The sequence below is a fragment of the Zingiber officinale genome, chromosome 7A (assembly GCF_018446385.1).
Source record: "Zingiber officinale cultivar Zhangliang chromosome 7A, Zo_v1.1, whole genome shotgun sequence".
In the NCBI taxonomy this organism is placed as follows: domain Eukaryota; kingdom Viridiplantae; phylum Streptophyta; class Magnoliopsida; order Zingiberales; family Zingiberaceae; genus Zingiber; species Zingiber officinale.
In genome coordinates this window covers 131546436-131602945 of record NC_055998.1, presented here as the reverse complement: position 1 = coordinate 131602945, position 56510 = coordinate 131546436, and the positions used below count along the sequence as shown (strand labels likewise).

The 56510-nt window shown below is 41.5% G+C and overlaps 2 protein-coding genes and 1 long non-coding RNA gene across 4 annotated transcripts; all 3 read right to left on the bottom strand.

Annotated features, from left to right (window-relative positions):
* Positions 1 to 13701: 13701 nt before the first annotated feature.
* LOC122000510 lies at positions 13702 to 14609 on the bottom strand. Its single transcript, XR_006117153.1, has 3 exons — positions 14402 to 14609; positions 14230 to 14320; positions 13702 to 13764 (listed from the first exon to the last, which is right to left on the bottom strand). It is a non-coding gene; the product is annotated as an uncharacterized LOC122000510 (long non-coding RNA).
* Positions 14610 to 40400: 25791 nt separating this feature from the next.
* LOC122002603 (pentatricopeptide repeat-containing protein At2g13600-like) lies at positions 40401 to 43573 on the bottom strand. 2 transcript variants are annotated; one of them, XM_042557829.1, is made up of 2 exons: positions 41099 to 43573; positions 40401 to 41035 (listed from the first exon to the last, which is right to left on the bottom strand). In XM_042557829.1, the coding sequence occupies exon 1, from the start codon at positions 43561 to 43563 to the stop codon at positions 41254 to 41256; it is 2310 nt and encodes a 769-aa protein (XP_042413763.1). In that variant the 5' UTR covers positions 43564 to 43573; the 3' UTR covers positions 40401 to 41035; positions 41099 to 41253. The 2 variants fall into 2 exon arrangements, with proteins under 2 accessions (XP_042413763.1, XP_042413762.1); XM_042557828.1 differs by having other exon boundaries at positions 40401 to 41024.
* A 924-nt stretch (positions 43574 to 44497) lies between these two features.
* LOC122000509 (glutaredoxin-C9-like) lies at positions 44498 to 45156 on the bottom strand. Its single transcript, XM_042554893.1, has one exon. The coding sequence runs from the start codon at positions 45075 to 45077 to the stop codon at positions 44604 to 44606; it is 474 nt and encodes a 157-aa protein (XP_042410827.1). The 5' UTR covers positions 45078 to 45156; the 3' UTR covers positions 44498 to 44603.
* Positions 45157 to 56510: the final 11354 nt, after the last annotated feature.

Genomic DNA, 56510 nt, shown 5'->3' with positions numbered 1-56510 from the left:
GAAAACTTTTTTGAAGTAAAATATTGAAGATATGAAATATTTTTTAAATTTTTTAAAAAATTTTGATGGGCCCGCGGGTTGGCCCGCCAAACCCGCAACCCGCCTTAAAATGGGTTGGGTTGGAAATTTCCCAACCCGCCAGGTTGGCGGGTTGGCCCGCCCCGCCCCGCCAAATGATTAGCCCGCCACAGGCCAACCCGCCCCGCCACGGGTTGGCCCGTCTGACAGCTCTAGTTGAAACTCTCCAAGACATTGTTGGTGCAATGGTCAAGGGGGAGTTGACCTTTAGGGGGAGTATTACCTATTAGTCAAGGGGGAGTTGACTTTTAGGGGGAGTTTTTACTCTAAAGACTTGAGTGATATGGGATTATCACTAAGCTGATTGTTGACTTTAGTATCAAGGGGGAATTTAAGGGTTTCAATGAAAGGTATGGGACTTTCATTAGGAAGAAACTATTGACCTTGATTCACTCTTTTTGATGTGTGTCAAAAAGGGGGAGAATGGGAGAATGTCCAAAGAATGTTCAAGGAAGAACATTGGAAAACCTAGGTTAGGTTATCTGGTTAACCTAACTTGATTATGGTTTTTGTCAAACATCAAAAAGGGGGAGATTGTTGGTGCAACCTTAGGTCAAGGTTGACCTGACTCGAGTTGACCTAACTCGAGTTGTATTTTGATGTTTGACGAGAATAGAAAAGTTCTATTCTGATGAAAGGGGGAGATTGTTGGTGCAACCTTAGGTCAAGGTTGACCTGGTTGATCTGACTCGAGTTGACCTGACTCGAGTTGTATTTTGATGTTTGACGAGAATAGAAAAGTTCTATTCTGATATTTGACGAGAATAGAAAAGTTGTATTCTGATGTTTGATAGAATACAAACTTGGGAGATTGTGGGTGCAATCTTTGGTCAAGGTTGACCTGGTTGACCCGAGGTGAGTCGACCTGATTCGGGAAAGTCCTGGTGAGTGAAGCCAGGCAGTTGGAAAGACCTGGTGAGTGAAGCCAGGCAGTTGGAAAGTCCTGGTGAGTGAAGCCAGGCAGTTGGAAATCCAGATAGGTCAAGGTTGACCAGACATCTGGTGAAAAGCCCAAGTATGGAGACTTGGCACGAGAAAAGTCCAAGTATGGAGACTTGGCACGGAAAAGTCCAAGCAGGGAGCTTGGCACGGGAAAAGTCCAAGTATAGAGACTTGGTACGGAAAAGTCCAAGCAGGGAGCTTGACACGGGAAAAGTCCAAGTATGGAGACTTGGCACGGGAGAAGTCCAAGTATGGAAGCTTGGCATGGGAAGTCAGAGAGGGCTTGGTAGCTCGGTAGCTCGGTAGCTTGGTAGCTCGGTAGTTCGGTAGCTCGATAGCTCGGTAGCTCTGACTAGGTCAGAGAGGGCTCGGTAGCTCGTTCTCAGGACCAGGTAGGGTTTAGGGCTGGGAGCTCTAAGGCCTGATCGGTCCACAGACCGATTAGCACCATCCCAGACCGATCAGGATGTGTCTTGATCGGACCAGAGAACCATGGATCGGTCTGCTGACCGATCCACAGCGATGTCGTTTGTATTCTGCTGTTTTTCTGCAACTTCTGATTTCTCTGAACTAACGATCTTCTGTGAGCTTTTTGAGTTACAGGTTGCAGGTATCATGACGATGCTTGAATTCAAATTAAGGTCTATTAGAGGAATAAGACAAAATGGTCTTTCTACTGAGCTTGGCTGCAAATGGTGCATTTGAAGCATCAACGGATACTGGCGATCTGGGTATGTTCTGGCTGCAATCAGCTTGACTACTTGGCATTGGTTCGAGCTCAGAAGACACCAGTGAAGACCATGGATGGTATTGGTGTGAGTTCAGAGGACCAGATGAGGAGGAGAAGTGATTGGTGACGCCTGAGTTGATCGCAGTGATTCGATACAGGTTGCAGCGATTCTATGCAGCTTGCAGTGATTCAATGTAGGCAAACGCAGTGAGAAAGAAGAATAAGAAGGAGGAAGAAGAGAGGTTTGCAAAGGTTAAGGAAAAACTCTCTGTCGACCAAAGCAAGGGCGCTGTGTGGTTGAGCTCTTGGCTGAGGAATCCTTCTGTCTTTGCGCGTTGTTTTCATTGTGGCTGTGAGTTCATTTGTTCATTCCTTTAGCCACAAAGCTCTGTAAGTCTGTGCTTTATTTCATATCATTTTCTGTGACTTTTGTAGAGAGGTTTCTCCACCGAGAAGGAGAAATACTTAGCCGGAATCTGTCCGGGGGTTGATCTACCGAAAGATCAAGGGATCGTCCACCTTACGGACACGCCGAGGAGTAGGGGCAAGTTATCCCCGAACCTCGTACATCATTGTGTTAGTGGTGTTTTGTTTTCTTCCTTGTATTAGTTTGTTTTTTCTTATTTTCGCTGTGCTAACAAAGTTCTGGAAGAAAATTTGTGTAAGTTTGCGAAGAGTCTATTCACACCCCCCCTCTCTAGCCATCCGAAGATCCTAACAGTTGCAACTAGAACTTCTCTATCTAGTATTTAGTCGTCTTGATCTAGATATAAGAGCACTCACTTCCTTTGTTAGAGATTAATATTCTATCCACATAGCTTGATTAGATCATGACACTTGTGCGTTGTTGACAATTAGTCCTTCTGGTAGTATATGCTCTGATATCAATTGTTATGACCAAAAAAATTTAGATATCTCTACAATTATATGATATTTATCCACTTTGGGCCTAAACCCTCATGGTTTTATTTTTGGGCTCTACCCAAGATACCTCATACTAATAGAAATATCTTTCTCTTATAAACTTATGATCTTTCTCATGTATTTTTAATGTGGAACTATGTTTATAACGTTGCAAGCTCAACAATCTCCCTCTCAAATGAAGGACCACAGGGTCCCCCCTCAAGCGAAAAGTCTATTCATTTGATGTCTGATTCTTGACCCACTAGGTTTTCCTATCTCTCAGTCCAACTGACCTACTAGGACTTTCTTGCCTAACCACAACTACGATTTCTTGTCCCTCAGTTCAACCAACGTACTAGGACTTCCTTACCTAGTGGCAATTATGACTTTCTACCTGGTGTCTGGTCCTCTTGATCTGGATATGAGAGCTCTTACTTCCTTTGTTCGAGGTCAATATTCTACTCACATGACTTAATTAGACCATAGCTCTTGTGCACAGTCGGTGGTTAGACCTTTTAGCAGTTCAGACTCTAATACTAATTATTATGACCAAAAGAATTTAGATATCTCCATAATAATATGATATTGTCCACTTTGAGCCTAACCCCTCATGGTTTTATTTTTGGGCTCTAACCAAAAGGTCTAATACCAATGGAGATATCTTTACCTTATAAGTCTATGATCCTTTCCATGTATTTTCAATGTGAAACTTTGTTTGCAACCATTGCAACCCAGTAGAAGCTCCTCCCCATCCAACTGCATCTAGTCGAAAGTTGCTTTAAAGATGATGTTGACAGAACTGTCAGTATTAATTAATACTCACTTCACTCAATAATTGGTGATGAAAGCCTCGATTACTAAAGTATCATCATGAGGGACCTCAATTCCTGTCAAATCTTTAGGTCCAAAATTTATGGAAGGACCTTGTCCTTTTTCTCAACTAGTGTTAACAACGTAACTTTCCAGCCTTCTACTGTGAGCCCTTTAGGCTCGATTGGAGTCCCCATTTGTGGGTCCACCAGGGATTATGATTACAGTCCCTTGAGCATCAATCTTATTTTTACTTGTATCTTTTTCTCCTGCCTTCTGATGAGACCGAGAGGACTCTTGGGGTTCCTTTGAGGGAGAATGAGATCGCTGACTTGTGGGTCGGTCGATATTAGCTTCATGATGAAGATGACATTTGTAGTGTCTAGGAGATTTTCTTAGCCCACTTCAACTGCATTTCATTAATTAGCTATTTGTTTCAATTCCCTTGCATACTGCTTGCAATCCCAAATGGAATAAGTACTTGATTGATAGCAGGTGCAATATTGAATCACCTAGGGGGACCTTCGATCAGATTCAGGAGTAGATGTCGGGACTGTAAGATCGTAAATACGCTAGAAGAGGGTGGATAGAGTTTTTTAAAAGTTGTGAATTAAAGCGAAGTTACACAGCGGAATAATAAAAGAAGGAAACAATAAGGAAGAGGACAAACCAAGCGCTAACACAAGTAATTTTTTACTTGGTTCGGAGCCTTTGGTAACTCCTACTCCAAGGCTCGCACTCATCGAGTGCTTTCGTTGGGCAACCCACTAATAGTTCGAATAATTACAAATTAAGTATAGAAACTATATATGAAAATTACCGACAACAAAGAAATCTAAGTAAAGTTGAAGTCCGGTTGTCGGTGGAGCATTGCAGCATCGTCGGAGCCTTTTTGATGCAACACACGGGAATGAAAGTTGTAACAGTTGGTGTTTTTTTAGCTGCTGGTCAAATGCCCTTATATAGGCCAATTTCGGGCACCTAGAACCCCCTCGGGCGCCTGGACCACACCAGTCGACATGACTCGTCCAGTCGACGCACTCTAACTCAGCTCATGGATGAGTTTTTGGGTCCAAACGCCTGGACCAACTTCGGGCGCTTGGACCACCCAAGTGCCTGCGGCACCCGCCCGGGCGAGCTAGTCCAGGTGCTCGGACTCCTCTTTTTCTAGTCTTCTTCTCTATAAAAAAGAGTTAGTCTTGGGCAGCAAAAAAAAAAGTATATCCTGTAAAATAGAGTTAGACCAATTCAGTAAAATAGTAGTAATTAGATCATGTCTCCCCAAGACCCGGATCTAGTTAGGGTCTTAGCTTAGGTTTCCCAAATGAACTTAAGCTGGACTGATGCCTACAGTTCCCTCAACGAGGAATGCGTCGTCACTGATCTCTCCTTCAGTTGCTTACCTTCACTTACCACTTGCAGTAGCTTGACTTGCATTTGACCCACTAGGTTTTTCCACCAGTTGTCAGGTCCATAGACCCAACTGGACTTTGGCCAGTTGTCAGGTTTCACGAATTCAATCGGACTTTCTGCCAAATATCGACCCCCGCGGACCTATCTGGACTTTCCACTAATTATCGGGTCCACAAACCTAGCTGGATTTTAGCCTGGTGTTAGGTCCTTCAGATTAGTTAACTCCTGCACACTTGGTAAAGTAATTAGACTACAAAATACTCTAACTTTAAACTCCTTATCATTCATCAAAACTTGAGTTAGATCATTAGTGCAAATTGCACCAACAGAGACTACTTCCATTGTATGTACCATATTTTTCCTTTTCTGATTTGTGAACTCTCGATTTTGTAAGGGTGGAGGAGGGGCTCTACGATCTAGATAAGTGGGGACGGGAATGGGAGTCAGAGCTTCCTTTCACTTTGCAGATTACTTAAGCACCATTGGGGGCTTTTTCACTAAAGACCTAAAAATTCTCCATCAATCAATCCTTGCAAGAAAGAACTAACCTGCACCTCTGGGTAACTAAGGGAGTGTTCATGGCATTCAATTAAATTATTACAAATATTATTTCAAAACTTCTTTGAACTTCTGCTTAAGAGCAAACAAATCATGTATCATTTTTGGTATCTTTAACCTGTTACAAAGTGTTGTATATGAAGACAACTTTAAACTCCTCAAAAGTTTGTGATGCGGATAGGTCAAGGGGCTCAAAAGGAGATAGGAGAAAGTAGAGGGGCATTTCCGTCATTATGCATGTTAAGGGATTAAGGCAAGCACGGGTGAGAGGAAAAAGGGGGCAGGCTCGTGGTTTTGTGGCAGCCGCCGCCAGGGAGAGAAGGAGGAGAAGTGAAGATGGGGCTTTTTTCTTCTGCTCGCGTTTTTTGGTCCGCCGCCAGGAAGAGATTCTTCCTCCCTCCTTGCCGGCGCCGGTCGCTGGCCGCCTCTCTACTCCCCCTCCTTTCATCCGGTCCGCACCCCAACGCCGCCAACAGGAAGAGGAGCTGGGCTTCATCGCCGCCGCCGCCACTGGACCGACTTTGACTCCTCGCGGCCACAGCCGCCGCCGGCAGCCACTGCTGCCTTCCCCCGCGGCCAAAGCTGCCACCGGCAGCCAACGCTGCCTTTTCCCGCGGCCACAGCCGCAGCCTCCCCCTCTCGCATCTACTGCCGCTGTCTTTAGTGGATATCGTCACCTTCCAGATAGCCGCAGCTCGATACTATTTGGGTTATTCCGGCCATCGAGCCGAGGTTGTTCCGGCCATTGAGTCGTTGGGTTTCACTCTGTGCATCTCTTATGATTACGAGCTATCTGTGTTATCCGGCCTGCGTGCCGCGTATCGGCCTATGAGCCATAATGTCTCGGCCTACATGCCGCATTCCGGATCCAGGGCCACGACGACTTGATCATTAGCTCGACCAGCTCATCCATCCATCCGAGGGCGCCCCCCTGGGCCAGGGTACGTTCTCGTACCTTCTTTGCATTTATTTCAATATTCTATTATTATCCGGATATTTATGCATTTGTGGGATTCGCCTCGAGCACCGAGGTACCAGAGACCGGGGGAACCCGGTCGCTGGATACAGGTACAGTTGACCGGAGGAGGACTTCTGACGATCTGGTCAACGTAGAGGACAGCTCATCGACCGGGTCAAGAGGATGCGGTCAACCTTCCAGACACGTCACACCGGCAGGTTCGTCTCCTCAGCTTCCAGACAGGATCAGTTTGAATAGAAGAAATAGGGAGTTGACTAAACTATCTTTGAGCTGAGCCCAAAAGTATAGTTAAGAAAACTTGACACTTGACGTTATTCATATATTGATGTAATAAAGAAGCATTCTCGAATTTACAGATGTAATCTTCAAGATCTGTAAAACCATTATATTCTTCAATTGACAACACCTGAAAGTATCTTGACAACTCATCCTAAAGGATATCTCTTGAAAACGGAGGGCCTCAAAGAGCTTTTGGTTCACTAGATTCAAGACCCTTTTCTCTTAAAAAATTCTGGTGATGGGTTTCACCAGAAAATTCTATAGAGTGTTCTCTCATAACAGACTTATCGATCGATATAGAAGAAGTAATCTGTGACATTCCTGTAGGCCAAGGTACCCTCTAGTATGCCAGAGTTGCTTCAACCAACCGACGCGGTGGTTTGGTTGAGGGATTGATTGTTGGTGAAGGATGTGAGGGTTTCCCCTTTAACACCGCTTGCACTATCACCGCTACCAATTTGTCAAAATCCTTGGTTGCTATGGGGATGACGTTAGTGTAGGACCGTTAGATTCGATAGAGGGGGGGGTGAATATCGATTCGAAAAAGACGAGTATAAACACAGCGGAAAAATAAAGTAGACACAGATGTTTTTACTTCGTTCGGAGTCTGTGACGACTCCTACTCGAAGGCCCGTGGTCCTTGACCACTTTCATTGGGCAATCACTAACAAGTCGAAATATGATTACAGAATAAGTATAGGAAATGCTAGTAATAATAAAGCAATACCGACAAAGAAAAAATCAAATAAACACCGGAGGAGCACTTTTGTCGGAGCGTTGTTGACGTCGCACTTGAACGTCGAGCAGCAAGACCAGCAGTAGAAGAGTTCTCAGTAAAAATTGATTTCTGAAGCTCCTGCCTGGGGCTTCTTTTATATGCTATTCCGGGCGCCTGGATCCCTTAGGAGTGTGACGAATCTGCTCAAACCAAGATGCTCCACGTGGCAACGACTTGGCTGGATAAAATTGCCTCGGCGCCCGACCACCTTGTTCCAGAAAGACTCCTTTTTCTGCAAAACAAAGTTAGTCCGAGGCAAATATACATCCTGTAAAACAAATTGTTAGCAGTTAAAGTTCAGCAGATAGATAAAGAGAGTATGACTTAGATTCCGTCTTTACCGGAATCTAGTCACGATCTCGACTTAGACATCCGAAATGGATCTAAGCCGGATCGACGCCTAATGTCCCTTTCCCGAACGCGTCCTCACAGTCACTCCCCTCCAGTGACTTACCTCACTGACCTGCCAGACGTCCGGTCAGCCCGTCGACCCGTCTGGACTTCTCGCCAAGCGTCCGGTCAGCCCGTCGACCCGCTTGGACTTCTCGCCAGCTATCCGGTCAGCCCGTCGACCTAGCTGGACTTCTCGCCAAGCGTCCGGTCAGCCCGTCGACCCGCTTGGACTTCTCGCCAGCTATCCGGTCAGCCCGTCGACCTAGCTGGACTTCTCCTACACACTCGATCAAAGTGTCAGACAACAACAAGACTAACTTAACCTATTTTTCATTCATCAAAACCTAGGTTAAATCGTTAGTGCTAGCCGCATCAACAATCTCCCCCTTTTTGATGGAATGACAACCTGGTTAAGTTAGTGAAAGCATATGCAACATGCATTTGTGTGGTTTTAAAGTTAGTTTGTGTTTTCAAATTGGTTTAGCTAACTTAACCACCACCTAACCCTCCTCCCCCTTTGGCATTCATCAAAAAAATGAACAAAGGTAAATAATCATAGTGAAGAGTTACTGTAACAGGTAATCAAATTTTGAAAGATATCTAAGTTTGGTTCAAAATTTGAAAGATAAAAGTGCAAATTTTAACATCAAGTCAAAAAATAGTCAAGTTGACTTGGGGGAGACAGGTTGAGTTTTGAAAAGTATAAATTTAAGGTTAATCAAGTTTAACTCTCAAGTGTGTGGAATAGGTTTTTCAAATTTACTTTTTATGTTTAAGTAACATCTACTTTTCAAAAAGGTAAATTTTTCAACTTCGATTTTTCAAAACAAAGCAAAAATTAAATAATTTTTCAAGAAATAAAATTTTTCCAAAATTAATTTTTAAGGCTAATTTGATAAAGGCTAAATTTGGAAATAGTTAATTTTTCAAATCAGGTTTGAAAATTGGGTGGGATTAAACTTTCACATTTTTCAAATACTTAGTTAAATTTAAATTTTGTAAATCAATGTTCAAACATAGGTTAGGTTTTAAAAGGCATTTTTCAAACACACAAAATTTGAGTTAATTCTCCCCCTGAACTTGATATTTAACTTTAACCAGCTGTCTAACCAATTAGGTACTAACTAGCTATCAGAGGATAGTAGCTTTCACATGGTTAGTCAGATTAAGTTGATTACAAGCAGTCAGTTTTTTGACTTGACTGATTAACTTTAATCTGATTAATATCTGAGTTGTATTTAACGTCCAGACTTATGTTGATGCACTGAAATAAGCATCTTAAGTCCAGACAGTTGGCCTATGCATCTCACCCCTTTCTATGTTTGTCAAACACAAGCAAGGTAAACCTAGGGTGTTGGTGAGATGCTCAAAAACTAGTCCTATGGGTACATGCTTTCTAAGGATTCAAAACTAGTCTAAGGCCAAAACTGTTTTTGAAAATCTAAAAATGGTAAGTTTTTGAAAACATACAGTTTTAAGTTATAAGTTAAAAAACTAGTTTTTAGAAACAATTATAGTCTACCGAGATAGAACATAATCAACGTAGGTCTGAAATATCACTAGATAAATTCAAAATATTTTACAAGTAGTGTAGCTACAGAAGTAGGTCATCACTAAAGCTACTAAGATGATGAAGGGGGTGGTCCAGATCCCAAGGATCGAAGAAGTGCCATCAGCTCAGTGTGTCGGGTGTCTCCGGCAGCCCGTAACTCGGCAACCTCTCGCCGTATGTCCCGATGAAAATCAGAGTTCTCCTGCTAGAGACTCGCCATAGCTCTCTCTAGTCCGGTCATACGGTCGGCTAGAGTGCGGGGAGCGTGTCGTGGTGCTCGAGCTGGGGGTGGTGGTGGAGCCGGTGCGGCTTCCTCTGGAAATAGTGCGAGCATGAACTCGTCCACCTGTGCGTCTGGATCGGGCTGGTGTTGTGCCCCCCTCCGCCAAGACATAGTCTCGTCATCTCTATCTATATGGATGCCGGCTAGGGAAAAGTTCCGAGCGGCTATAACATCGAACTCAGTCATATGGGCAACGTCTCCCCTAGTGACATCAATGTGCAACGAGGACATATAGGCTGTCAGAATGTAACCAAATGGTATATGGACTCGACTGTCAGTCACAAATCCAGCTGAATAGATGATGGTGGAGAAGATATGTAGGCTGATGTCAATGTCTAACCTATGAATCAGGGCATAAAGTAAGAACGAATGGAATGGGCGCATCACAGCGATGTCCCGAGTAGTCAGTGGTAAAATGCAAAGGACTACAACCCTATAAAGAGCGTAGTCCTGGACCCGAAGTTCTACTGACCTAAACTGTGTCACAGTGGGATCTCTCTCTCCCCCAAAAAAAATACGAGTAAATCGTATCGAGAGTAATATGTGAGTAGGGATCTCCGAATGGTAGATCCCTCGGAGGATAGCACAAAAAGGAACAGGTAGATGGACGCAACTCTAAGAACTCTCGGATGGTCGTAGGGGAAAATGTGATATCAATGTCTGCTGCCCTAGTGGTATATGTGAGATCGTCCACTCTCACTAGGTTATTGCAAAATTCGGCACACAGACTTATGTTTATTGGACTAGTACATTTGACAAGGTTCCTTAAGTTATAGTGGCCTATAACCTCTAAAGCGGAGGGACATGACCTTAGAAAGAACGATCTATCTATGCAGGTAGTCCTAATGGCCTTATAAATAGTAGACTCAAACTTAATCCTAAGTTCGTCTGTGGAAAACCTAGGGTCTGTACTAGCATTGGAGGGTCCAGCACCAGTATTTGTTCGTTTCTTACTGTTAAAAAAAATATTCTAAGAAAGTTTGCAAAAATAATTTCAAATAAAATTTCAGATAGGGGAAGAAGTTTTACCGAGGAGCCATCGATAAATATAGATCTGACGACCTCGGTTGAATCGCGACAGCGTCTTCACCGTAAGAAAATTTTAGTTAAAAGTACTTTCGCGCTGAGGTTCGAAGTGAACCTTGGCAAAAGTGAGAGTGAGTGGTGCAAAGATTGGGGGCGCCTGCTGCCCCTTATTTATAGGGGACTCCGGGCGCCCGGATCCCTTCCAGGCGCCCGGGGTTGATTTAGGGCGGGGCGCCCGGATCCCCATCCGGGCGCCCCGGAGGGGAATACCAGGGGGCGCCCGCCCCTGGTTTTTGATTGCATTATTTTTTTTTTTATTTATTATTTATTTATTTTTTTTTTTTGTGTTAGAGTTTTAGGTTTTGGAGTTAAGTTTTAAGATTTTGAAATTAAAATTTTGAATTAAATATTTTGAAACTGAATTTTTTAACGTTATTAAAATGATTTTTAAAAGAGTTTTTAAAATAACTTTTAAAAGAATTTTTTAAAGTTTTTAAAATGAGTTTAAAATAGTTTTTTAAAATAATTTTTAAAATGTTTTAAAAGAATTTTTAAAAGAATTTTTTTTAAGTTTTTAAAATGATTTTTAAAAGAGTTTTTTTTTAATAATTTTTAAAAGATTTTTTTTTTAAAGTTTTTAAAATGAGTTTAAAATAGTTTTTTAAAATAATTTTTAAAATGTTTTAAAAGAATTTTTTAAAGTTTTCAAAATGATTTTTAAAAGAGTTTTTAAAATAATTTTTAAAAGAATTTTTTAAAGTTATTAAAATGATTTTTAAAAGAGTTTTTAAAATAATTTTTAAAAGAATTTTTTAAAGTTTTTAAAATGATTTTTAAAAGATTTTTTAAAATAATTTTTAAAATGTTTTAAAAGAATTTTTTAAAGTTTTTAAAATGATTTTTAAAAGAGTTTTTAAAATAAATTTTAAAAGAATTTTTTAAAGTTTTTAAAATGATTTTTAAAAGAGTTATTAAAATAATTTTTAAAATGTTTTAAAAGAATTTTTTAAAGTTTTAAAAATGATTTTTAAAAGAGTTTTTTAAAATAATTTTTAAAAGAATTTTTTAAAGTTTTTAAAATGATTTTTAAAATAGTTTTTAAAATAATTTTTTAAAATGTTTTAAAAGAATTTTTTAAAGAATTTTTTTAAAGTTTTTAAAATGATTTTTAAAAGAGTTTTTAAAATAATTTTTAAAATGTTTTAAAAGAATTTTTTTAAGTTTTTAAAATGATTTTTAAAAGAGTTTTTAAAATAATTTTTAAAAGAATTTTTTTAAAGTTTTTAAAATGATTTTTAAAAGAGTTTTTGTCACGCCCCGGTGAGTCTCTACCGAAAAATTTCGGCAGCATCTCCCCTATATCGGTGACAATCTGAACCTTACATACAAGCAAAATACATCAGCCACAAGCGGCTGGAATATATGTGCACAAAAGAAACACAACCACGCAGTTAAAATCCACAGCCTACACGGCTGGATAAAAGAAATGAAAACAAGCATACGACTAATATGTAGCCCACACGGCCATATCAAAATACAACGGAAAGGCGAAGAGGAAACCCACAAATACAAAAGTCCACGAAACACATCACAGATGCAAGTCCATGATACACATATCAAAAACACAATTCGTTCTCACAACTCTAAACCCAACAAATACGAAGTGTAGGAAAAGAGAAACAAAACCGATAAAGGTCCTCGGATATGACGTGGGACAGGGGACCGGCCAGCAAATACTCCAAGCATCTCCATATCATCTACCTACTGCCTGAAACCAACATAATATAGACGGGGTGGTGAGTACAGGGAACTCAGCGGGTACAGAGAGGATAAAGCATGGTCTACATAATGAGATAGAAATCAAAGAATACAGTCTCCTAAGTAAAGAATAGAATCATGCTGTCAACGGTATAGTACATCTAACTATATCTAATACAACAATGGTATATGAATGAACCTGACATAATAAATGCACATAACATAAATGTACATACCCGAAAAGAATCAATACCATGATACCATGATCCGTAAACTCACCGAGTCAACAACACCTGTGCAATACATATACGACTGCAAATATATGTAAAGTAAATGACATGTATGCGGCATGACATCCATATGCAGCATACATAGCTCAAACAAATGCAACAATACACAATCACATGCGACTAATATCTAGTAAGCATGTATGCAAAAATATCCCCACAGATGCACCGTGCATCATATGCAAAAGTGCATGCATGCTCCATGGTCACCCCCGCCACCTCTCTAGACACCACGACCCCTGTATGGCCGAGAGGCTTGGGTCTGTGACGACTGTACTACCCTCCAGCCCACAATAGAGTGGTCGAGGCGGACAGTCCGCTAGTAGCTATCTAACTACATAGCATCAGGGTCCCTGACTGCTCACAACGCCGGATCTCACTAAACCTCGTGACCGGGTGGCACAATAGGACAAGTGGCAACTGCTCCAGCTACCACTACCCATGAGTGGCCGAGTGTGCGCGCTAAACCAAACTAACTGATGACTCTCTCAACCACAAGGGAGACAACGGTCATTAGATGCAATGAATGATGAACATGATATATATATATATAATCATCATCCATGCAACAACCTCACACCTCATAAACACCTCCAATAACCACAACCGACGTAGCTACACATACCACTATGCAAATGGAATGTCAATCATGTAAAAACCCATAACACGTACCAATCACCACCTAGACAGGTATAGACTACAAATATCCAATACAGTCATCCCTACAACACTCTACATGTGTACATACAATAGAGTCACAGATAATAAGAATAGAGACTGTAACGAGTCAACCCAGATCATATCAAAGATCAAGCAAAAGTGACAAGCAGGAAGGCAACAAATAATCAGATTTAAGGAATGCAACCTAATTATCCAAATATAACCATGCTTTAAAGTTCAAGGAACTAAATAGAAATTAAGGAAGAAATACCCGCCTCGATATATCCCGAAATCAACAGAACCACCACGTCACGCAACTCGTCCAGATCAAGGTCCTGTGTCACACATACAGTTTATGTAATATACATTTACATACACTACACATAAATGAATCACCTATAAATAAATAGCCAATTCTAGAGTAATAGCTAACCATGATTTCTACTCCTTCCCATTACCTTCCAATAAGAAACTAATCTCAACATCATGATCCTGACTTCAGATTTAGGTTTATCTACATCTACAACCTCCAATTAACCAGCATAACAACTTTCACATCACTGTTAACCAATCCCGATTAGCAACCCACAACATTCCTAGCAAAACAGTACGCCCAACATCTTCAACAACTGAACCAAACAACTTACAACCTTTGTTGATTCCAACATTGATCTAAATTAAGGAATACACAAAAATCCACTAGATAACACCCACTACAACCATAGACCGATCAAGAGAACAGAACAGTGAGAATTCACTAAGAATATGTGAACAACACAATAACCAATCGATCTCCTTACCTCTGCTTCTTCTATCACCGGAGATGATCACAACTCTAGTGGAGGAATCAGTCCAATCCAGCTGTGGTGGCCGGAATCACCACAAAAACCTCTGTTCTCAAAAACAAAACCACTCGAATCAATACCAGAAGAAGGATCGGAACCCAAATTTATGACAAAAACCACCCCTTACCTCCAATATCCCGATTAGGGCTCGATCTTGTTCTTGCTAACGAACAGAGAAGAGATCGGAACCCTAATTCACAACCAAAACCTCACAGTAAACAAAACTCACCTCACGGATCGGATCAAGAGAGGAGATCAACAATTCACTCTCTGTTCCTCCTCAATCATAGCTGGTGGCTGCCGGAAGGAGACGTTGCCGGATTGCAGAACACCACAGCAAGACCCCCCCCCCTGCTGGAAATTCATCCCACTCGACCGCGGCCTTAATCAGCAACCACGAAGAAGGGATCCAAGATCTGACCTAGGATCACCGACCAATAGAGAGAAAGAGAGCCGAATCAGGGAAGAAACTCTAAGCTAAGGCACAAATCCAAGAAATAGAGGGAATAAGGTTCGGATTACTTACCCTTGAAACCCTAATTGCCCCTTCACGCCGGCTATCGGTGGATCGGCCCGATCCAATGGCGTCGATCGGAGAAGAAAAGTCGACAGAATCGGCTGAGGAAGAAAGAAATCGGAGAATGAAGGAGACCGAAGGCTCGACAAGTTTCCCTCCTCCTCGCTCCAAGACCGATCTGTGCTGGCGACGATCGGCACAAGAAACTCCCGAATCCGAGACCCCTCGGTCGAAGAAGACCCGGAGTCCACCGGTTCCGTCGTGCTCCAGCAAGCTCCGGCGACGAGCTCCTCCGGCGATGTCGACGATCGCTACAGGTCCGTCCGCGAGAGAGAGACAGCGAGAGGAGTCGGGGAGATCGATGAAGAAGGCTCGGGTGATCGGTGTTGGGTTTGGGGGGGAAACGGCGTTTTGGGAAGGGAATAAAAGGAAAAGAAAAGGATTTATAATTAAAAATATTTCCTCACTTAAACGGGTATCCCAAACAGGCTTTGTCCGAACCCGCCGATCGATCCCCTCAAAACCTTCCGTACGAGCTCCGAAAGATTCCCAGAAAATTTCCAAAAATTTCGGAAAAATTCTATAAGACTATTTCCCAAATAACCTTATTATTTATTTATTATTATTTATATATATATATATATTTTTTCCGATTTCTCACAGTTTTTAAAATAATTTTTAAAATGTTTTAAAAGAATTTTTTAAAGTTTTTAAAATGATTTTTAAAAGAGTTTTTTAAAATAATTTTTAAAATGTTTTAAAAGAATTTTTTAAAGTTTTCAAAATGATTTGTAAAAGAGTTTTTAAAATAATTTTTAAAAGAATTTTTTAAAGTTATTAAAATGATTTTTAAAAGAGTTTTTAAAATAATTTTTAAAAGAATTTTTTAAAGTTTTTAAAATGATTTTTAAAAGATTTTTTTTTAAATTAATTTTAATTTAATTTGAAATTCGGAATTTAATTTTAATTAATTTTAATTTAATATGAAAATTAATTTGATCCTTATTAATCTCACCCGATCTAGATTATCAATCAGGGAATCCTATAATTTTGTGAGATGAATTAGATTTAATTACAGAGTTTGGTTTAACTTTTGTTAGATTCAGGTTTAGCTTTGGTCTCAACAAATAGGCATTCTTCGGATAAACTTCTAAGCTTGGTGAGTCACTTGGACGTCATTAGAAGTAGCCAACCTTTCGAGGTTTTCCGAATAGTCCTATCCACGGAGCTTAGTATTAAACCTTGGTCTAACTAGTTAGTATCCATTTAAGGGTAGCTTCGGTCAGTTCCACTTGGCCAAATGCACCAGATCGAAGTCATATCTTTCTAGACATGCGATGCCCAAGCTTCCCTAACGTACTATCATCCAAAAACTTCACCAGTACCATGATTCAAGTTAAACTTGGTCTCTTTTTAACTAATCCTAATTACCCTGCCGGGTTAGTTTGTTTGGATTACCCTGTCGGGTAAGTTAGTTTTGGAGGTGCCAGCTATTCTGGAGCCTCCCCCTAAATCATTGGTCTTTAATTTAAGAATTTTGTATAATTAGAGTTGGTTTTAGTTAAGTTGTAATGTTTAATTTGTAATTTAAATTTAAGTTTTTAATTTTGAATTAATTAAATTGGTCAAATTATCTTTCTTTAAGAGAGTGTATTTAATATTTGAATGTTCTTTCAATTTCAATTTTATTGGGTTAATCGAATTATCTTTCTTTAATAGCTTATTTTTAAAGTTTAAGTTTTTATTTATTTTTAAATTTGAATTAACTAAACTGTTTGAATTATATTTTCTTAACGGTTTATCTTTTAGCTTTTTATTAATTGTTAATTTTGAGATTTCTAGATTATTTTTGTTTAATATGTTATCTTTAACATTTAATTTTAAGTTTGTTAAATTCCGTTTTGATTTTATCAAAGTGTTTGATTTTATCCTTATATTTTCTTTGCCTTTTAAATTGATATGGTTAATTGAATTTATTAGATTAGTTTTATCTTTAAAGTTTAATTTCTTATTAATTAAATTATCTTGGTTTTGGATAGCATTTTCTAGATTAATATTGTCTAGATTAAATAATTTATTAATTTTATCTAGATCAATATTGACCTTGTCATCTTTTTTGTTTGAATTTTCAAATTTGTTTAGGTTTAAATTCAAATTTTTAGATTTATTAATTATTTTTAGATTTTCTATATTTTCTAAAGTAATTATATTTGTTTTATCAGAAAATATCCTAGAGGTATTTTTGCAAGTATTGTCATGTACACTATTTTCACATATACTTTCAGACATATCCAAATTAACAGGCGCATATTTTAAACTACTACTAGCAAGGGTGTTTTTGTAAATATTACTAACCTTGAGCGCAACCCCTAATTCAGCAGGCTTCTCCGTTGGATCTGACTCGAGTCCGGATTCGACTTTAACTTGATCTTCTAGCTTCATCGGCATCTCGTGAAGCTTGATCAACTGGGTCCACAGCTCATATGCATTCTTGTACTTTTCTAATCTACATAAAATATTGTTAGGTAAAACATTACAAATGATCCGGTAGTAAGAGCGGGCCCCCCCCTTCTCTGGCAAAGTCAACGCCAAGTGGAAGTCACCGGAACAGCCGCCCACCCAGAGGAGAGTGTGGTCCGACCGGACGGACGGCCATAGATGGCCGGTCCGACTGGACTGCCGGCCGGCCGATGGAATCGAGTACCCGGAAGGGTCCGGCCGGTTTGCACTTATAGTTGGTAGGCACCCTGTCAAATCGGGGTTCCGACGCTCAGTTAAAAAGGTCATGGACCGAGCTGACCTTTTGACCGATCACAGTCATAAAGCACCCCTGTTTGTTAGTCTCCACAAAGCACAAGTAAACCACTGCGGATGTCCGGTCGGATGTTTAGGTATCTTTCCGCTCGGACTACAAGTTTGGAGCAAAGGAAAGGGCCAGAGGATTTCTTTCTCCGACAACCTGTAGGTTTCACGTGTGTGTCATGCTCCAAATCTTGTGACAGGGGATTCTGCTGTCCCATCGAGGGCATGCTCTGGCGATATGGGTCAGGTAAACTTCCTGACAGCCGCGTACCTAGGAAAGGACGGGTATGCTTTCTGACAGCCGCATACCTAGGATAGGACAGGGGACACTTATGCACCTTGGTACGCGTGCCCAAACCTTTCACAGCTCTATATAAAGAACCTCGGGTTTCATCGACAAAGGAGGTGGTATGTACTCACGAGACTTGGAGCCACCTTGTTCATCGTGATTTACGTGACTTGAGCGTCGGAGGGTCGTGGGAATCCCTTTCCGGCTCGACTTCCGTGCAGGATAGCCGGAGCATCTCGACACTAGTTGGAGACCTACATCAGCGAGCCTTGGAGCGTCCAGCGTCTGTTGACTTCGGTTCGGACAGGATCAAATTGGCGCCGTCGTGGGAACGCTCACGCATCCGGCGAGACAATGGGCGGTGGGCGGACGGCCTGGTGGCGCTCTCAAGGAGGAACTCGGCGCTGCGTCGAGATAAGGGCCGCCAAACTCGTGGAGCAAAGCAAAAAGCATCCAGGCGGAGCAACAAGCAACGTCCGCGTCGGGGCGGGGCACCTCCGACCACCGTCGCATTCCACGGGCCTTATTTCGCACCGAGCCACGCCACCAAGAGATATAGGATCTTCCTCGGATGAAATGCCAAGGCGGGATGACGGGAAGGAAAGCTCCCGGACGGACTCATCTCCGGCGGACCAACCGCCAATTTTGGAAGCCATTGCGAGATCCTGCCCAAGCACTATGTGCCCCCTACGATCGGCGAGTATAATGGAACAACGGACCGGATGATCATTTGGGTAAGTTTGATAATACCGCCACGCTCCACCAATACATGTGAAGTGCCGAGTCTTCCTTACCACGCTCTCGGGATCGGCCCAGTGGTTGGCGGACGGATCCATCACAAGCTTCAGGACTTCCGAACGGCCTTCCTCCACCACTTCGCCAGCAGTAGGCGTTATCAGAAAACAAGCGTTAGCTTGTTCGCCATCAAGCAAGAACCAAAAGAATCGCTTACATCCAGCGATTCAACCAAGTGGCGATGGACATCCCAACATCGGAAACGATGATGAACGCCTTCACACAAGGCCTTGTTGATGGGGACTTCTTCAGGCATTCGAAAGCCGCCCGAGACTATGATCACATGCTACATCGGGCCACGAATACATAAGCGTGGAAGAAGCGCAAGCCGCTCGAAAGAAGCTCCAACCGAACGTGCACTTGTTCATGCCGAGCGGAAGCAGCACTCCGCTCAGCAACCACCTAGAGGACCAAGGGTGAAGCAATTCGATCTCCCACACCAGATCGCACGTGCAAGAAGTGGCTGCCGCTCGGCCCAAGCCAAAGAAGAGGTGGACCCCAATGTTCTGCAAATTCCACCAAACGGATACGCACAACACGAGGGATTGCCGAAGCCTTCCCTTTGTGTCCAATCCTGTTCCCGGAGAACCGAACGACGGTCTCCTCCCTCAACACGAGGCAAAGGACCCGGAAGCCGGACCGGACCCGCATAGAGGCGACATCACCATCGTCCGATCGGCGCAGATCCCCAAGGCAGGAAAGTCGCGGACGTCCGAGGCGGTCCCGACCATCCACTCGGGAGGAAGAAAACAGAAACTTCCGGGGCGAAATCAACGTTATTGCTGGTGGGCCGACCGGAGGAGACTCCAACCGAGCAAGAAAGGCGGCCGTCCGGCAGATCCATACGGTCGGTTGTAGCCAAGAGCGGGCAAGTGGACCGAAATCACTTTCGGGCCGGAGACTTGGAAGGAGTAGAAGTACCGACGCGCTGCTCATTAAAGCGGTAATAGCAAATTACACCATTCACGCATATTTGTTGACACAGGAGCTCGGTCAACATACTATTCAAGAAGGCGTTCGATCACCGCAAATTGATCGAGCTTCAATGGCGACCCGCTCTACGGGTTTCGGGCAATGAAGTTGCGGTCGGACAAATCCGGTTGGCCACCTCGCTGGGAGAAGACTCAGGAGGACCAGACAACAAACTTCGTGGTGGTTGACTCTCCCTCATCCTACAACGTCATTTTGGGGCGGCCGGCGCTCAATTCCGAGCGGTTGTCTCAACCTTCCACCGAAGATAAAATTTCCGTGGAGGACAAGGTTGGAAATGCGGGGAGATCAACTAGCCGCTCGGCGTTGCTATATAGAGATGATCCGAGAGAAGCTTCTTCCGCTCGGAAGGTCCCCGAATCGAGGTACGCCATAACCGAGAAACCTCCTGCTTTAATTTATGATGAAAAGGAGAAAGTTCAGATCCATCCGACCCGATCGGAGGCCACCACTTTCATCGCCTCGGATCTAGAGGAAAAGCAGAAGAAGAAGCTGATCCAATGCCTCCGGCAAAATCATGATGTCTTTGTTTGGTCGACACTACCTGGAATTTCGCCTAGCCTAGCACAACATGAGTTGCATGTCCGACTGACCTCGGCGTAAAAAGAGATTTTAGCGCGAGCGAATGCCATAATCCGGCGGAGTAGAGAAACTTCGGAGGCCACATCAGTCACGGTTCGGTGGCTAATAACGTGGTATTGGTCTCAAGCCGGCGGCAAGTGGCGAGTTGCATTGACTTCGGGACTTAAACAAAGCATGTCCCAAAGATTTTTATCCTCCCCGGATAGATCAGTTGGTGGACTCCCGGCTGTGAGTTAATTAGCATGCTCGACGCCTACCAGGGCTATCACTGTACCGCTCGCCCGCGAAGATCAAGAAAAGGTGAGCTTCGTAACGGCGACACATATTGCTACAATGTGATGCCGTTCGGATTGAAGAATGCGGGCCACTATCGCTTGATGAACAAGGTATTCAAGGAGCAGATCGGGCGGAACTGGAAGTTTACGTGGGCGACATTCTTATCAAATCCGTCCGAGCGGCCGATCTTTTCAAGGATATGGAAGAAACCTTCCGAACACTGCGCAAATATGGAGTCAAGCTAAATCCCCAGAAATGCCTGTTCGGAGCTAAAGGAGGGCGTTTCTTGGGGTATATAGTGACCGAGCGGGGGATCGAAGCAAATCCCAACAAGGTGAAAGCTCTGCAAGACATGCTTCCTCCCAGAAACACAAGGGAAGTGCAACGGTTGACCGGTCGGATAACTGCTTTGTCCAGATTCATCTCCAAAACTGCCGACCGGAGCCTGCCATTCTTCAAGATCCTACGCAAAGCTACTAAGTTCCAGTGGAACGAAGAGTGTGACCGAGCATTTGAAGAGTTGAAAACATATCTGAATTCCCTGCCTGTACTGGCCAAGCCGATCGGAGGCGAGTCACTGTATATGTATTTGTCGTCAACTGAGCATGCTGTAGGCTCAGCACTTGTGAGGGCGAACGGCGGAGTATTTTCTGAGCCATATTTTGAAAGATGTCGAATCTACACAGGGCTCGAGAAGTTGGCCTTTGCATTGGTTCTAGCCGCTCGGCGCCTGCGACCGTATTTCTTGGCCCACACAATCATTGTCCGACGAGCAGTCCACTCGGAAGAGTCCTGTTCCAGGAGCGTCCGGACGGCTTATCAAGTGGACGATGCGAATTAGCGAGTTTGACATCCAGTACCACCGCTCGGCGATTAAAGCCCAATCCTTGGCTGATTTTGTGACCAAAGTGGAGCCGGAAGCTCTGTGGAAGATATGTGGATGGGTCTTCCACTCGACTCGGAGCGGGATTGGGATATTACTTATCTCACCGCAAGAAGAAAAGATGCACCTATCCGTCCTTGGACTACAAGGCCACCAACAATGAGGCAGTATATGAGGCCCTATTGGCAGGATTGCAAGACATGTGGGGGCCGGTCGGGTAACTCTCTATTCGGATTCACAGTTGGCCGCTCAGCAACTTTCCGGAAATCAACCGTGTTCGGCTTAAACTCTATGTGAGGCCTTTGAAAAACTCAAAGCTACTTTCCGAGAAGTGCTTATCCGGAAGATTCCCCGAACGGAGAACCAGGCGGCCGATGAGTTGGCCAAACTCGCGAGCTCAATAACGCCGGTCGCCATTCAGCAGCCAATTGAAAAAACGCTGATGGTGGCGCATGTCGACCGGATGCAAGGCCTCGCGTTTCCAAGTGACTGGAGGACACCTATTATAGAATTCCTCCGTTCGGGCACCACACCATCCGATGAATATGCAGCCCGGCTCCTCAGAAGAAGAGCCGGTCGGTTTACACTCATCGGAGATCAGCTTTACAAGAAAGCTTTCTCGCGTCCTCTGCTAAAATGTGTAAGCTCGGAGGACTCAGCTTACATCCTCCAGGAAGTACATCAAGGATCATGTGGAGGTCATCCGGGCGGACGCTCGTTAGCCAAGAAGATCCTCTTGGCCGGATACTTTTGGCCAACTTTACAAGCAGATGCCGCTCGGACAGTATCTACATGCCTTTCATGCCAGAAGTATCACAACTTCTCCCACCGACCGGCAGAGGAGATGAAGGCATCAACCATCTCATGTCCGTTCGATCAGTGGGGAATGGATATTGTGGGTCCATTTCCGATGGCGGCCGGAGGAAATTTTACTAGTGGCGGTAGATTATTTCTCCAAGTGGGTGGAGGCCGAGGCGAAGATCATCGAGCAAATGGTTAAAAATTCATGGCGGCACATCATTTGTCGGTTCGGCATCCCTCGCCGGTTGGTGTCCGACAACGGCGGCAGTTCACGGGGAAGATGTTGGAGGATTGGTGCCAGCTACGGCATCGAGCAACATTTCACGTCCGTGGCCTATCCTCGAGCAACGGTCAAGTCGCCAACCGGAAATTCTTCGTATTCTGCGCTCGGCTCGACCATTTGGGAGGAGGTTGGGGTGAATGCCGAGCGTCTTGTGGGCTATCCGAACGACGCCAAAAGAAGGGACGAGAGTCACACCGTTCCATTTGGTATATGGCGGTGAGGTCGTCATACCGGTCGAAGTCGGCGTTGAGTCAACCAGGATCCGGAACTATGATGATGACAACACCGAACGAAGAAACATGGAGCTGGACTTGGTAGAAGAAGAGAGGGCAAAGGCTTCCGTTCGGTGATGGCGTCGTCGGCGGATGAAGCAAAACTACCACCGTAGCGTAATTCCCGGATCGTTCCAAGTCGGCGATCTTGCGGAAGAAAGTCAAGCCGGTCGGCGTCGGCAAGCTTGAGCGCCATGGGCGAGCCCTTTCAAAATCATCAGCTCGCTCGGCCAGCGTATTATCGGAGGATGAGGACGGACGGCGGCTAGATAGGCCGTGGAGCGCAACCTCCAACCTTACCAGGCGGGGTGAAAGGTGTATCATCGTAAATCACCCTATGTATTTCATTTTCGACTAAATACTTGAAATGCAGAGATGAAAAGTCAAAGGAGCGAATATAAGGCATTATCATCGTAGGCGAAGGCCCCCAGGCCGATCGGCCGGGAGGTTTATGTGGTTAGACTTGTAAGCAAATAACCTGTTCGGTCGGAATTAAATTGGTCAAGCCAAACGCTCGAAGATCGAAGGCCCCGTGCCCTTCGACGGAGGTATATTATCCGAGCCAAAATACTCGATGAAGTAGATCCCGAGCCGTGCGGCGGAAGGCATTATCCAAGCTGGGGGAAAGGCGAAGAGCAACTCCGACGGAAGTGTCAAAATTAGCCTTGACGGTCTAGCCCAGACGTTAAACCGCAGCCCGCCGACCGGCTATAAATATCCGAGCACCGTCGTTAAAGATCAAGAGAGGCGGCGTCTATAAACCCTCCGGCGGAAGACCGACGAGCACCGTCGTTAAAGATCAAGAGGCGGGCGTCTATAAACCCTCCGGCGGAAGACCGACGAGCACCGTCGTTAAAGATCAAGAGACGAGCGGCGTCTATAAACCCTCCGGCGGAAGACCGGCGAGCACCGTCGTTAAAGATCAAGAGGCGAGGCGTCTATAAACCCTCCGGCGGAAGACCGGCGAGCACCGTCGTTAAAGATCAAGAGGCGGCGTCTATAAACCCTCCGGCGGAAGACCGACGAGCACCGTCGTTAAAGATCAAGAGACGGCGTCTATAAACCCTCCGGCGGAAGACCGGCGAGCACCGTCGTTAAAGATCAAGAGGCGAGCCGGCGTCTAAACCCTCCGAGCGGAATACCGGCGAGCACCGTCGTTAAAAATCAAGACGAGCGGCGTCTATAAACCCTCCGGCGGAATACCGACGAGCTCCGTCGTTAAAGATCGAGGGCCGACCGGCTATAAATATCCGCGCCGACGAGCTCGTCGTTAAAGATCGAGCGCCGCCGGCTATAAATATCCGCAGACGAGCTCGTCGTTAAAAAGAGACGAGCCGGCCTATAAATAATCCGGCGGAATATAAACGCCGACCTGCGATTATCCGTATTCCCCGCCGATTGTCAGACCGAAGCTATTTTCCGATCGGACTCGAGGTATAAAAGGTTCGGATCGGCTTATAGCGAGCGATTCTGGCTAGTAGCCCAGATTGATATTCGGCCGGACGGAAGAGCTGGGGAAAACACTTCATTCTGGAAGAATGCACCTCGAATACCTCGAATGCCCAAGGTATGATGTGATAGAAGACGAGCGGACCGTACAAGTGTTAGCCAGGGAACAGTGCAAAAAGATAGAGTACACGAAAGGAAAGCATTTCATTAAAATTAGAACCTTAGGTCGAGTGGCCTAAGTACAAAAAGGTTCATGTTCAGCCGAGCGGCGAAATTACAAAAATTACTCGATGTAGTCGTAGAGGTCCCTCGGAATGTTGCTCAGGAGCTCCACTTGATCGCCGGCTGGAATATTGGTGGACTCCGGAAGAAGGCCCTTCGACTTCAGATAGGTCATAGTGGCCGTAATTGCCAGGTCGAAAGCCGAGTACATCCGCTCGCAAATTTTCTCCGAGAACTCGGGCGATCGGATGTAACTTTGTCGGAGAGCGGCGACTCGGCTCGGCTCGGCATCCTGGTATTCCTTGAAGGTTGCCTGGGAGCTTGTCAGGGCCTCATTCAGACGTTCAATCTTCTCCGCATCGGCCGAGCGGCCTGCCTTCTCCCGATCGAGCTGCTCCGTCAGCTCCTTTATCTTCAACTCCAGGCCCCGGGCCTCCACGTTTTTCTTCTCCAGATCGGAGATGGCTGTGTTCTTCCGAGTGGTGGCCAGAGTTATCTTTGTGTCAAGCGACTTGACCTGTCGCTCGGACTCGGCTAGGGCGTGGGCCTGATCAGCTGTTTTCTTCTGCTCAGCAGCTAGCAGAGTTTGAGTTTTCTTCAGCTCTTTTTGCAGCTCGGAGTAGGAAGGTCCTTGGGAGCCGCTCGGACCACCTGCCGCCCGCAGTTGCCTTATCTCCTCGTCCGCCATAGCCAGACGGTTGGAAACTGCTATCTCTTCCACCCACCTCTGAAACGAGAAGTCGCAGTTGTTAGAAGCCGAGCGGAAATATTTTAGGTAAAACAAAAAACAAAAAACAACGAAGAACTTACCCCCGTAGCCGCTTGCATGTGGCTGTTGGCTAAGTTCCGGAGGGGGATCATTGCTACGCGCGCCCAAGCGTCGGCCCACATCTCAGCGAGGGGTCCTTTCAAAGTAATGGTGTGCTCGGGCACGGTTGGCTGGTCGGCTTCTGGTAGCAACTCTTCAGTCGGAAGATGAAGAGTAACCCGTATTGTGCGGCCGTGACCAGGGATCGCCCGGCCGGGATCGGAAGCTGGCGCAGAAGACCGCGAATGGATGGTCGAACGTTGGACGGAACGGCGAGCGGGGGGGAGAGTGTCGACCGGAGTGGCCTCGACCGGAGCAGTCAGCTCGTCCCAGTCAGAAGGCGTCCGGTCGGACGAAATGGTCTCGGGCACAGGCGCCTTCCCTTTCGCAGTCGAGGCGGCCCGGTCAGAGGGTTGGACCGCGGAGGTAGCCGAGCGTAGCGGGGTCTCCACTCGGCGTCTCTTTTGCAGTGGCTGATCCTCCTCCCGAACGGACCCTTCCTCGGGGGCCGTTGGTTCCCTGGAGGGGGTAGCTCCGCTGTCCACCTGCTGTTGAGAGGCCTGAGCGGCCGATTCAGCCTGGGTGCCGCTTTCTCCTTCGTGAGAACCGACCGGCTGAATACCCAGCGCCTTCATTTCCTTGGCTGCCACGGCCTCCAGCACCGTTGCCTTTCTCTTTAGAACGTCGGCCATCACCGAGTCCATGACGATGTCAGCTGCAGGAAGAGAAAAAGAAATCAGTTAGCAATTAAAGCAAGTGCCAAAGCAAAGTTCTTACCGAAGCCGGTCGGAAGTGGGGTCCGTATAGGACTCAGCCCAAAAATGTACATCACTCCCTCGTGAAGAAGCTTGTTGATGTCAAGCCGTAGACCGGCTAGTACATTTGCGGCGTGAAGATAATCCGGTCGGGTCTTGAATTTCTTCAGTTCGGGAGGGAGGTAGACCGACTTGCCACTGGGTCGGAAAGTTTGGCTGACCGGGCATGCGGAGGTAGAAATAATAGTCCTTCCAATGTTTATTGGAAGTGGGTAGTTTATTGAAGAAGATCAAACCGGGTCGAGCTTGGAACATAAAGGTGCCCGGCTCGGCTTGCTTAGGGTAGTAGAAATAAAAGAAGACCTCCGGTCGGAGGGGGATGTTGTGAATCTTAAACAAAACGACAACGCCACAGAGGAGACGGAAGGTATTGGGTACTAAACTGCCGAGCGGCACGCCAAAATAATTGCAGACGTCTGCTATAAAAGGATGGACGGGAAACCGCAGACCGGCGGTAAATTGGTCGCGAAAGACACAGAAACCACCGCGCGGCGGTCTGTTTGGCCGAGCGGAGGGACCAGCTAGGCGAACTTCGATATCCTCGGGGATTTCGAAATTGTCAGTCAAAATATCAAAATCCCGTTGTTGAACGAGATCGCATGGTAGTATACCATGGGCCTAAGGATTGTTCTTCGGGATGAGAAGAACTGGCCATGATCGGCGGAAGAAATCAAAAAGGAAGTTCCAAAGACGAAGGAATGGAATTTCAAAGACTCGAGCTAGGGGAAGAAATACGGATTAGATACCGGAAAGGAAGGAGGAGAGATCTAAAACCTTACTGAGGGGAGATGAATCGAGGAAAGGCGCCGGAGAGCGTCAGAAGGCAGCAACAAGATCGCCGGAGCTCCACAGCGCAGAGAGCAACAGTAGAGGTAACGGAGGCGTGTGAAGGCGAGAAGGAAACGAAGAATTTATAGGGTGAGGGCCGGTCGGCCTCCACCGTCGGATCCAGGTCACGGGAATCAATGCATACATCTAGCCGTTTATTTCGAATTGCTTCGGTCACATCAAAATATCATGCAACCGCCTCCGTACTCTGATGGCATTGCTCCACGTGGCAGTCAATCATTCGGAGCATTTAATGAAGGTATGATCGACATTGATGTCGAAGATTGGCGCAGAACGCAAGGAGATCCGGCGAAAGCCATCATTGATTCATTCAAGGATACCTCTGCCGCTGACCGGGCGGAGGAGATTAGCATGGAAGAGCCGTTCGGCTAGACTCACAGTCCAGTCAGTCGGACTATGCGCCTCCTTCGACTAGACTTGAAGGGAAGGCAAGTGATCCGGTAGTAGGAGGGCCCCTCCCTGCGAAGTCAACGCCAAGTGGAAGTCACAGTGGCCGCCCACCCAGAGGAGAGTGTGGTCCGACCGGACGGACGGCCATAGATGGCCGGTCCGACTGGACTGCCGGCCGGCCGATGGAATCGAGTACCCGGAAGGGTCCGGCCGGTTTGCACTTATAGTTGGTAGGCACCCTGTCAAATCGGGGTTCCGACGCTCAGTTAAAAAGGTCATGGACCGAGCTGACCTTTTGACCGATCACAGTCATAAAGCACCCCTGTTTGTTAGTCTCCACAAAGCACAAGTAAACCACTGCGGATGTCCGGTCGGATGTTTAGGTATCTTTCCGCTCGGACTACAAGTTTGGAGCAAAGGAAAGGGCCAGAGGATTTCTTTCTCTGACAACCTGTAGGTTTCACGTGTGTGTCATGCTCCAAATCTTGTGACAGGGGATTCTGCTGTCCCATCGAGGGCATGCTTTGACTGTAGCGATAAAGGACAGGTAAGCTTTCTGACAGCCGCATACCTAGGATAGGACAGGGGACACTTATGCACCTTGGTACGCGTGCCCAAACCTTTCACAGCTCTATATAAAGAACCTCAGGTTTCATCGACAAAGGAGGCTGGTATGTACTCTGAGACTTCTGGAGCCACCTTGTTCATCGTGATTTACCTGACTTGAGCGTCGGAGGGTCGTCGCTGGGAATCCCCTTCCCGGCTCGACTTCTGTGCAGGATAGCCGGAGCATCTCGACACTAGTTGGAGACCTACATCAGCGAGCCTTGGAGCGTCACGTGCCCAGCGTCTGTTGACTTCTGGTTCGGACAGGATCAACAAATAATGTTACTTACCTTTTTGTTCAGTTCCGAGTTTTGAGAAGGTTTCCTCAAAATTAGCATATAATCGATGTCTACGCTTCCTAAGAAGCATTCCATTAATCACTTCCAGTAGTTGAAGTCTTCATGATCGTATGGTGGTGGTTCGCAGGGGTTCCGTCCTTCTAGAAGAGTCATAATTTCTTGTACACAGAGAAACAAACAAAAGATCCCAAGACTTGGTCTTGGATTAGCAGTGCCGAAAAAAATAATATTTTACTATTTTCGAAAAAAATAATAAAATATTATTAAAATATTAATAAAAAAATATTATTTCAAATTTTTAAAAATGTAATATCTTGTCAATACTAAGCAATGGTGAAGAGATGGCGATGTATTTTTCAAAAATAGTTTTGGAGGGGAAAAAACGAAAGGCGTAAGGTTTTATTTTAAAGACAAACGATATCTAATTTTTCTTTCAAAAAGTTCCCCCTTTGCCTGATTGGTGGTTGCACCAAATCAGAGCGGTACCTGCTCTGATACCACTTGTAGGACCGTTAGATTCGATAGAGGGGGGGTGAATATCGATTCGAAAAAGACGAGTATAAACGCAACGGAAAAATAAAGTAGACACAGATGTTTTTACTTCGTTCGGAGCCTGTGACGACTCCTACTCGAAGGCCCGTGGTCCTTGACCACTTTCGTTGGGCAATCACTAACAAGTCGAAATATGATTACAGAATAAGTACAGGAAATGCTAGTAATAATAAAGCAATACCGACAAAGAAAAAATCAAATAAACACCGGAGGAGCACTTTTGTCGGAGCGTTGTTGACGTCGCACTTGAACGTCGAGCAGCAAGACCAGCAGTAGAAGAGTTCTCAGTAAAAATTGATTTCTGAAGCTCCTGGATCCCTTCTGGGCGCCTGGAGTGTGACGTAACTGCTCAAACCAAGATGCTCCACGTGGCGACGACTTGGCTGGATAAAATTCGCCTTCCGGGCGCCCGGATCCCTTCCGGGCGCCCGGATCCCCTCCGGGCGCCCGGACCACCTTGTTCCAGAAAGACTCCTTTTTCCTGCAAAACAAAGTTAGTCCGAGGCAAATATACATCCTATAAAACAAATTGTTAGCACAGTTAAAGTTCAACAGATGGATAAAGAGAGTATGACTTAGATTCCGTCTTTCCGAGACCGGAATCTAGTCACGATCTCGACTTAGACATCCGAAATGGATCTAAGCCGGATCGACGCCTAATGTCCCCTTCCCGGGAACGCGTCCTCACAGTCACTCCCCTCCAGTGACTTACCTCACTTACCTGCCAGACGTCTGGTCAGCCCGTCGACCCGTCTGGACTTCTCGCCAAGCGTCCGGTCAGCCCGTCGACCCGCTTGGACTTCTCGCCAACTATCCGGTCAGCCCGTCGACCTAGCTGGACTTCTCGCCAAGCGTCCGGTCAGCCCGTCGACCCGCTTGGACTTCTCGCCAGCTATCCGGTCAGCCCGTCGACCTAGCTGGACTTCTCCTGCACACTCGATCAAAGTATCAGACAACAACAAGACTAACTTAACCTATTTGTCATTCATCAAAACCTAGGTTAAATCGTTAGTGCTAGCCGCACCAACAGTTAGATCTAGCATTATCCATCTTAATGTCTCGCTTAAGGTTTTTAACTCAATTTTCCATAAACAACATCAATTTGATCCTACTTGTGAATGTCGATGAGTAAATCACCAGTGAGTTAACTTTATTACCAACTTAATCGTCAATCGTTAGATGACAATGAGGATGATATTGTTTTACAAGCCTAGATGATAGCAAAATAGGAGAAAAAAATGTTAGAACGATGGTCATAGGGTTTTGTGGTGCAACCATTCTGACACTCAAGTTAGAAGATGAAGAAGGAAAAGAACAATATTAAAGCTTTTATATGTGTAGGTGTGTGTATATACCTTGAATGTTGGAAAAGGGCTACCTTTTATAGAGAGCCAACAAACTTTTTTTTCTTTTGTTTCAATCATCATGTTATCATTATTTAATTCCTTAAATAATGCAAAACTTATTCATGTCACTGTCTTTTTCCCTAAATAATATGATATTTACGTGATAATTATCATTTTCCTGAACTAATCCTATATTTATACTATAATTATCCTTTTCCTAAAATGATCATACGTGTTGGTGCAATCAGCGTCCAGGATTTTGATATTTGATAATGTACCAAAGTTTGGTCAATTTGACCTAGGCTTGATCTAAATAGAACTTGATATTTGGAACAGAGAAGTCTAGTCAGAATTAGATGACTATCAAGGATAAGTCCTAAACGGATATTAGGTTGGTGAGAAATCTACTAAGTGACTAGTCTTAACTGGAGGTTACTCAAGGGAAAATCCTGGTGAGTGAAGTTAAGCGATGAAAGTCCCAGTGAGTGAAACTAGGTCCTAATGAGTGGAGCTAGATAGTGAAAATCCTAGTGAGTGAAGCTAGGCAGTGGAAAGTCCTAGTGAGTGACTAGACAATGAAAAGTCCTAGAGGAGGTAATTTTAGGTAATGAGAAGTCTTAGAAGAGTGAACTCTAAGCATGTGTGATCGAATGGTTTCTGATCGACCGCACCTAGTTAACCGGACTAGTGATTCTTGAATAGTGCTAACACTGCTTTACTTTAATTGTTTCCCATTGCATACTCCAACTTTTGGCAAGTGTTTTAAAACCAAAAAGAAAAGTTTTAAAATGAGATTCGCTCCCCTCTCTCATTCGTTTCGATCCTACACTACATTTCAATGTGTGTCGCCAAAGAGATGGGCGTTGGGAGCTAGGAGGCCGAGGAGCCTAGAGACTAAAGAGCCGAGAGGTCTGGGAGTCGAGAGGCCAAGGAGCTGAGAAGCCTAGGAAACTTAGGAGCCGAGAAGCCCGAGAGCTGAGAGGTCAAGGAGTCGAGAGGCTAAGGAGCCAAGATGTTCGAGAGAGGGAGGCCTAGGAGTCGAGCATCGACTCGACTTCCCCTTTGTTAGAACCACCACAACAAGTTCACCAAATTTCCCTTATCCTCGTGGCGCACAATGAGTCACGAGGCCATGGAGCCAGGAGGCCTGGGAGCTAGGAGGCTAAGGAGCCTGGAGGTAGGGGTGTCAAAAATGAACTCGATCCGACGACCCAACCCGAGTCGACCCGAAAAAAAATCAAGTTCGGGTTGAGCATTTTCGGGATCGGGTCAGGTTCGGATTGAAGGGTTAAAAATTTTTGGGTTGGGTCAGGTTGGGTTCAGGTTGACTCGGATTGACCTATGTTGACCTAATATAGGGTTTAGTGGATTTTTTGGATTAAATTGATTTTTTTTTAAATTGAGATGTTTTTATGTATATTAATATTATGTTTGTATGATAATGATGGAGTATTGAGATAAAAGTGAACAATTATAAGAAAAATAGCCAAAAAAAATCATTTTGAATTGGATTTTTGGGTTATCCGGGTTAGGTTCAGGTTGGTCGGGTTCGGGTTCGGGTTCGGGTTTAGGGGTTTTGGGTTGAACTCGAGTTCGGGTCAGGTTCGGGTTGGGTTAAAAAAACTCAACCCGATCCAACCTGATCTAACCCACCCGAATTGACACCCTTACCTGGAGGTCCGGGAGCGAGAGGCCCAAGAGCTATCCTCGTGACACCCACTAAGCCGGGAGACTTGGGAGCCGAGAGGCCAAGGAGCTAGAAGGTTCGGAAGTGAGAAGCCTAGAATTTAGGCGTCGACTCAACTTCTCCTTTGTCGGAACTATCTCAGTAAATTCACCAATTTTTACTTATACTCGTGGTGTCCACCGATCATCCCTAGATGATATGTGCAATGAGGCTAATTTTTGTTGAGAGAGTAGATGATAGCAATTCCTTCTCAGGGACTGGCGCACGACAAATCAATGGCATGGCTCCAAAGCCCTCCTTGTTGATACAAACTCTGCATTTGTCCTCTAGTTGTCTCATTGATAGTTGAAACAATTGCCGGATCCAACTTCTAAAATTTGTCTCTCTTGCAAAAAGTGTGAAAGTTGGTTAATTGTAACATTGCATAACTATAATAGATATAACAAGTAAGGTTTATCTATCATGGGATCGACTTTATGAATCCTTCATTTGTGTTATTATTGTTAGATTGGTTATCAGGGACGGAGCTAGACATTTTGTTAGAGGGACGTTGGAGTCAACTAGGTATCAAGAAGGACCTTGAGTTGGTTAAGATATTATTACAGGCCAAGCTGTAAAAGGTATTGCAAGACAACTGAAAGCAAAGGGTAAAATATGAAGTACTTTATTGCTTAGTTTAAAAATTGATTAACTAGGTTAGGTAATGTCGAATCTGGGATGACCAGTATGACCTCACAAAAGTTTTCCATCGGAAGCCAAGATAAATTGAGAACGTGCACATGGAAGCTCATCCTGATAGCAGTATTCTCAGATCCACTAACAATTAAGAAAAAAAATACAAGATCCGCCAAGATAAAATATGAGGTACTTTATTGCTTAGTCTAGATTTTATGAAAGCATTAACAATTTATGGACTCATTGGGGGCATTATCACTTTTATTCATGAATCCTTTTGTTTAATCCTCAAAATATTAAAATAATAATAATAGCTTAGAGACTTTTTTTCTTATTAATTAACTCTTAACTTAGAATTTTGCCAATTGGACTTTATCATATACTATATTATCATTTATATTTAAATAAATTTTATTTTATTATTGTTAACCAAGTCTTTTTTTATCTTCTTCCTCATTTGATATGCACATTTGTCATAGTCTATATCACCTAACTGTATCATTTATTGATTGTCTAAGTATATATTTGTATCATCTTAAATGTGTCTTCCAAAGTTTCCCTCAATAAACGCAATCACAACTTTCTCTTTAATATTTTTACTCCTTATCTTTTTCATTCTTATATGTCCGCACATGCATTTTAACATCCTCATCCTGCAACTTTTATGTTTTGCTTATGTGCTCGAGTCATAACTCAACATTCAACTTCATATAATATAACATGTCTAACTATGATTTTGTAAAACATTCCTTTAAATCTTAAAAGATATTTTACGATCACAAAGGACACATGATGTTCTCCTTTATTTCAACCATCTCAATTGTATTATATATAAGATATATCTCTCAATTCCTCCAGCCTTTTATAAAAATGAATATAAATTCTGAAAACTCTAACAATTCATTATACCCTATCTTAACAATTGTCTCATTACGTCTAATATTATTAAACTTAAATTTTATATATTATGTTTTTACTCTACTAAGCCTAAAACTTTTCACTTTTCTGATTTCCTACTAAGATTCGAGTTTAACATTTATTCATTTACGTGTCTCATCTACTAAAATAATTGTTGGTGCAATCGACCCAAGTTTGATCGGTACGATCATGGTTTTGATGTGTGTGTCAAAAAGTTTAAGTTAGACTTTCATATGTGTTTGATATGTGTGTTTGAGTCTTGCAGGACTTGGTGAAACACACATGAGGAGCTTGGTGTAACTAAGCTTGGGAAGCTCATCCTAGTGCTCGGATCCTTGAGTCGGTGAAGGATGGTGTGGAAGGCATCCGAGGGACTGCCGGATGAGGAGCAACGGAGTAGAGCCGAGGGAAGTGGACTTCAAGGCAACGTGAAGGATGGCACGGAGAGGAGCCGCGGGCTCGGGTGCATCCGAGGGACGAAGGTCGAGGAAGAGGACTTCAAGGGTGACTCCGGAGAGGATGAGTGTGAGTGTGTAACAAGGTGCAGTCCAGTCGGTTGCAACTTTTAGCAGTCAATTGCATCAGTCGACTGCATGTTTTAGCAGTCGACTGCATGTTTTAGCAGTCGACTGCACCAGTCGACTGCATGTTTTAGCAGTCGACTGGCAGCGAACAGAAGCATTCTGTTCGCTCAGCAAATAGCTACCAGTCGACTGCTAGTTTTAGCAGTCGATTGGTAAATGACCGTTGGTGCTGGAAAGTAACCGTTGGCTACCTCTAACGGTAACACCAGTCGACTGATGGTTTTGCCAGTCGACTGGTGCCGAGATGAGTTGATATGATGATCAACTCTCTCCTCTTATTTAAGGGAAGCTTTGGGGCTTGAAGGAGGTTACTCATGCTTATTGAATAACTCCTTGTCATTGCCCAAAGCTTCCAAGCCTACTCTCTTCCTCCTAAACCTAAGTTCATCATTGTAAAGAGGAAGAGATCCTTTGTGAGAGGTTTGCTCCACCGAGAAGGAGAAAGCTCTAGTCGGAGATTGCCGGAGATTGATCCACCGAAGGATCAAGGGCTCGTCCACCTCAAGGACACGTCGTGGTGTAGGAGCAAGCAATCTCTGAACCACGTTACATCGAGCTTGTTAGCGATTTGGCATTCTTTCTTTATTGTTTTCATTAGTTAGTTGTATTTCCACGTGTGCACTAATCTTTTGTAGAGAAGAAAAGAAGTTCGGGGTGACCTAGCTATCCAACCCCCCTTATAGTCGGTCACCGATCCCCTACAATAATATCATCTATAAATAACATGCATTATAGTATTGTATCTTAGATGTGTCTAGTGAATTTTTTCCTGATTAAAAAGATAAGGACTTAGAGTAGAGTCTTGATATAATTCTATCTTTATGAGAAATGTTTCGATTAATCTGCCTGAAGATTTCACTCTTATCATTACATCCTCATATATATCCTTAATTAGTTCAATATATGTTATGCTAACACCTCTCTTTTCTAGAATTTTTCATCTAATTTTCCTTGGGACTCTATTTTAAGTTTTTTCTATGTCAACGAATATCATATGTAGGTCTTTCTTATATTTTCAATATTTTTCAATTAACTATCTAAAAAGATGTATAGCTTCTATTGTCGACCTTCCAAGTATAAATCTAAATTAAATTTTTGTCATCGCAGTCTCCTTAGTTTGTTTTATTACTTTTTTCTAAAAATTTTATGGTATGACTCATTAGTTTAATACCTCTATAGTTTGCATATACGCCTTTTTTATTTTTATATAAGGGAACTAAAATATTTACCCTCCGTTGATTAGGTATTTTTTTAGTTTTCAATATCAGGTTGAATAACTTTGTAAGTCATTCAATACTTTCTTTCTCTAGGTACTTCCATACATCTATCGAAAAATCATTTAGTCCAACTATTTTTTCATTTTACATCCTATTTAAAGTTTGTTTTACTGCTGAAATTTAAATTCTATGATAAAAATTTAAATTTTTATACTCATTTAAGCTACTTAAATTACTCAAGTTAAATTGGTCACCTAAACCTTCATTAAAAAGTTAATAAAAATATATCTCCCATCACTTTTTTATTCTCTCATCATTTATTAGTACCCTATTGCATTCATCTTTGTACATCTTATTTGGATAAGATATATTGTCTTCCTCTCTCTCATTTTAGTTATTCTATAAATATCTCTTTCCATTTCTTTTATATCCAATTTTTTATATAAGCATTAAAAAGTTTAATTCTTAACTTCATTCACGGCTTTCTTAGCTACTGTATTTTTTTTTAAAAAAATTCCTCGTTCATATAAGTATATAATTTCTTATACGTTGTTCATTTTTCTTTCAATTTCTTTTATACTTTCTCATTCTACCACTAAGATTCTTTGTTTGATAGTGCGTATCCATTTGACTTAGAGGTGTTAAAATAAACTCAACTTGACTACCTGACTCAAAAAAAAATTAGATTCGGGTTGGAGGTTTTTAGATTCGGGTTGAAGGGTTTTCAGGTTGGAGATTTTTGGATCGGTTGATTGACCCAAAATTTAGATTTTAGAAGGTTTTTTAGGGGTAAATCAAATTTGATTTTAAAAATTAAGATGTTTTATATATATCAATATCAATCTTAGTATGATAATAATGAAGTATTGAGATAAAAGTAAAAAATTATAGAAAAATAATTAAAAAAATCATTTTTAATCAAGTTATTCGGGTTGGTCAAGTTCGGATTCAAGTTTAGGGGTTTCAGATTATATTCAGATTCGGATTGAAATTTTTATACTCATTTAAGCTACTTAAATTACTCAAGTTAAATTGGTCACCTAAACCTTCATTAAAAAGTTAATAAAAATATATCTCCCATCACTTTTTTATTCTCTCATCATTTATTAGTACCCTATTGCATTCATCTTTGTACATCTTATTTTGATAAGATATATTGTCTTCCTCTCTCTCATTTTAGTTATTCTATAAATATCTCTTTCCATTTCTTTTATATCCAATTTTTTATATAAGCATTAAAAAGTTTAATTCTTAACTTCATTCACGACTTTCTTAGCTACTGTATTTTTTAAAAAAAATTTTCCTCGTTCATATAAGTATATAATTTCTTATACGTTGTTCGTTTTTCTTTCAATTTCTTTTATACTTTCTCATTCTACCACTAAGATTCTTTGTTTGATAGTGCGTATCCATTTGACTTAGAGGTGTTAAAATAAACTCAACTTGACTACCTGACTCAAAAAAAAAATTAGGTTCGGGTTGGAGGTTTTTAGATTCGGGTTGAAGGGTTTTCAGGTTGGAGATTTTTGGATCAGTTGATTGACCCAAAATTTAGATTTTAGAAGGTTTTTTAGGGGTAAATCAAATTTGATTTTAAAAATTAAGATGTTTTATATATATCAATATCAATCTTAGTATGATAATAATGAAGTATTGAGATAAAAGTAAAAAATTATAGAAAAATAATTAAAAAATCATTTTTAATCAAGTTATTCGGGTTGGTCAAGTTCGGATTCAAGTTTAGGGGTTTCAGATTATACTCAGATTCGGATTGAAATTTTTTATAAAAATAATTTTCCAACCCAACCCGAACCTGATCCATCCGAATTGATACCCCTAATTTGACTCGTCGAGTATACTCTTAGATATTATTTTCAACTTTGATATCATCTTATCTCATATTGTATCTAAGTCATCGTATATTTCTCTTAATACTTATACTATTATTCTCTTCTTAAATATAAATATGTTTTACTTATCATCTATTATCTCCACTACTTAATTTTAAGAATTGTACATGTTTTATTTTTATTGATAATGACTTAAGATGTATATCTAATATTGTTGATTTATATTAGATAGTTAAGTTTTCTCAACGAGAGGAATTGCCTGCTTCGTTTGCAGATCAAATAGCAGCATATATTTCAGGAGTGATTTCAAGAAAGTGAAATAAGTTGCAAATGGACGGGCCTCACTCACACTGCAAAGTTTGTGATGTGTTTAACATTACTCTAACAAGAGTGTTTCACAAATGGAGTTCACTACGAAAAGAGTATGAAGCAAAATAAACTGACTTTTAACTTGCGTCTAAGAGAGTACCACGGTTAGTCACGTCAAACTCAGGCACGTAATCTACTAGTTATGACATGACATTAACATGCAGATGGATTAGGGGTTTATTTAAGAAGCAGATGGATTAGGGGCTTATTTAAGAATATATATAAAATGATACCCTCCACATTTTGACCTACGCGATGATGAATGACATCTAATATTCATAATTTAACATGGCCAAAAATTATTATTATTTATTTCTCTTTCTCATCTACATGTAATTTTTTTCTCTCTTCTATCTGGTGGTGCTAATTTATATAAATCAACACCTAAGTGGTATTGATTAATTTCTACAAATCAGCACCAACACTAGTTTGAAACTATCACCAACTAACACCAACATAGTGTTGATCTTTAAAGACTAGCACTAACATGGTGCTGGTGCACCCATGCTAGTTTCAAACTAGCGTTGGTGTTGGTCTTTAAAGACCAACACTACGTTTATGTTGGTTTGTAGAAACCAACACGAATATTGTGTTGGTGTAATTTGCACTAATGATTTAGTTTAGATTTTGATGAATAACAAGTAAATTAAAGTTTGAGTGTTTTGTAGTGTAATTATTTTACCAAGTGTGCAGGAGTTAACAGATCTGAAGGACTTGACACCAGGTTGAAATCCAGCTAAGTTCGCAGGGCTCGATAGCCGGTGCAAAGTCCAGATAGGTCCGTGGGACCTTATATCTAGTTGGAAGTCCGATTGGATCCGCGGGACCTGACAATCGACCAAAATCTAATTGAGTCTGCAGACCTGACAACTGGCGGGAAGACCTGGTGGGTTAAAGGTAAGTAAGCAACTACAGTTGATAAGTAAGAGGTAAGCAACTGGAGGAGAGATCCAGTGTGGACACGTTCCCGGTTGAAAAAATTGTAGGTATCGGTTCAACTTAGGTCCATTTGGGAAACTTAAGTTGAGACCTTTACTAGATCATGGTATCGAGGAGACATGATCTAATTACTACTACTATCCTACTATATTGTGCTAACATTGTTTTGCAGGATAACCATATTTTTTTTGTTGTCTAGGCTAACTCTTTTTTTGCAGAAAAAGAAGTTGCTAAAAAAAAAGAGTCCAGGCGCCTGGAAAGGGTTCGAGTGCCCGGAGTCCAGGCGTCCAGATTAACCTCGCCCGAGCGGCCTAACCAGGCACTTGGACGGTCCAAGTGCCCGGAGCTGGTCCAAGCGCCTGGACCAAAAATTTCATCCCAAAGTTGAGTTGGAGCACGACAACCGGTCATACCCACATCAACGGTCCAAGCACACGGAGGGAGTTTGGGCGCTTAGAAGTGGATAAACTTGACGAATCAAGTTTCGACGAGAGATCGCCATGTCAGCAATGGTCCAAGCACCCGGAGGGGTTCCAAACACCCGAAATGAAACTATATAAAGGTCTTTGACCAGCAACTTGAGAATAACTTTTTCTATGACTTTCATTCTTACGCGCTGCTCCGGAAAAACTCTTACGATGCTGTAACGCTCGTTCGACAATCGACGATCAAGATCTATTTATGTTCCCTGTTGTCAGTAACATTTTCTTATAGTTCTTTACTTAAATTCTGTAATCATTCAAACTATTAGTGGATTATCCAACGAAAGCACTCGACAGTGCAAGGTTGGAGTAGGGGTTGTCGAAAGCTCTGAACCAAATAAAAACTACCTATGTTAGCGCTTGCCTTTTCTTTCTCCTTTCCTTCTCCTTATTGTTATTTCCGCTACGTAACTTGTTTTTAATCGTGATTTGCGAAGAACGCTATTCACCCCCTCTAGTGTCTTAATAATCCAACACGTTGGTGTTGGTTTATAGAAACCAACACCACGTCGGTGTTGGCTGGTGTTGGTTTCAAACCAGCACTAGTGATGGCCTTTAAAGATCAATACAAACTAGCACCACCTTGTGCTAATTTGTAGAAATCAGTATCACCTTACATGTAGGAAAAAGAAAAGAGTTGTTTGCATGCAAGAGAGAGAAAAGAATTGCTTGTAGATGAGAGAGAAATAAAAATAATAATAATTTTGACCACGTCAAATCATCCATGTTGGATGTCCCCTACTGTCGCTCAAGTAAGAGTGTGCAAGTTAGTGGGCGACCAGTAGATGATTCTCAATGAGTCTGGGTGCCCGAACTACTCCTGGATACCTTGAGCGACCAAAATCCACTCAAGGCATCCAAACTCAGTGAAAGTCGCCCACAAATATATATTACAATCATACTAATCATTGGATAGACGGTCGTTCTTCTGTCCATCAAATAAATCTAGAAAATGTGACCGCCCACTTATGACATAGCACCCATGTACATCAAAAGTTCAATCGCTACAAGTGGTCTTGCTAGGGATTGAGCCCTTGCTACATGGGAGAAATACCCCATCACTTGCTACAATCAATAACCTGAATTCCATGTTTTTTCATGCGTTCTTATTATAAGGCTTCTGAACGAAACTCCATCAAAGTTTGGATTGCCCTTTCTCTAAACAAGCTATTAGCATAAAGCCAGCTTCATCCTCTCAATAAAATCAAAATGATTAGCACCTTCGAAGATTCGTTTCTTTTTTGGCAGAACAAATAGTCTAAGTGAAAAGTGTCTTATTGATTATCGCAACATACTTCATGACCATCTTTAGGTTACCAAAGTAATTATTCATAGAATTGCTAGAACAAAAAGTGCATTCTCATGATCTGGAGCTGATACTACAAAAGGATGAAATGCAAGGTGGCCCAGTCTCATGTTTGCAACAAGAAGAATGAAGGAGGTCAATGGATTTATTAACCTGGACTTCCGCAGTCTTATGCTCCTTTTCAAAATGGTGTCATAAACCTCACATGATCACAACCTCGAGGAGGGAACTTAACTTTCTAGCCTTTTAACCAATTAACATAATCACCAAGAAGACAGATTCACTTGGACTGTTTTCAAAAATGAATTCTTCATAGTTCTATCAACACATAACATCCTAACATAGAAGCATCAAAATTACATGGACAGCTGTATTTAAGGGGCGAATGTTGCCACACAAAAATGGAGGAGTTGACAGAGTAATACTAAGAAATCAATCTCACACAAGTTTTGACATTCATACTGGGCATATGCAATGTCAACTATCAATAACATGATTGATGTGCACCTCAACATACCTCCTGATGTTCATTTCTCTCTACAAGATTAAACCCTTCCCAAGTGTCCCCCTCAGCTAGCTAACAGCCACAAATCAAAGAAGTTGATTGGATCAAGGCATTTTGGCAGGAATAAGCAGATAGATAAATCACCTTCCAGAGAAGTTACTGCTAGTCACGTTCTAAGTTCAAAAGATCACACAAACAAGCAAGCTATTTGTTGAATATTTTGGAACACCGAGCATCTCCTAATTCCATTTCAATGTTATAGAGGAAACTCAGTTGTTCTTTGTATAATAACTTTTACCCCATGATGCTGGTGTGATTTTGTATCATTCTGAGAGTGATGGTGAGCCGCCAAGAATAGGTATCTGATTCAGTTGACCATGAGGAGAGGAATCCTGCAAACTCACTATTCAAAGCCTGTGACATAATAAAAACATTACAGAAAACAATTGACATTACTTTAAAATACCTGTTGAAGTCGTGGTTAAGAAAAATATCCTGTTATTGTCACAGCCGGTGGAGAATCTTTATTCTCCCAAGATCACATTCAAATGGTTTTCCGTGGTCCCTTCTTAATTGCACTTCTATATGATCAGCCTTTCTATTGAATAAATTATACCACAGTCAACCAAAAGCCACAAGTTCAGAATCTAAGGTATAGTTTCCTTCAATCATGTTACCATAAAGGCTATTCAACATGTCATGGATGCAATCCTTTTCCTGCCTGCAAGGATCAGCAGACAGAAACATGCAAGATTGATTTCTTATCTCAATTGAGCTGATTCCTGGCTCCTTAAGAAGCTTCTTTTCCTTCATTAATGTTCTCACTTCAACTACATATTTCCACATATTTGCAGCTGCAAATGTTTCAGCCAATGCAACAAGAGCGGAGCTGTTATCTGGTTCCAGAAGAACAATTTGGTCAGCTGCTCGTTTACCCATCTCAGGATCTCCATGCATTTTGCAAGCCCCCAGTAGTGCTCCCCACACCACTGCATCAGGTACTATTTGCATATTTCCAATAACAGATTCAGCCTCTCTCAGATAACCAGCTCGACCAAGGAGATCTACGATACAAGTGTAGTGCTCCCTTGTGGGTTTAACATTGTGATCTTTCTCCATCCGTTTGAAGAACTCCAGGCCTTTCTCTATCATTCCCAGATGACTGCATGCAGAAAGTAAATTTATGAAAGTGACATGATTTGGTGCAACTTCTGATTTCTGCATTTTCTCATAGATGTCAAGAACTTTATCTCCATGTCCATTTTGTGAATACCCTGTCAACAAGGCATTCCAAGATATCATGTCAGGATATATCAAGGATTTAAAAGATACTTCAGCATCATCAAGAGCTCCACATTTTCCATAAACAGTGATCAAAGCATTGCCTACTCCCAGGTCAGATTCATATCCTCTTCTCACAGTCCTACAGTGGATTGCTCTGGCTTGTTCTAGAGCACCAATGTTAGCACAAACACTCAAGGCACAGTTGTAGGAGAAGTGGTTGGCTCTGACAGATGATTTTTCCATACGATAGAAGAACAGCAGAGCAGGTGGGTTCCTCATCACATTGAGAGAGTTGAACTCCAAGCTTCGACATTTCTGCAAATGGCCAAACATCATTGTGTTCCATGATATTAGATTCTTACTTGGCATTCTATCAAAGATGTCAAGAGCTGCATCTAGATTCCCATAAGAGATGTAAGCAGCAACCATAGCTGTCCATGAAACTACATCACGAGAAACCATCATGTCAAAAATTGAACAAGCATCACCAATATTTCTGTGTTCACCATACATTGTAATCAAGGAGCTGCATACTGGAGTCTCTGATTCCAGGCCTCCTTTGACCACATAGCCGTGAAACTTCTTGCCAATTCTTGTATGTTCTGGATTTGAGCATCCACTTATGAGGCTCGTAAAGGTAAAGCTATTTGGCTTCATGCCAACTTTCAACATATCAACAAACAGTTCAAAAGCGTTGTCAAGCATCCCGTTCCGCACATAACCATCAATCATTAAATTCCATGTTCGCACATTTTTTTCCGGCATCTCTTTAAATATCACCTCAGCCTCCAAAATGCTCCCATTCTGAGCATACCCTCCCAATAAGATAGACCAGGAGATAACATTATGCTCGCCAATATCATTGAAAACTTTCTGAACTTCTTGTAAACCACCACATTTTGTATATATATCCATCAACACACTCCCAACGAGCATACTCCTCACCCATCCCAATTTGACTAAGCAGCAATGAACTCCCTCACCGTAATTCAATTGTTGAAGACTTGCACATGCCTTCAGAACCGCAACAAATGTTAGCTCACTCAAGGCCTCTCCTTGCGTCTTCATTATGGAAAACAATTCCAATGCCATCTCATGACACCCTTCTCTCTGATAAGCATTGATCATCGAGTTCCAAGAAACAGTGTTTCTAGCGGGCATCGTCTCGAAAAAAGTCATGGCCCTTTCTAATTTTCCGCTGTGTGCGTAGCCCGAGACCATCGCAGTCCAAGTGTAGACATCTCTCAGAAGCATACCGTCGAACACCTTCTCCGCGTCGGCGACGCTGCCGCACTTGAAGTAGAGATTGATGAGCGAGTTGGTGGCGGCGACGTCCATGGGTAGATTCTTCTTGAAGATGAAAGCTTGAATCTGCCGTCCCTGGTCCAGCGCGCTGAGATTGGCGGAGAGCGAGAGCGCATTGGAGAGGGTGAACTCGTCGGGGTCGAGGGCGGAGATCTGGAACCATTTGAAGAGGCGAAGAGCTTCCAGCGGGCGGCCGTCGAGGGCGAGGCCGGAGATGACGGCGCTGAGGCAGCGGGGATCGCGGTGGGTGGCGTCGGAGACTGGGCGTGCTTTGGCCGATTGAGCTGCTCGGGAAAGGGAAGTGACGGCGGCTCGTGCGGCCGTAGGATTCGGATGGGGCATTTCGTCAAGAGCTCCGCTGCGTTGTCGAACCGAACCGAATCGAACCGAACCGAATTTAAAAATTAAACCGACCGGAACGTGTCAACGATACGTAAGATTTGCCCCGGTCCAATGGTAAGATGCTTGTTAATTAGGTTTTCACATATCGATTCTTCATTATGACGTACTACGAAATTAAATTTTTTTAAGAAAAGACAATCCGCTGACAATGGAATGGCGTTTGTGATTTACTCTGATTGAGAAACTTTTACAATATCGGATCGTTTATTTTTAGGATAAATTAATTAGAAGGGCTTAATAGTTGGATTTAGAAAAAAAATAAAAAAATAAGATGTCATGCAGTACGTTTCATGCATAAGGCCGTCAATTAGTTAGGGACATCTTTTCGTTTTCACATCCCCAAAGTCAAACTTATACCTTCCCTGATGACGCATTTATGGTCATCGTCGGCTTTTAACATCTGCAAAGTCAAAGTCAACGAATTTTTGGCTAACGACTCCACAGCCAAGTGGACGTGGATGATGCGCTCTGTTTCACTCCATGCCGCCGTTGGTTGGTTGAATCGTAATAAAAAAAGGGTCAAAAGTCAAAAAAATATTCCTATTTTTTGAAATATAAAAGGGTGTTTCTTTTTTATTTTTATTAAAACATCTTTTCCCACTAACAACCCAGATGTAATTACTTAACTGTTTTTATTATTATCATTATTATCTCCTGTATAAATTCCAAAATGATCGGACACGTTATTTGTTACTTCTATAACACTAATTCAATTGTATTAATATATAATTTATATTATAATAATTACGAAATCATAATTATTATAACCTTATAGCAATTATGATTTTATAGTCTATTTTATCTTTGATTAATATTAATGGGATCAATCTTTCCAACATTTTTATTTCATTTTAAAATTTTTGATGCTGGTAAAAATCATAAAAGAAATTTTCTTGAATTGTGATGAAATGAAATGGTCAGAAAACGTAGAAGGCCTCCAAATTCATAGTAATATACAAAGGGTAGAAATTAAAGGTCATTTAGAGCCAGAGAGCTCCAGCCTCCTTCAAGATAGGCACGAGCTCGCCGGTGATGTGGACGGCGAGGAGTCGGTCGAGACCGCCGAGAAGCCTTCCCCCCACGAACACCGCAGGGAGAATTAGCGGCCGCTGAAGATCCCCATCGGAGACTTGGATCTCGGCCGTCCCCTCCACCAGAGCCGCCGCCTCCTCAGCGGCTTGCTCCCCGAACTCACACACCACTGGGTTGACCCCCAGCCCGATCAGCAGCCGCCTCGCGACGTGGCACATGAAGCAACCTCTCCGGCCGAGGACTACCGCCGGATTCTCCGCCACGACCACCCTCATCGCCCCAGCGGCCTCGCCGTCGCCCCCGGAAAGGGACGCGGAGGGGGAGGACGAGGAAGACGTCGGCAAAGTCGAAAATTCTCCTGGCGCTGTCAAGCGCCCCCCGTAGCGCGGCCGGGACGAGGAGTACGGGATCGCTTCCTGCATCCTTTTGCAATTCTTTACCCCTTTTTTCCGATGAATTCCAGAAAATTGAGGGAAAACGAGACACGGAAATGGAAAGAAGAGAGAGGAGGAATATATAGTAACAGAAGCGCCGTGGGGATGACGTAACGCACATCCTATGGCGTCAGCAAGCAGCTCTCAACTTGCAAAACCACCGCCTCCGCCGGCTGACGTCACCGTTACTCCTTCCCAGCGGATCCCACGCGCAACCTACCTCCAGTCTGATGACATCAGCAAACCCGGGTTGTCAACTTGCTATCCTCCCCTCCCTCACTCGGATGACGTCACCGTCACTCCTTCCCAGCGGATTCCACGCGCAAACCTACCTCGAGTCTGATGACATCAGCAAACCTGCAGGAGGATCGGCTCTCTTTCGTTCGGCTACCCATATTTCGCGTAGCATTGTAAAAGAACCATTAGTAAATAAATTTGATATTTAGTTTGATAAAATTTATTTATATTTATTTAATATATATATAATTAATTAATTAAATAAATTTAATTAAATTTAATTAAATAAATAAATTTGAGTGGATATTTCATTTATTAATGTTCGTGAATAATATTTATAAAATATATTTATTAATAATTTTTTTAATATATTAAATAAATATTAAAATAAATATAATAAATAAACATAATAATCAATCAAATAATTAAAAATTTTAAACAATCAAATAAATTTGAATTAAGAGTTTGATAATATATAAATGAATCAAGTTCAAGTTAAATTTCAACAATCTTAAATTCATAACAAATAAATCAAATGAAATTTAAATAATTATTTCAAAAACTTAATTTATTTTAAACTAGATTCAGCACAATTCAATAATTTTATCAAATAAATTTAAACATCTTAAAATTCAACTGAATTCAATTTATTTATAATTCTAATTTCGCATTCGGACAAGCCGGACTAGATCAGGTCGACTCCACATAGTATAAGATATTAGAATAAAGAAGATAGTTGGATTGGCCCTCCTGTTAACAAACATTCCGGTCAACGCTCGAGTTACATCATCAGTGGTGGGCCGGTTAGTGAGGGATCTGACGATTCAGAATCGTCCACGTAAGAAATGAGGAATATCGGATCGGATGTGGTTGACGTGCCGTTGCCGACATCGATTGACGTACGCCATGAGATCATGAAACATCTGCTTAATTTCGTGATATTAGTAATTCATATAAGTATAGGCAAATATTTAAATAAAAATAAGTTTAAAAAGTTAGTAATTCATTACTGATGAAACTAATGAAAATATTTTAAACAATTTTTATATTTTAAATACTTATTCATAATGTTTTTTTAAAATTAAGTGACGCAATATACTAAAAATGAAAATGCATTTTTATTTATTAAAAATATTTGTGTTAGACACTATTTACAAAACTTTATATTTCCAATATATATAGAGAAATGATATGCAGCTCGAAACTGCATCTCGAATTTGCGCCGCGAACGATGTGGCATCCTGCGTGGACAGTGGCGGATCAAAGTCAACATTTGATTTTTTTTTCTCTCCCCGCTCGTTCTTTGGTTTTTTTTTTCACGCCCCGCTCGTTTCTTTTCTCGCCCGGCTCGCGCTTTCTCTCCCCCTCCTGCCCTAATTGGTTTTCTCCTCTCCCCGCTCCCTGCCGTCGCTCTTTCCCTCCGCTCGCTGTTCTCGGCCCTCCTGCCCTAGCATTTTCTCTCCGCCTCCTTGCCGTCGCTCTTTCCCTCCGCTCTCTGCTCTCGGCGCAAAGCCTCTTGCCGTCGCATTTTCTCTCCGGCTCCGTGCCCTAAATCTCTCGGCGCTCGGCAGAAAACTCTCCCCTGCCCTAAATCTGCCCTGAATCAGGTATGAGGTGTTTTCCTTAGCTGATTTTTGTCCAAATCGACTCGATTTTCTGCTATTCGGACCTTAGCTGATGAAGATTCTTGCTCGACGGTGACGACGATAGTGAATCTCGCGGAGGAGGCGAAGCTCGCGCAAGAGGGAGTCAAGGTTCCCAGTCACGCGATCCTGAGCATCTGCAAGTCCCTTGTGGCCGGTGGAGTAACGGGAGGAGTGTGAGTTACTTTGGTCTCTTTTCACCAATATTGACTGACACTGATCTGTTCTTTTTTTTTTTCTTGAAATTATTGATGATTAGAGTTGCTTTCCTGTTTTTTTTCTTCCAACTATTCATTGATCGTGTCCGGGTGCAAAGGTTGCTTTCTGGTTTCTTATGGCCTATTGACCTGTAATCTTGGTTCTCTCATTTTTTTTGTTTCTTGCAAGTCTTACCCTTCCCAAAATGTCATTAGTCACGTCGACATTTCAGCGGAATAATTATTGCAAGTCTGATGCTCAACGATTATAACTTTTAACTCCTTATTACTTATCATATGGTATGTATTCATACAGATTTGAATTTTATGCAGATTGGTAGTCTTTCATAAAATTCAGAATGAGTCATCATTCCGACACATGATACCAGCCTGACTAACTACCCATACGAAGCTGACACACTGTACAATTCTAGCCTGTGAATTGGCATGCCATCTAATATGTAATGCCAGAGGCTTATGCATAGGCCTTGAGAGCTATAGCAAATGAGAGTTGAAATCATATGGCCCTACAACATTTAGTCAAATAAGTATTTTCCTTCATAGTTAATTCAGTCAATATTTTCGTATCTTGTAAATTAGGTTCTGAGACTGCATGCTAATGAATGTACAGAGCAAGATTCTCCATCACAAGGAAAAACTGATGGAGGCAATAAGGTTTTGTTTTACTTAGTGGTTATTATCAAAATGAGATAATTTATGTAGTACTTATTGTTGATTTATACAATAACATAAAATAGATTATTTCCTATTTTTCCATTGATTTAGCATACAATCTATGAGCATTACAAAATAAATGAATCTAAATAATTCTTGTTTGCTTAATAGGTTGTTAAAAGATGGCATCATCAAGTTACAGCTCCATTGACGACGCAAAACTTGAACATGTACCATGTAGAGATTGCGGACGAAGAACATTGGTATGTGTTTCTAGATCGAGCAAAAATCCCGGAAGGAGGTATTATGGATGTGCGCAACATGGCTGGCAAAAGTAGGTGGTAGGCGATACTTTGTCTAATGAAGACAGAAGTGACATATGTCATGGAAGGTTAGGAAGAATAGAGTCAAGGTTAGGAAGTGAATACATTGCTTCTCGTGGGCATAATTTAGGAAATTGGAATGTACCATCAATGGTCTGGATATTAGTTATAGTGAATTTAACTCTTTTGGCTGTATACCTTATTACTTTGTTAGTTCGGTCTTGTTAATTAGTGGAGTAATGTTGGTGATGTAATGTGATAGGATAATTTGTTTTTAGTTAAGATGGATAATGCAGAACATGTTATATAATGGTTTGATAATTTGTAATGATGTATTCTTCTTTGTTCTTCTTTCCGGACTTATTTAGTTGGATATAAGATACAACAAATCAACTTGGTTGTTACTTCATGAAAGCTAAGGCACTTTTTCTTTTCACAACAAAATATGTTCAGATTTAGTCGCGTTTATACTAACCAAAGCGATCAATCTTTTCGCTAGAGTGCTCAAACTCTGTTCTCCCAGCATTTTCCCATTATAAAACAAAGGGAAAAAAACATCTTTAATGATCTCTATGTAGAATTCAATCTGGTATTCAAGCAAAAGTGAGACATACCACTATGCAGATATTTGAATGGAAAGTTTAAATTGGGCTTCTTGTTTGTTGCCAAGGAAGAAAACTTACTACAGGGCCAAAAAGAGAGAATCCGTTTTAACCTTTTTAAATTGGTTGCTTTCTGATTAAATTTAAATTAACTTCAAAAAATTTCACGGATTAGTAGACAAGCATCCCGTATTACTGGGTTTTTGCATAATTCTATAAAGTTACTTTCCAGCGATGAACCGGAACAACCTCTAATTTGCAATGATAAAATTTATATACTTTAGCAAGCTTGAATAGTTGAATTCTTAGTACTTCTTCTTTCATGCATTTCTAGACCTTAGAATGTTTAAACCATGGGAGATTTACTTAGTTTGTTAGTAATTATGTTAGAATGCTGGTTAATAGTTGCTAGAATATATTCCAATTGATTTTAGAATTGTTGTGTGAAGTTTTGGCACGCCAGAGTGCTGAAATCAGAGTTTCAGGGTGAAATCAGAACCTAGATCGGTCTACAGACCGATCAGGGTGTGGGTTGTACGCCTGGATCGGTCAGCTGACCGATCCATGCGTGAACAGAGAGTTCGCGTCTGTTATGGATCGGTCAGCCGACCGATCCAGATGCGAACAGAGGAATACGAAGCTTACTGATCGGTCTGCCGACCGATCAGTGAGCCACTGGATCGGTCTGCCGACCGATCAGTGTACTCCTGGATCGGTCAGTAGACCGATCCAGCCCCATACAGAAACAATGGTGTGAACAGAGAGCACACACGGTCACTGATCGGTCAGCAGACCGATCAGTAAGCCACTGATCGGTCTCACTGACCGATCAGGGACCAGCTGGATCGGTCGGCAGACCGATCCAGCAGCGTACAGGATTGCAGGTGTAGTTTATGGATCGGTCGGTTGAACGATCCGGAGGTTCCTACCGTGCCAGTATCAGTAGATCGGTCTGTGGATCGATCCGAAGTTTATTATCAGGTGTAAACACCTCCCCTAGTTTACACCTCCCCTAGCATGTGTACAACCCCAGAACACTAAGTTAAACTTTACAGCGTTTAGTTCAGTAAAATTTTAATAAATCCAGTTTTCATTCCGCATTAATAGCGCATTAATAGTCCAGCACAGCATTACGTAACGGTCCGGCCTCGCAGCCTAGTCAGTAGGAGGCGGGTCGTTACATATACATACAATTTGGATGTAACCAAATGGGTTGGACTGACAGTTAGATGCTTGCAAATGTTGTAAAGGAAACGTGATGATGGTACCAGTGTTGGTTGCTACTCGGAAAGCCTAGAGGTTCCATTGTACAAAATTTTGTACAAAGGTCTGAACCTTTTCCTAGCTACCATGTGTTCTTTTAAATTAAATTTTGGATCGCCTGCGGAACTTAACACGTTTGATCCAAAACTTAATCTATTTGTTCTTTTAGGTTTTGACTTGGATCTCCTGCGGAACTTAACACGTTCGATCCAAATCACCTAAGTTATTAATTCCATTAAATATTAATTTCCATAATTGGTTCCCAGTACTGACGTGGCGAGGCACATGACCTTCTTGGATATGGGAGCAACCACCACCGACTAGACAAAACCTTTTATAGAAAGCTAATATTTAATTTCCTAAAATAACTTTAGGTTAACCGAAAAGAACAATCAAATCACAAGGAAAAATACAACAAAAGAACACAACATCGAAAAAACATATTCGAAATACTAGAACGTAAGCCTCTTGTATTTGGTATTATTTTCATAAATAACTAGTATGATGCGGAAAGAAAAATTACTAGTTATACCTTGTAGAAAAAACCTCTTGATCTTCTACCGTATTGCTCTTCTAACCTCGGGCGTTGTGTGGGCAACGATCTTCCGAGATGAGAACCACCAAGCACCTTCTTCTTCCTTGCAAGTTTCGGCCATCAAGACTTCTTCTAGGATGAAGAGGTTCGGCCACCACCACCATGCTCCAAGGGATGCTAGAAACAAAGCTTTCTTTCTCTCCTTCTTCTTCTTCTTCTTCTCTAAACTTGATCCGGCCACCATATGAGTCTCCACAAGAAGGATGAGGTTCGGCCATCAAAGAGAAGAAAGGAGGAGAGGATGGCCGGCCACACCAAGGAAGAAAAAGAGAGAGGAAAAATAATAGAGTTGTTCACAATGAAGGCACCTCTACCCTCTCTTTTATAATCCTTGGCCTTGGCAAATAAAGAAATTTAAATAAAAATTTCCTTAATTATTTTGCCATTGATAAGGAAAATTTATTTAATTAAAAATAATTTTTTTCTCATCAACAATGTGGCCGACCACTTTAAACCAAGCAAGGGAAATTTAATTCAATCAAGAATTAAAACTTTCCTAATTTGTTTCCGGAAATTTTATAAAAAATTTCTCTAATAATTTTCCCTTCATGATGGTCAATAAAAAGGAAATTTTATAAATTAAAATATTTCTTTTAAACATGTGGATAAAAAGAAAGTTATCTTTAAAAATTAAAATCTCTTCCAATCTACAAATAAGGAAAGATATCTAATCTTTTCTTAATCCTTGTAGAAGCTTTATAAAAGAGATATTTAATTTTTAAACTCTCTTTTAAATTATGAACATGATTAAAAGGAAAGTTTTTACCAAAATTAAAATCAATCTTTTAATTTACAAATAAGGAAAGAGATTTAACTCTTCTCTTAATCTTTTGTAGAATCTTATAAAAGGAAAGATTTAAATTTTTAAACTCTCTTTTAAATCATGTTATCCACATGAAAAAAAATTTTAAAAATAAAATTCCTTTTTATTTTAATAGGGCCGGCCACCTAAGCTTGAGTTCAAGCTAGGGCCGGCCACATGAATTCACCCATGAACCAAAACATGGTCGGCCCTAGCTTGGTCTCCAAGCTAGCTTGGCCGGCCCCCTATAGGATGGGTAAGAAGGTGGGTATAGGTGGGTATAGTACTCTATAATTAAGAGGCTACGATAGGGACCGAGAGGAGGAATTGGTTTTGGTCTCCCGATAAAATTAAGCATCCCGTGTTCGCCCCGAACACACAACTTAATTTTATCAATAATAATTCATTCCACTAGAGAATTATTATTGAACTACCGCACCAATCCCAAATTACATTTTTGGGCTCCTTCTTATTATGAGTGTGTTAGTCTCCCTGTGTTTAAGATAACAAATGTCCACTAATTAAGTAAGTTACTGACAACTCACTTAATTAATATCTAGCTCCAAGAGTAGTACAACTCAACTTCATCGTCATGTCGGACTAAGTCCACCTGCAGGGTTTAACATGACAATCCTTTTGAGCTCCTCTTGGGGACATTCTCAACCTAGTATCTCTAGGACACAGTTTCCTTCTATAATCAACAACACACACTATAAGTGATATCATTTCCCAACTTATCGGGCTTATTGATTCATCGAACTAAATCTCACCCATTGACAAATTAAAGAAATAAATATCAAATATATGTGCTTGTTATTATATTAGGATTAAGAGCACACACTTCCATAATAACTGAGGTCTTTGTTTCTTTATAAAGTCAGTATAAAAGAAACGACCTCTAATGGTCCTACTCAATACACTCTAAGTGTACTAGTGTAATTATATAGTTAAGATAAACTAATACCTAATTACACTACGACCTTCAAATGGTTTGTTCCTTTCCATCTTGGTCGTGAGCTACTGTTTATAATTTATAAGGTACTAATAACATGATCCCCTGTGTGTGACACCACACACCATGTTATCTACAATATAAATTAATTGAACAACTACATTATCACAAATGTAGACATTTGACCAATGTGATTCTTATTTCTAGATAAATGTTTATACCAAAAGCTAGGCTTTTAGTATACATCCTAACAACCAGCACCCACTTATGTACAAGAAACATACTTGAAAGCTACACAACCACTGAATGATATATTTCGATAGTTTTCAGAATTGTCTCCAGTGATGACTGATGACATTTATTTTTGAGAAACATACGAGAAACATACTTGAAAGCTACAATACCATCAGAATTCAGAATTGATTTAATATTTCACATTCATATCGTCTTTAGTTTTATTGCGCACTGGAGAATCGTTTGCCTTTTTCAGATTCCTCTTTTCCTTTTCAGGTTCATTGTTGGTATTTGTTGATTGACCAGTTGCAGTATTTGAAGCAGAATTATTTTGCACGCGCCTTGATTTTCCTGATTCAATTTCCACAGCTCGGTTGGTTTGGCCTTTCAAATTAATTCTCCGTTTCGATTTGGCTGTAGGCACTGAGAAACTGATAGTGGTCCATCTATCTAACCAGCTGAAGACTGAATTGGGGTCTCGTTTATCATAGTTAATTTGCAAAGGTTTTGCCCGAATTGAGGACGTAAGAAGCTGCAGAACATGAATGACTTATAAGCACAGAAATCTGTTGGTAGATCAATTCTTACGAAACCAACAAAAACATAATCAATGATAAAGCAAAAAAAATACTAAATACAATCTAAAGGTCAACGAATAGGAGGGAGAGTGAACGTAGTAGACCCCTAACTTATTTGGAAGCAATTTCTAAGGCGAAGGAAGAATGATAAGATGAAAATAACCCTGTCCTATTTGTTTTACACCTCTCAAATTATGGCAATTTACAAAACAGGTCCAAAAGATGATAATTTTACAGAGGCTAATGTAAGATATACTATCAAGTAGAAATACAAATTGGTATAGTAAAAACCCTAAAGATGCTAAGCCATCAGAATACAATAGCAACAACTGCAGATTTTTGCAGGTACTCTACCAAATGCTGTCATATCAAACTGCTATCTTAATTTTTGCATGCTTGGAAAAGGATTCGAACATAAAATATGGGTGCGATAAAAAACTAGCTAAACTTGAGAATTCAAATCAAGCCAAACCCATGTTTGATACAAAAAATATTTAGATTAGAGAGCTAAACCAGCTAAACTTGAGAATTCGCCATAAAAAAAATAGAATATAACACACATACCTTCCATATAAATGCGTTTGATGAAAACTTCCTTTTCCAAGCATCCTGTGCTATGGGATCCTGAAAAGAAATTGAGCATATTAAATACTATGGACATGAAAACTTGTCTAAACTACCACAATCAGGCACTTAAGTATAGAATCAGTCTGGAAATATTAGATAAGTTGATGAGATTTGCACAGGAAGTAAAAAAAAAAGAGAACAGATGCTTAGCTTAGTCCCCCTTGAGTAGGATGTCCCCCTCTTTGTTGAGAACAACAAAGTTTGTTTATAAGATAAATAATAGCAAAGTACATGTGAATTAGTAATTTTCCACAAGGACTAGCTTGTTCATAAGGTGCATTTCCTATACGAGTTTCATGACACTTCTTTGAAAACACAGATACAGATTTGTCATCAGTTCAACTACAAAATGGCATGCATAGCTACAATTAACCGTCACACAGAATTCAACAAGCTTAGAAACACAAGAAACAAGCATCATATAGACTGCCTTCTTAGCCCCTGACAAACCACACCAAAAGCCTGAACACGCAAGAATCTTGTGTTCTGTGTTGCATCACAGAATATCAATCTGCATGATGACAATTAGAATGCTTATTAGTTATTGAAACTGACATTAAATAATGTGTTTTGACACTGATGTTTGCCCAAATGTACCTCTCTGGTCACTAGCTCCTGGTTTTTGAGAACAGAAAGAATTGAATGGCTGGTTGTTGTCGTCATCATTATGTTGTTGATTGGCTGGTTGTCACAGAATGAATGACCTAACATTGTATTCAACAAAGAGCCCTATAAATAATAAATAGAGATATTTGGCTATAAATATCTATATAAAGCAAAAGTTATCTCATAGGTATCAAACAATAATCCTCTATCGCTTAAAACATAATAAATCATACCTTTCTTCTGGCCTTTGCAACTGATTTCTTCATAATTTGTTCAATCTTAGATTGTTTCCTCTTTGTGGGTGGACGACCTCGAGATCTTACTTTTAATGGAGAGTGTATTATTTTTGAACTCGATGTAGATGCTTCTTTCAAATGGTCTGCTCTTGAATGATCTATTTGAATAGCAATCAATTTTTCCTTCGCATCTTTCAAGATTTCCACCAAAACAGAACAACCGTCGTCATTATTTGCCCCAAGATGTTGAACCTCTTGTATCAATGGAGTGAGAATATTATATCGATGTCTTTCTCCATCATAAACATATTCATCATAAATGTTAGTGACACTTTGATAACCACGTTTAATATCTTTGCGCCATCGATCAATAATATAATTCATAGGAACCTCAATCACCTTCATTCGTATCAACACAGAGATCACATGCCTACATAAAATTCCCCGAAACTCAAAAAGATGGCATAGACACTTGACAATCTAACTCAGTATAATCTACCCTGAAGGAAGCATCTCTTATAGGGTCTCCATTTTTTCCCAACAATGTTTCTACCACTTCAAATATAAAAGCAACCCCTTCTTGCCTCACTAGTGAGGTATTGCAAAACATCAACCCTCTTATCTCATCTTGGAACAACTTAAATAAGTTGTTAGTGTAGAAACTTTGAAATTGTCTTTCAATAGGATAACCAGAAATTACTGGTATCATAGAATTAAAAGAACCAAAATCCAAATTTTTTTCTTTTTCAATCTTCTTCTTCAGAGCATTATCAAACTGTTCAACAAATTACTTCAAAGAAGTTTTCGAATGAACATATTCATCAAAAAAAGCATTCATACTTTCACTCCTTTGGGATGTGGACATACCTGCCCAAAACTTATCTTTGACATACACAGGTATCCATCTATTCCGCTGTTCATACAAAGATTTCAACCAGTCATTGTTCTCTAAATTAAAAATCTCAATCATTTTCATCCAATTCTCATCACATTCATCAATACTAAGTGAGTTGTAAACAATATTCTTCAATTGTTTCTTTATCAGCTTATATTGAGCATGCCCACCTAATTTTGCTGGTAATTTTTTCATTATATGCCAAAGACACAAACGATGATGAGAATCCGAAAATATCTTTTCAATAGCAATTGTCATGGCACGACACTGGTCTGTGATTATGGCCTTTGGAGCACGCCCAAGCATACATGTCAGCCAAGATTTAAACAACCATATGAATGTTTCTGAATCTTCACTTGATAATAATCCACATCCAAGCAAAATGGATTGACCATGATGATTCACCCCAACAAAAGGAGCAAATGACATATCATAACTATTAGTCAAATAAGTTGTATCAAAAGTCACAACATCAGAAAAATAATGATATGCAGCCCTACATCTTGCATCTGCCCAAAAAACATTTCTTATTCGAGACTCTTCATCTAAATCAAGCACATAAAAGAAGTTAGAGTTCTGACTTTGCATGCGACAAAAATAATTACTCACGGCTTCAGCATCTCCATCCCCTAACCTCAACCTTCTAGCTTCTGAAATATAATTCCTACACTTTCTCTCATCAAATGTCAAATTCTCATAGCCTCCAGCCTCAACTACCAATGAATGAAAACTTTTACTTAAAGTAATTCCTGCTTGATCATTTAATTCAAGTTTCCTCTTTGTAGTTGAATCCAATAATTTATTACATCTAAAATGCCGTGACTTTCCCGGGCTCAAGACGTGATTATGTTCAAGAGATACACTATTTATCACAAAGTTATCATCATTCCGAATAACAACATTAATCTTAGCTTTGCAATTTGTCTTAATAGAAGGTCTAGGGTACAAAGCTTTTT

What these genes read in the sequence shown, in the direction of transcription:
- LOC122002603 (XM_042557829.1), bottom strand. Translation starts at nt 43,563, where the DNA reads ATGCCCCATCCGAATCCTACGGCCGCACGAGCCGCCGTCACTTCCCTT.
- LOC122000509 (XM_042554893.1), bottom strand. Translation starts at nt 45,077, where the DNA reads ATGCAGGAAGCGATCCCGTACTCCTCGTCCCGGCCGCGCTACGGGGGG.